Source organism: Sceloporus occidentalis, unplaced genomic scaffold, assembly GCF_023333645.1.
Source record: "Sceloporus occidentalis isolate IW3139 unplaced genomic scaffold, rSceOcc1.0.p SCAF_13, whole genome shotgun sequence".
Lineage (NCBI taxonomy): Eukaryota > Metazoa > Chordata > Lepidosauria > Squamata > Phrynosomatidae > Sceloporus > Sceloporus occidentalis.
The window spans coordinates 7480453-7541400 of record NW_028316993.1 but is presented as its reverse complement, the minus strand read 5'-3'; the positions used below and the strand labels follow the sequence as shown (position 1 = coordinate 7541400).

Sequence of the window (60948 nt, the reverse complement as noted above, 5' to 3'; positions counted from 1 at the left end):
GCTTTTCAAGAATGGGAAAATCCATGTATATTTGACTAAATGCACACACATCAGTCAGCAAGAAACATGCACTAAGATGTGGACTTACATGTGTAAAAATTATATATATTAAGAAAAGTACTAACTGAAATAGGCACAGATTACTATCGGTGGGAAGAAAATAATCTTGGAGCCAGATATGGAGGGCTGTCTCTCCATACTCACAGATTCTGCATCCATGGAGTCAGCCATCACCAGTTTGAAAATATGCACTGAAACAAAAATTCCCAAAAGCAAATCTTGATTTTGATGTAAGGGACACAATTTTATTATGCCATTGTGTATAATGGGACATGAACATTCACATATTTTGGTATCAATGTGGGGCCCTGGAACCAAACCCTAGACACCAAGAGCCCAGTTTATGTGCGCGTGGATGAAAGCATATTTATGTGCATGTGGATTTGCATATTTATGTGACGGTAAGTCTCAATGTTCTGAAATACCCAGCATTTCCCTTTTCTTGGGTGTGGCGAATCACTCCCTTGAGTCACCTTCTGCTCTGAGATCCTGTTGCTGGCAGTGCTCTTCTGCTCTAGGGTTTTCATGATCCATAAACATGATAGGAGCATCCCTGAAACCTTTTTGCAGCAAAGCAACAATGGATGTCTTGAAGACCTGCTGGAATTTCTCTCCCACAAAGAGGTAGAGAATGGGGGTGAAGCAGAAGTTGAAACAGACGGCAGTAGACATAACTGACCAGAGAATCTGTTTGATTCCCTCAGGAAGATTCACCACCAGCAGTGATGCATAATAGAGATGGTACGGAAACTGGCAGATGAAGAATGAAGCCACAGAGGTGACAAGGATTCTGAAAGGTTTCGCACTCTTTTTCACAAGCCTCCTTTTCTTCATTTCTCTAATCATCCAATAAGCGCAGGCCATTATGATGAAGAAGGGAAACAGGAAAGCCATCAAGAACCGAAATATGAAGAGACCCAACTGAATGCGATATGCCAGGACCTGTGCTTCATCCTCCTTCCAGCCACTGGACAAAACATAATTATTCATGCACACAATCCTGCCCTTCTCCACTTTTTGAGTCTCTCGGAAAACCAGATAAGGGGAACTTAAAGCGAGGGAAAGAAACCACACTCCTGCAATCAGTCTCTGTGCCCGGCGTATTGTGCGGTTCTCTTGAGACCAAATGGGATGACAAACTATAACATAGCGGTCCAAGCTAATAAAAGTAAGCAGAAAGACCAGGGTGAACATAGCCAGAGATGCTACGGAATTGATAAGCTTGCACATTATGGTGCCGTAGGGCCAGTGAAATCCAAGAAGAGCATGGATACCAAACAAAGGAAGCAACAAACAAAAGATCAAGTAGGTGAGGATCAGATGATAGTACCAGAGGATATTCACTGTCATCTTCATCTTCACTCCCAGCACCCAGAGGAATGTTCCATTTATAGTTGTGCCAACTAGAAAGGAAGCACAGATAAAGACAGCAATAGCAATGTTTGGGGATCTAATAGCAATTGGAGAATCAGTGGCGTTCGTTTCTGGGGCTGAATTATTTCCCATAAAGCCAGTCATGTTCTCTCTGTGTGTTCAGTCCTAGAAGAAAATGAAAACTGACAAGTTGGATGCAGATGAAGGACGAATGCAGTAGTTATAGCCAGTTTTTTAAAACAACACCACCAAAAAGCTTATAGTTATTGAAATAAAAAATGTGGCACTTTACCTAATCTTTGTACAAAACCCAGTGCCAAATCCTCTGTCTCAGATCATGTCTCCAGTCAAGATTCTCTCCATGTAAACCTCAAGGCAAACTCCTCTGACAGACAAAAAGTACAGAAATCAGATGGTAAAATGCTGACAAAATCAGATAAAATTCTGACAAATCATGTAATATATCATCTATAACCACATCTGGAGGAATTTACTGGTCAGATGATCACTATTCGTTCTCTGCTGCATCAAAAACAACATCTTTTTTCCTCTTTTTGTGTGTGTTGTTTGCCTTCAAGTTGCAAACCTAAAATACACTTACCAAGGAGAAACACCACAGACAGCAATGCAGCTGACGTCTGAACTGACATGCGTAGGATTGCACCATTTATCATAAAGCTTTGGGGATTCTTTAAATGACTTTGTTTTTGAAGTCAAAGCTGATTGATCAGTAAATGTTTTGGAGGTTAAATGTTCTTTTCATAACAATTTCCCTGACCGGAACATGTGTACTGGTTGTGCTTTGTGTAGAAACCACTTGTGACATCCTCAGGCATGTTATCTGATAATAACAATGGGAACTGTTTCCTTAGTGCATGCTCACTTAATCAACCTGTTAATGCCTTTACAATCACCTTGTACAGAAATATCAGGCAACTAAAAGCTAACAGTGATGTGGTCAAAATTAGCTGTTGTTTTGCAGACTCAGGGCCTGAATGCATGTATTCAGTGACTTCAGCTCAAGGAGAACAACTATAATAATCAATTTAGAGAAATTGAAAACAACAACAACAACAACAACAAAAAGAACAAAGGACCTCTTCCCAAGATCCGAGAAATCAAAGAGACGTTTCATCCTGAATGTGAAGTAGCATATCAAGTCTGGTAAATTCTCATTTAAGAACTGAACAGAAATCCTTACTGATCTCTCTGCCAGTTCTGATGTCTCACAATCTGCATCTTGGCCTCTAGCAAATTAGAGCAGAGCTTCCTGTCTCACAAAACCTCATTCTCAGCCACGGACCTGGCGGGAAGCCTACCAAAATTAGAAGGAAGCATTTCAAAGATCTGGTCACATTTATAGGCATTTTTTCACAAACTGTAGAAAACAAGAGGCTTCTTCTTCTTCCCTACTTCCCCCCCCCCCAAACCAGAACATTCCTTGTGTAAATTGCTATTTTGCTGCTGCCTTGTTGCATGGACTTACCAAGCAATGACGCATTGGATGGACTTGTTTTTTCTTCTTGTTCTGTATGTGCAAATTTTTGCTTAACTAATGGCAAAAGAAGATAATTTTGCACAGGGGCTTCTTGTGCAAATGCCGGAGACCTAAGGTCTTGGGTGAGTCAAACACTCTCAGCCCCAGAAAATCTCATGATAGGTTCACCATAGTGTCGCCATTAGTCAGAAATGACTTGAAGGCACACAGCAGAAGCAGCAGCAGCAACAGCAGATAAAGTACAAGTCCCTTACTGCAGCTATTGCTTTTGCCATTAAAGGGCCAAGGGGAGAAAAAACGATCGAACAGTAGGGACTGCCTCCTGTTCCTGCTTCACTTCTTCAGAAACAAGGTTGTTCCTCTTCCCTCTGTTGAGAGAACTAAACCAGGGATGGGAGGCAGTTCATCCCCTCACTCCCATACCTTTAAAAACCACAGCACCATCTCATGGAGATTCATAGTAAAAGTGTGGAGCAGCTTGGACAGAGCATTATGATCTGGGCATGGAAATCTACAAATCCGGCTAAATTCTTCAAAACCTAAATGGTACAACATTTTTCCTATTTGCACTGGCCAAATCCAATAGGCACATTAGTGCCCATCATGGAGACGATCCTGTTATATCTAGTTGCCACGGAACTGTGAATGCTAATTTGGAGTTGCCATATTTTTTCCTCCTCAAAGGCTCCTGGATTTTGGGGAGCCTTTGAGGGGCAACAATGGTGGCAACTCTAAATTAGTATTGCCATGATTGAATATAGAAGGACTGAAAACTAAATTTTTATGAGATAAGGGCTCAAAGCTTTATTATTTATAAACCCGTCAGGGGTGACGAAGATCAGCCATCACATTTGGGGGAGCATAAATCTCTACCTGTACACACAGGTTGTTCTATGCAACCTTTGTGTTGAATGGCAGAGTTGAAGCACTGAATGCATGTCTGAACATGCAGCACACTGCACAACCAACTGCACATCTCAAGAGCATGTGCATTTGCATGGCACCACATGCCAAACTTGATTTCTGCACTGAATGCAATGGTTCTGTATAAGACAAACATGTCCGGTGATGTTTTCAAATCTTTTACTCCAAGTCTCAAGTCAAGTCTCAAGTCCTTGCAAGATACTTTCAAGCCAACTCTCAAGTTGAGTCTCAGATTTGGGGGCCAACTTTTAACAGGACAAAAAAGTGTGGTGCATTTCTTAGAGGCGAGTAGCAAATGCATTAAGATGAGGGTTGAGGTCTGCTTGGCAACCTGCCCTTAATGAACATCAGAGGAGTCGCCTAAAGCTTTTCAAAGGCTTTAGAAAGATTCTTCCACCTCAAGCCCATTGCCCAACACATTTACAGTTCCTTTCTGGGAAATGTGCCTTCTGCTCTGGGGCTGTATTTTGCCGGCTGCTTAAAGCGAATGATGCCAGCAAGTGGGTAGCTAAAAATATAAACCTGTGAGTCAATTCCAGTTAATGTGTCATTTATTACTGAGCTGAGTCCAAGTCATCAATGGAGCAATTTGAATCCGACTTGAGTGTGAGTCAAACAACTCAAGTCTACATCACTGAAAATGTCCAAACATTGTCCAAGAGGATTCTGGTCATCATTTCCCTGCATTCAGATGTTTTTAATCCCTAGTTTTATATTGTTTTATAATCTTGGATATTTTAGTTATATGTATTTGTCACTTTGCTTTCTATTTTACTACATGAGCTTTGTTTTTGTTTGGGGGTTTTTGTCTGTATAATTTGTTTTCCAGTTGCATTACCTAGTTTTATATTTGTATAGCTCCCTCCTTTCCATATGAGTCCCTCTCTCTAAATATTAAATTGAAGACCTTTGTCAAAGATGGCTGTTTTGTTGTTGTTGTTGTTGTTGTTGTTTAACTTGTAAAGCACCATGTACAATGGCAGTGCTATATAAATAAATACATGATGATGATGATGATGATGATGATGATGATGATGAATTTTCTTTCCATTCCAAATAGGAAGACATTTGCAAATTAGGATCAATGTTAATCAAAAACAAACCAATAAGATGGATTTGAAATTATCACTTATGCTCAGTAGCTACCAGCCAAATCAAATCACACATTTCACTAATCTTGGTTACAATGAACTGATGACGAATTGTGTGGTGACTACTTCTGCTTTTCACAGGCATTTCCTTTTGAGAAATCCTTATTTTCCAGCATTAGCGTTCACATGAGAGAACAAGACTGGCGCTAAGAACCTGCTATTGTACTTTGCTATATGGTCAACATGGCTACTCCTGGATATGTCTACTGACTCTGTTCACAAGGTAACAATACGTTTCTTTTAACTGTTTGTGATCCAGCCAAAGATAAGAAAATCAGCTGAGCAATGAAGATGAGCAATACTTGGTTGGGCTGGATCTCATTTATACTTTGTTTCTGTGCCTTATGATTCATCATTCTTTCCCCCCTCTTTTTCTCTATTTCTTTCATTTTTTTTCAATCTGGATTATCTCAAGGCTCTAATGCAACATTGGACAATTTTTATTTTATTTTATCTTTTAATTTTATTTATGCCCTACCTTACTCCTGGGACGAGACATCGAACCTTCACCCTTCCAAACGTCAGGCAAATAAATATAGCTCTCCATAAATAGTCAGATTGCATTTCCGATCAATACAGTCCTAGTCAACATGAGCCATGATATGGGGTGATGTGATACACAAGTCCAGTGATATCTCGAAGGACATGTTGCGGTAAAATAACATCTGGAGAGCCCTTGCTCCTATGTTTAGTTATCTCAGAATTTCCTGAATTATGTGGCAAATGTGACAAAGCATTGTAAAAGAGGTTTGCGTGTACTGTTTTGTTTTTAAAGATGCTCCCATCTCCTTCTGGGTTGGGTGATATAACCCAACTGTCTCTAATGGGTTCTTTGAGTTAGTATAAGCAAACTTTTTAAATTATATACTGCCCAAATAAAGATGCTTCGGGTCACTTTGGAGGTATGCTGTTTAAATGATGCTTGCGTCTTAAGAGGCCAGAGGCTGCACCAAAGCTGAGCTACAGTCGTTAGGACTGGAGCATGGCTTTGGCATGGCTTCCAGACTCTTAGGACACATGCATCATTTAAACAACATACCTCCAAAGTGATCCGAAGCAGCTTTATTTTGGCCTGTCTGTATGGAGCCTATATGTACCAAAGAGCTACTAAGCAGCAGCATTGGGGGGATGACTGACACTGGTGGAGGATCTCTCAGAGACAACAGCAGTGGCACCACATGGATGTGGATCTTTTAACTTGTTTCTTAGCTGCTTTGATTGTTTTATTACAGAAAAGAGGGATAAAAATCAAAGTTTCATTTTATTGTATTATAGCTAGCGCTTCCCAGTGCTGCACAGAAGGAGGCACCAGTAATCTCTTTTGAATATCTTTTACCATGAAATTCCCATGATGAGACACTCCAAAAGGATTCCATGGGCCCGAATTTGCAAGACCTGAACAGGACTGTTGATGATGAGGTGACTTGGAGGTCTCTCGCCGACGTTGACTTTAAAACAGTTAACAAGAAATAATAAGCAGACTGCGCAGAAGCCGAAATAACCTAAAGGAACATGAATTGTGATACAGTACCAGTAAGACTCATCCTAGATCTAGAACTGAATAGGCAGATATGGTTGCTATCCATGCAAAAAGTAACATAGGTTCTACTATCTCAAACAAAGAAAAATGTTTCAGACATTGAAGTAATGTGAGGTGATCTTCAGCAAGAAATCATGTATCCAAAAGATGTTCACTTGGTGTTTCTGCCTCTGCAACGTCCGCTCCTCTTCACTTTTCTACCTCAGCTAATTTGATGATGCTGTTTTCTGTCCTTCAGCTGGATTTGATATCTTTTATGTTCTTTATGCAAAAAGATCGAATAATATGAGTGAACCTCCAAAGTGTCTCTGACAGATTTCTGTCCAGATGAGACATTGTGGATGTGGTAATGTCCAAGTTCCAAATTTGAGGAAAACCAGTCTACAGACAGAAAGAAATAATAAGGGATGTATGTGCTTTTAATATGTTTTCCAAATATGAGACGTATGAGATGGTCCTGGCTTCACAAAGGAGGCCTCATTCTTCTCACTTCTGTGCTCACTTCTATTCCTTGTTCTTTCCATTTCATAGGATTCTACAGGTAACAGCAGAGTTGCAAAGAGAGTGAAAATTCAGAAAGAAGGGGAGAGAAGATGGGCTATTCCCTTGAGGTCTCGGTTCTTGGACTGCTTTCAACTTGGCTGTTTTGGGAGGGTAAGAACTAGGAGCAGAAGAAGAGCGTGTGGGAAACATAGGTCCAAAACACACTGCAGAAATAATCCAGTTTGAGACCACTTTAATTGCCCTGGCTCAGTGCTATGGAACCTTGGGAATTGTATTTTTTTGCGGCACCAGAGCTCTCTGATAGAGAAAGATAAATGTCTCACATAACTAGTTCTCAGAATTCATAGCATTGAGCCAGGGCAGTTAAAACGGTCTCAAACTGGATTATTTCTGCTGTGTGTTTTGGACCTTAGACTCTTCTCTGGTTTATCCCATCCTTTCAGGTAAAGGGGTGCGGTAGGTGCAAGACTGATTGTTCACTGCTTATATGGCTGAGTTTCTTCTCTTATCTTCCTAGGTGTGCAGTGTGACCCATCAAAATATACAATGAATGCCCCCACAGCTGTGACAGTCCCAGAGGGACTTTGCGTCATCATCCCCTGCAATTTCACTTATGACCCAGATGATGCCAGCAGCACTTCCACGTTGTATGGATACTGGTACAAAGAGGGAAGCGCTGATAGGCTTTCTGCAGTGGCCACCAATAAGGAGACTACACCAATAGAAGACTATGCTCAGAATCGCTTTACTCTCTCAGATGAAGTGGCACATGGCAACTGTTCCCTCATCATCAACGATGCCCAAAAAAGTGATGGACAGAAATACTATTTCAGAATGGAGAAAGAACTTAGGGCAAAGTTTAGTTACCAAACCTTGCAACCATCAGTGAACGTAATAAGTGAGTGGTGACAAGAATATCTGTCTCTCTCCCTGAACTTCAAGTGTAATGTGCTTTTGGGATGGACTAGGATATATATAGCAACAGTGAAATACTCAAATACATCCACTGCTGTAAGACAGAATCCCCTCCCTACACACACCATTCCATGAAATTTGAGGTATACTGTATGCTATGAATACAGGCACAGATGAGATGCAACAAGAAATAATGGGTGGGACATGCCAAATTATCAATTAATGGGTATAGCAAGCAAATCATTTCAGCTCTGACACTTCTCAGCTGTACATGCCCTCCTAATGTCCATCTCACTGGCTCTTAAAGCAGTCTCTTGGTAAAGGCTTGGTCAAGATAACCTGCTGCCACTCGCCACTCCATGACATGTGGCATATATTCTATGCCACAAACACAGGCACATACAGGAGTGTAAAAATGTGCAACAGGGAGCAATGGAAGTGACATGCCATGTTTTGTAGAGGGGAAGCATCTGTTGCTTCCAGAGAGGGAAGGAATCCTTGGCCTCTGATCCAGAGTGCCTTTGGGAATGTCAGTCAACAAAGGAATCAAAGGAGTGTGGAGCCTCTTGTGTCATCCTTGACATGACATCTGTCAAACTAGCATTATACCCATCCCTCTTTTTATCCTTGATAAAGCTTTGATTCTCTTTGATGTATGTATGTAGAAAATAGTTTGGTGTCTACAGGAGTGTTTTTAGGTCCCCTCTTATGAAATTCCTCATTCACACACCGAATGGTTTCTTATTCAAGGTTTCCAGATTACAACCCAGAGCCTTCTCTCTTCTCTTTTGCTGATTCCTTATCACCTGGGACACAGGGACAGAAAACTAGATGAACCCATTATGTTGCTCCAGAGTAGGAAGTGCAGCCTATTCTGTTTGAGATGAAGTACATCTGGTGGGGAAACTGGGCTGGTGGGCATAGTTATATACTGACGACTTTCTTCTCCTCCTTCCTTAGACCTAGAAAACCCAGAAATAATATTTTGGGGAGATCTTCGGGAAGGACGTCCTGTAAACATCACTTGTACAGCCCCAGGAAGCTGCTCCTTGAAGCCTCCACACATCTTCTGGAAAGAGACACCTAGGAAAGTCACACTAAGGAGTTCTGAAATGCAGTCAAATGGCTCCCAGGTTTACATCTCTATGCTTGACTTCATGCCCTCAAAGACAGACAATGGGAAGGAACTCACCTGCTCTGTCACCTATGGAGGAGGAACCAGCCCTGTCTCCAAAGAGAGGACCGTCCTTCTGAACGTCAGATGTAAGTGACTCTTTTTATTCATGCCACATCTCAGCAGGAGTGTTGTAAGGTCTCAGTTTTTCCCACCACTGCTGTTCTAATCTGTTCCGATTGGACCTGAAATAGGTATACGAGGGGTAATGTCTCAAGAAAAGGATCAAAATGGTCTGTGTAAAATAACTGTGACTCATATTATTCATGCTCTGGCATATCTCCAGTCTGAGCATTGCTCTTGGGTACCCAAGATAATCCCTCCTTGTGCTCTATCTCCTCTCCAGGCTGGCCCCACAGTTACAGATCATTGTGCTTCTGTCACCCACCTTGCCCCTTCCTCCTCAAGATACCTTTTACTTAAATTACTTAAAGCAACACTACTTTAGGTGCTATAACTCCATCCTACAGAATCCTGGAAATTGTAGTTTTTCAAGGACTTTGGTGGCAAAGAATGTTGATGCCTCACAAAACTATGAATCTCAGGATTCTGGAGGGAGGAGCCATGTCAGTTAAAGTGGTGTCAAGCTGCATTATTTCTACAGTGTAGATGCACCCTCAGTTTTGTATCTCTTCTACCCTGTATTATTATATTTATTATTATTAATAAATAGGACCCACATTCCCTGAGCTATGATTGCCTGGCTACAACCTGGCTTGCCTAGCTTGCCTTCATCTAAGGGTGAGATTGTGACAAGCCCAAAGGAACCCAGTGGATTTCTATGGTCAAGTGTGGATTTGAATCTTAATATCCTAGAGTCCTAGTCCATCATTTGAACTACTATATCATGCTGGTACCTTACAGAGCACTATTATTGTTGAAAAATTAAGTGAGACATTGCTGCTTCGGGTCTCTTTGGAGGTATGCTGTTTAAATGACGCATGGGTCCTACGAGTCCGGAGGTCGCACCAAAGTCACACTCCATTCCTAAGCACTGGAGTGGAGCTTTGGTGGAGCTTCCGGATTCTTAGGATGCATGCATCATTTCAACAGCATACCTCCAAAGAGACCCGAAGCAGCTTTATTTTGGCAGTCTGTAACAGGCCACAACATCCTTATCAAGGGGTTAGGAGAATCATTTGGGAGAATCATTTACAAATGCCCAGTCTTAACTCCATCGTTCTTGGCTCTCTGATGCTGGTTACTGCAAGAAACCAAATGATAGACAGAACCAAATTTTTGGTTTTCTAGTCTAGCAATAAACTGGAGTTGGGATGGAAAGTTCCTGAGATCAGATTCTCTTCTTCTGAACTTCCAGAGGAAGGTTCACTCACCCCAAATGCTTGCTCTTGTCCTACAGATGCACCCCTGATACAGCAAATTCAAGTTACACATGGAAATGACAGTAAGTACCTGACAGTACCTGAACGGCCACATTATTATTAAAATTAAATTGGGAGTTTAATGTATAGATTCTTGAAGCAATAGCAAGAAACATAAAGAAAATCCAAGACTAATTGATTCTTCCACAAGAGGTGATGTGGCTGGGATATCCAATGGTATACGCACATGTCTAGTTCATTTATGTCAACCACTCACATCCCTTTTTATCTTGTCTTATCCTGTAAGACTGAAAAGCACAGCCATAAATCTTTTAGGTTTTGGGTGATGTGTTCTGTTGTAATAAGCACAGTGTCTTTATGAGGATGACAAAGATTGAAAGCCAAGGCCAAACCATCAGACAGATGAAGGAAAGAGTCCTAAACAGCAGATGCTAAGGGGACAGCCATGCCAGTTTGTTGGTTGTTTCTTCCAAGCTTCTTGGTTGTTCCCATATTTTGGGGGACAGAGTGCTGGCTGCACCTCACAGCTTGTTTTTATTCTCCTAGACTAGTTTTCCAACCTCAGATGTAATTCAGAACATTGTTCCATTGCCAATATTTAACCTGTAGTTCAGTTGGCAGCCTAATAGGAAATGGGAACAGGGTAGCCTTAGGCATCCAGAGGTCTTGGAGAGTTTCCACAAAAGAAGTCATGCATCTTAGTTCAGCATTTTGTCCAATTCAATCTCTGTGAAATCTTTCAGGTTTGAAAAACTACACAGCACCATCCCAGATTGTAGTAGAGAAAGGTGACTCTGTTGTCTTGCGCTGTATGGCAGAAGGCAACCCGCCAGCCAGTGTCACTTGGGCAAAGGAATCAGTTAATCTCACGACAGACAAGGTACTGAAGCTTTCCAGTGTCAAGATGCAAGATGTGGGTGAATACAAATGCCATGCACAGAACTCCGAGGGCTCCGACACCACAAGCGTCCAGCTCTCCATAGCATGTAAGTGACGCGACATTCAGATTTTCATACAAGGTTGTTACTGGGGAACGTCTAAGAGATCTTCAGCCACCTGGTGAAGATGAAGGGTGGAAGGTGCAGGAGAGACAAAAGGGAGCACTTCTCCACAAGTCACGTTGTTAAATTGTGAATTTCTCTACCACAAAATGTATCAACAGCCACTAGTATTCAAAAGGTGGAGAGACAGATAGATGCATTCATGGTGGATCACACTATCAACGTGTACCAATCGTGGTGACTATCTATGCCTCCTCTAGGTCTATAAGCTGGCAGGTATAAAAATACTAGCTGCTGGGAAACACCAACAGGAGAGGGATATGTACCTTCTGTTCAGCTTTGGGATTTCCCAAAAGTGTATGATAGGACATATACCCAAAGTGAACCTGAACTAGAGAGGTATTTGGCCTGGTCCAGCAAGATTCTTCTTAATTTAGTAGCAGACTAATGTCTTCCAATCTTCTTCCCTGCATGGGTTGGTGAGGAGATATTTTAGGGGTAGAGAGAGTTTTCCCCCCACAAAGAAATGACATCTGGATCCGAACCAGTCAAGCTTAGCCCAGTGTGCCTTGTTATTAACCATTTAGTCACACATTCTCAGCCTCAAGGGACGGCAACGGTGAACCTCTGAACAAATCTTTCCAAGAAAGCCCCATGATAGTGTCACCGTAGAGTCGCCATAAGTTGGGAATGACTTGAAGTTCACAACGCACACACACATGCATTTTAGCTATTTTCATTACATTAACTGGAAAAATATGTAGAAAAATAACATTCAGGTATTTAAACATTTTAATCAAAAGAATTTGTATAACTACCACCTCATTAAATAAATCACACAAATAAATATATCACATCATTTAATAGGCTAAACTAGATTTCAGTAGGCTTCAGTTTTGCCCACCAATGCTATTCTAATCTGGTCCGACTGTACCTGAAATAGGTATATGAGTGGGAACATCTCAAGAAAAGTCTCAATAGAGTCTGTGTAAAATAGTTGTGAGTCAGATTATTCATGCTCTGTCATATCTCCAATCTGAGCATCCAATGGATTCCTATGGCCAAGTGGGGATTTGAATCCTAATATCTCAGACTTCTAGTCCAACACTGAAACCATTACACCACGCTGGTTCAGGGCAGAGCACTACTGTTGTTGAAAAATGAAGTGAGACACAATTTCCTCCCCAAGAAACTTGATTCCAGTGTTTTATCACTGCTTGCGGCGGCGGCGGGAGGATTATTTACTAATGTCCTATATTGGCTGTAGCATTCTTAGCTTTCTGATGCTGGTTACTGCAGGAAACCAAAGGATGGACAGAACCAATTTTTTGGTTGTCTAGTCTAACAAAGCTATCAGCTGGAATAGGGTCGGAAAGTTCCTGAGATCAGATTCTCTTTTTCTATCTCCTGAATTCTCAGCAGAAGGTTCACTCACCAAAAATGATTTTTCTGGTTCTACAGACCCACCCCTAATACAGCAGATTGATGTTGAAGTTACGCACGGAAATGACAGTAAGTGTTTTATGTACTTCAACAGCCACATTATTATTAAAAATTAAAATTAAATTGGGAGTTTAACTCACAAATTCTTGAGGCAAGAGCAAGGAACCTGGAGATGATGACAATAATAAAAATTAAATAATAATAATAATAATAATAATAATAGATTCTCCCACAATGAGCACTGCAGCAATACCTCCAACATTTTTGTGAGGCATTTAGCCTTCTCTGTCAGAGAGTTGTGATGCCATGACAAACTACAATTCCCAGAATCCCATAGCACTGAGCCTTGTCAATTGAAATAGTGTCAACCTCCATTACTGATGCAGTACGGATGCCGCCTATGTCTTTGGCAAGCATTATCATCTCGTACAATGTCTCCAAAGTACAGCAACCTCTGATTTATCATCTTGGGTTTTAGGAAGGGTTCAGGACTGATTTGCTCTAGAACCCATTCATTTATCTTTTTATCAAGCCATGGTCTCTGCAGAACTCTCCTCTAGCGCTGCATTTCAAATGAGTTGATTTTCTTCCTCTCAGCTTTCTTCACTATCAAACTTTCATAGTCATACATACATAGCAATCAGAAATATAAAGAGATTGATGATTCTGATTTGGTATTTAATGATACCAAAGATCCTTATTTTATAGGATCTTACCTAGATCTTCATAGCTTCCCTGGGAAGCCCTAGCCTACTCTGAGTTTTCTTTTTGTTACAGTCTCCATTTTGATTAATGACAGAATCAAGGTATAGAAAATCAGGCAGCTATAAGTGTAGAATATCTTGGGCCAACCTTGGTGACAGTTTCCAGAGAAGAGAGTATAACTGTTTAGGAATATCTGAGTGCAGCATCCTATCCAGATTCACTCTCCCTTTGAAATCTTGCAGCTTTGATCAACTTCATAGATGCCTCCCAGATTGCAGTAGACAAAGGCGACTCTGTTACCTTGCACTGCAAAGCAGAGGGCAACCCATTACCCAGCGTGACTTGGGTGAAGCATTCACAATTTTTGGGAACTAGTCACCTCACGAATCACAGTGAATTGACATTGCCCAGTGTAGAGATACAGGATGTGGGCACATATAAGTGCCAGGCATGGAACAGCAATGGCTCTGCCTCCAAAACCTTGGAGCTCTCCATAAGAGGTAAGCAAGACGACACATTCTCAGACACATTCCTGTGAAAACATTGCTTCTTGGCTCAGACTCCCTCCATAATCATGCCCCTTTAAAATAATAATAATAATAATAATAATAATAATAATAATAATAATGTTATAGCATGAAATTAATTTTCAAATGATTCCTTTTTATCATTTCAGAAGCCTTTACATTTGTAGATTTCAACCCTGCTGTTATCATATTGGTAGCCTTCTGCTTGAGCAAGTAAGGGTCTCTCCTTTTTTGTTTTACCCTGGAAACCAGTATAAAAATTGGAACAATAAGCAAGGATGGGCCCTTTTTCACTACCACGAGGCTAATTTTTAAATGTTATAATCTCTTTTCAGGGTGCTGCTTTGTTTCTTCTTCTTTTTCTTCCTCATTTCATGTTCCACGCAAAGGAAAGCTTGGTTGAGAAAGAGAGTGACAATGGGCATTAAGAGGCCAGAAGCTCCGGTGGCTCCAGAAGAAGAAAAATAAAGGAGTTTATCAGACAAGGGAAACTGGAAGTATAATCCAATGGCAATCTGAACACAATCATGTGGTTTAACATTATTGCGTGATAACCCACTACACGCAAATTTGGGCAATGGGAAGTTAGTCCGATTGCAATCATGGGGTTTCACGTTATTGCGTGTTAGACTGCCACACGCAAATTTGGGCAATGGCATGCTATTTTGGGGCAATGGGAAGCTAGTTCGATCGCAATTCACATTCATGTAACTTCGCTGAACTAGCGAATTCACATAAATGAGTTCTGGCCCCACTTTCTTTTCATTCGAAATTAAGAGAAATTCCTCCTGTGTGATAAAGTCCAAAGAGCAACATCAGCATTTGCGGGATTTGTATTATCGAGCCTCCAAACTGACCTACAGCCAGAGACATTGCTGGGAAACTGATAGGGATGGGATGGGATGGGATGGGATGGACTTGATTTGGTTACTATGAATAGTATAGTTTTCTGCCTATGTTTTATTTTTTTAATGAAAAATTAGGTAAAATCGCATTTATCAGTACTCTGATAAGTACTTTTATGAGAATAAAAGTTAATAGGTCAATGACATGCAAAGAGGTGTCTGGATTTTTATGCTGTTTTATAATAATAAAAAAGAATTGTTGCACAACCAATGAATTTTCATTTAAAAAGAAAACTGAAATATTGGAGAAAGTGATAGCATTGGTCCACACCTTCTGGCCTTCAGCAAAATTGGGTAAATGTAGCAACCGTAAATATAGCAGTGGAGTAAAGATATTTAAATGATTATAATTTTTCTTTTTGGGAAACAGAAATATGGGCATTGGTGGGAACAAAAAAAAGATCTAAACTGTAATCTCTAGATACTCAAAGATAAAATCATAATTTTTTTAAAGAAGAGAGAAAATTAAAGAAGGAAAGAAGTCATTTTGTTTGTTTAGAAATTACGATTATTAATAAATATATCTACGGAGGAACACCTTAATGTCAGCAATAGGAAGTAAGGAATGTTGGTAGAATGGTGGTTATGTTTGAAGTCTGAACAACTTATTTGTTTGTTATTGTTGTCATTGTCATTAAATGCTATAGTTATAGTTATTTAATATGCAATGTTTGTCATATGTAGTATTTACTTCTTTATGATTGAGTATGATATGTGAATGTATTTTGTACTGTGTATTAAATGCTTTCATTTAAAAAAACCCTGAGGTTAATTCACTGCCCTGATCAGTTGTGTGCCAAGAACTATACAATAGCTGTCACACATTGCTGTGCAAATCCTATACAGAACAACATTTCACAGCAAATGTCAGTGATTGAGTGCCATTGTGCAATGCACAATACATGATGCATAACCACAGCATATAATGTATAGGATGTACAACCATAGCATATAATGCACAACCTACAAAGACAAGGCACAGATGAACATGTTGTATGCACAAATCTACTTCTGCTGCTATTAGCAGAATGCATTTATTGCACAATGGTGACTTTCTGGTCCTGGGTGATTTACGAATATATGTGTGTGTGTCTTGCAGAATTCCAGCCATCATGTATTAAATCGATCAGTAATTAATTCAATTAATTGGTCAACTCCAATTAAGACTAACAAACAGGATTCCATCCATGCATTTGCACATTCTTAGATGGTGTATATTCACTGGGATTGTAGAAACACTCACTGTGCATTTGTTATTGTACCATGGAACAAGGAATAGGCAGATTGGCAGACAGGCAGTTAGTTGCACATTGTTGATATTCTGCAGAAGGGTAATGTAGTACAAGCAGAACAGAATCATAGAGTTGGAAGAGACCGCAAGAGACCGCAGAGTCTGAAAAGCTTTATTCAGCAAATAGAGTTGAGCACAGTACACAGTCATTGTCAGGACTGAAGGGTTTTTCCACTTACATGGTACAATGGGCCCTTGTTATTCACTGGGGTTTGGTTTCAGGATCCCCCATGGATAACAAAATCTGTGGATGCTCAAGTCCCATTAAATATAATGGCATATATTCAATGGGATCTGAGTATCCATGGATTTTGTTATCCACGAGGGATTCTGGAACCAAACCCCAGCGGATAACAAAATGGTGTCCCTTATATAAAATGGAAAATCAAGGTTTACTATCTGGAATTTATACTTTTTAAAAAATATATTTTCAGACCATGATGCTTGAATCCATGAATAAAAAAATCAGTGGATAAGGAGAACTGACTTTATTTATTTATTTATTTATTTATTTATTTATTTATTTATTTATTTATTTTATATGCCACCTCTCTCCCAGAGTGGGACACAAGGCAGCTCACAGATAAAAATGGGTTAAAAATTACTATTACTGTCCAAACATCTCAAATATTACAAAAAGCCTCCTTGCATTTGTCAGCAGTTCAAAACATCCTGTCTTCCCAGGCCTTGCTCATTTTTCTTTCCCCCAAACCAAGCCTCAAAAAACCTTGGTAACTTGCAACTCATAATTCTGCAAAAACCTCTTGGTAACTTGCAGCTCATAGGAGTCTATCAGACAAGGGAAATTGGAAGTATAATCCGATGGCAATCCAAACGCAATCATGGCGTGATAGATTACCCCACGCAATTTCGGGCAATGGGAAGTCAGTCCGAACGCAACCATGGGGTTTCACGTTATTGCGTGAGAGGTGGTCACACTCAATTTCAGGCAGTGGCAAGCTATTTTCAGGCAATGAGAAGCCAGTTCGAATGCAATTCGAATGCACGTAAATTCAAGTGAATGCGTTCTGGCCCCATTTTCTTTTTATTCGAAATTAAGAGAAATTCCTCCCGTGTGATAAACTCAATAATTCCTCCAATAGACATCTGTTCATTATTCCCAGCTGTGAATGATGCACCACTTTCCTCCCAGAATCACCCGCTGGATAGCACACTCTATCATTCCCCACATATGCTTAAGCATAGGAGTTACGCACAGTAGGACCATGTCTAGACCATGTTCCCAATACATGTGAATGCAGCTCAACCTTCAAAGGAATCAGCCTCCTGGCCTAATTCTAAGTAATAACTAATAAATAATAAAACTTTTATTTATACCCCGCTTTTCTGTAACAAAACAAAGCGGATCACATAGTTAAAAGCATATATGTAACACACGCTACTTATGTTCTTACGCAACACTGAAATTGCCCAAGCTAAAATCTTCACCAAATATTAAGGCACTGATACAATTCCAAATGGAAACTTTACTAGATTGATTTATCTTATTTACTAGTAGAAGAAAATAGAGTGAAAGACTTGCTTGTGGTGGGTCAAGCAAGGGTCAGTGACAATGCTTCTTCCCATTTCTAAACTTTGGTGGCCACTGAGTAAACATCAGAAGATCATTGGTGAGGAATCAAGAATATAAAATATCATTGAGTTCTCCTTTTGTGGAGAGTTGACTTCTGCTCAACCCTTGTCTTGCCTCTGCTCTGAGTCACAGAAATCTCTTCCTCCTATAATTAGTATTTGTTTTCTTAACAAACCACCCTTGTATCTTAGAAACTCCAGCCGTTGGGTTAAAGTGATGCTCCACACTTAAGGGTGAAAAAGATACGGTACCTACTGGCAATTGCTGAAGGACTGTCGGATGCTACAGTAAGCAGTTGAGCTGTGAAGTTTTCCTCTAGGGACTAAAACAACAACAACAAAGAAGTAAGATGAGCTATTCCTTTGAGATCTCGATGCTCGGACTGGTTTCCATCCCACTGTACTGGGCAGGTATTATTATTATTATTATTATTATTATTATTATTTATTCTTATGCTTCATTTATATAGCGCTGTAAGGAACAGACTGAGAGAGTAGTGCTCGGAGGTAACAAAGAATTCCCACCGCCATGAATAATTCTATGCAATGAAGAAAAGTGTTCTCTATTTAGGGTGTCTGAATGTCTTGTCTTATCTTTGCAGGGGTGCTATGTAGAACAAATGAATATGTACTGAATGTTCCCCATGCGGTGTTAGTTGAGAAGGGGCAGTCTGTATACATCCCCTGCAATTTCACCTACCGATCATTACTAAAGAGTAGGAGGGCCAAACTGTACGGATACTGGTATGCGGAAAGTAGCAACGTTGCCTGTGATCTTCCTGTGGCCACCAATGATGACAGTAAACCAACTGCACGGTTTGCTCACAAACGCTTTCATCTACTGGAAGGACTAGACCAAGGCTTCTGTTCTCTCTCCATCAGTGATGCTCAAGACGCTGACCAAGGGACTTATTTCTTCAGGATGGAGAAAGGAAGGACAAAATTTAGTTATCTCAACTTCCAAACAACTGTGACAGTGACAGGTGAGTGAGCGACGGAGAGCTATTTGCTAAAGCTCCCTTCCGATGATCTGATCAGCTTCTTATCACTTTGTGGCTTTTATATTTGCTACCTGATTTCCTTTTGAAGGAAGATATTGTTCAGGGAGTTTCAGCAGTGACTGGTGACAGCTGCCATGTTACATTTCTGATAAATTTGTTGTGGTTTTTAGTCTGAACTTCATAGAAGCCACATATAAGAAATATTCATGACTCCTATGAACAATACCACATCAGACCAAAGTTGTGGTCTGGAATCCTTTCAGTGACATACATGCACATAGCTCTAGCTTGAACACACATGCGTCTTTCTTTCTTTCTTTCTTTCTTTCTTTCTTTTTTGATGTTGCAAAGGAGATATTCAGTAACTCCTTGGGCAACATTCATCACCTCTCCTGGAGTCTGAAATAACTGAAGTAGAGGGTCATGGGCAACATGATGCATGCAGCCTAAGAGGCTGGAAGCCGCACTAAAGCCATGCTTCTAAGGACTGGAGTGCAGCTTTGGCACAGCTTCTGGCCTCTTAGGATGCATGCATCATTTAAATAGCATAGCTCCAAAGTGACCTGAAGCAGCTTTATTTTGGCCTGTCTGTTCAGGCCCTCTGATATCCTACATTACAAGTTGGTAGATATTTTTGATAGATGTAGTCCTCTGAAGCATGAAAGAGGTGGGAACTGTGATTTCTCCACTTGTTCAATTGTAACGCTAACCTGATTGTAGGAGGGCTTCATGAACTCATGACATAGTGTTAAGAAATGAACTTTCACTGGCTACTGAATTGTTTCTCTTATTTTCTTTCCGATCTTATCACTACAGAAGCCCAAAAGGACATCTTATTCGAAGTGTTGGGATTTTCAAGTACAGCAGTTTCCTTCCTGATAGGTCTAACCCTCATCAAGTAAGTGGTTCTCTCTTGTCTTTGATGCCTACACAGTCAGCCAGTTTGTGTGAAAAGGGAGAGAAAAATGGATGGATGGATGGATGGATGGATGGATGGATGGATGAGAGGATAATGGGAAGAATTATAATTTACCTGGATTTCTCTGAGCCCTGTTCTTTGGTGATCCCACCTCCTGGCTAATCATAGAACCAAAGAATCATAGAGATGGAAGAGACCTCAATGGCCATCCAGTTCAAACCATTGCCATGCAGGAAATCACAATCAAAGCACTCCCGCCAGCCTCTGTTTAAAGGCCGCCAAAGAAGGAGATCCCACTATTGTCTATCTTTATTCAAGTGTATATACACCACATTCCAACAAACAAAAACAAGCAAATGAACAAACATTTTTTTTGGGGGGGGGAGAGAAAATATAGCATGAATAGAACTTGATAAGTTAACTCAATTACTTAAAGGTAGACCAGCTGATATAATTTATGATGAGTGGAAACCTGTTATTAACTACTTTGAAAGGTTATGGGGTTCAATTGCAGTAATAAGATTTCTGTTGTAAGGTATATAAGTGCTTTATCACACTAGGAGCAAACAGGATTTAAACAAGAGTTAAACAGGAAATGCCTGATGTTTATCTCACAACATTTCCTGTTTAACTCTTGTTTGAATCCTGTTTGCCCCCTAGTGTGATAAAACAGTTAGCTATATTAAATGGTGTTATTAGATTAATTAAACAATTGGAAATAAAATTTCAGAACAGAAGAAAATAGAAAGAAAGTTGGGCAAGTTGAAAAAGAGAGTAGATATGAAGTTATGGAACAGCAAAGAGAATCCTAGGGAAGGCAAGGAAGGAAGTTGGAGTATGTGTGTTAGACCAGGCTTTTTTAGGTAGGGAGGAGAGCGAATGATGAATAATTTTAGAAGAATGGAAGGTGAAGTAGGTGGATGAAGGAGTGAGTAAGTGGAAAGGTAAGAAGAAGAGAGTAAAGGAGAAAGAAAGAAGTGTGTAGAGGAGGAAAGTGTGGAGGAAAGGAAGAGAAAAAGGGAAGAAGGAATAGACAAAAGGAAGAAAGGAGGTTATGGTTAGAGAACTAAAGAAAGGAACAGTTGGGATGGTAAGAGAGAATGGAAAGTTGGTATAGGAAGGGAGAAAGGAGAATGAAGGTTGAAAGATATGTAAGGTTAATAAAGATAAGTTGCCTTTATTAAATAGGTGCAAATGTAGTAGTAAACTAATAAGATGCTTTCTCTGAGGATCATGGCACAATTCTAACCTTCAGGAAGTTCTTCCCAATGTTAAGTGAAATCTCTTTTCCTGTAGCTTTAATGGTTCTCTTCACCTGCAATCTGGTTTTAGGGTCTTTCTTTGCTCCTTGTTCTTCTTTGCCGCCTTCCGGTGTTCGAGATGGAGGAAGACTCAGCTGGCTGCAAGTGGGTATAAGCAAATCACAAGGGTGAAACCAACGGGATCTACTGAAGCTCTTCTTCCCAAGCCTTGCAAAGCTCCTGGTTCTTCTTGAGCCACAAAGTGAAAGCTTGTTGAGACACTATGATAATGGACCATATCATTATATGAGCAGCGGATGACCTTTTTCCTCGGTAACAAAGGGTTAAATGACATTGAAAGGACGAGAGAGCACTTGCCCAATGAGATGACTAGTTTGGCAGAAGCACAAACCTTGGAGATCCTTCTCAGCAGAGGTTATAACAAGCCTGAGATAGGACCATCAAGCAGACTCTAAGAGACTCTAGCAAAGGAAACATGGGGCTCCCAATGAGAAAACTATTCAAGACTGAACAAAGGAATCCAGACTCCAAACTACCCCATAAACATTGGAGACTACAAATCCCATCTGATCTGTGAATAGAATAGAATATTAGCTAGTTATGTCAAGGTCTTTTATTACTTTTCCTGGCTTGGCTGAAGTGATCTAATTCATCTTATTAGTAACTTCTCATCTTGTGCCTGAACGAAAGATGGATCCTTATATAAAGGGATACTTTTTGCTATGGAGATTTCTTCCTTCAAATAAAACCTTTCCTTTAAAAGTACTCTGCCTCTCACGCTCCTCTTTCACATACCTTTGCTCAATAGTCCCTTCACCAGGATTGGGAACTGTTATCTGGAACTGAAGGGACCCAACATCTGGGCAGCAGCAGGTCTGGCCTACATGGATCAGCAGCAGCTGGATTTCTGATCTGGGTCTTTCCCAGGCCTACCCTATTTTAGCCAGAGCCACACTCTAGCAAAGCAGTTTGCATACCAGAATACCATCATGAAATAATGTCCCCGGTGCCAGCAATGCAAAGTCCTTTACAAAGCTGCTGTGGACCCACAAGTCAATTGCAATTTCAACTAAAAGCAGCTTCAAACAGGTAGATCTTTCCTATTTGCTTGCAGCAGGAGAGGAGTTTCAAATTGTCATAATTTTACACTTTATAATTGGCATCACTCTGGCAAAAAGTGCTAGGAACAGCACAGAACCTTTTCTTCAGCCCACCGCCACAAGTCACAAATGTGGTCTGAAGTGTTAGTTAAAGGCTCCTGAATCACTCATCCAATTCCCTCACCCCACAAATGTGTTTTCCCTGGTGAGAAAACAGCATTCTGTGGCTGAAAGTAACAGCCGCTATTACCATTAGAGTTAATGCTGTCCTCTTCCTTTCAGCTTCATGGGTTTGCATCTTTGTTTTTAAGGTAAGGTGTTGACAAGTTTGGTAGAAGAGCCAGTTTGGTGTAGTGGCTTGAGTGTTGGTCTAGGATTACTGAGGATAAGGTGGAATGCAAGGGGTTGATTCCTAGTCCCTTGTGCCATACTCATAACCTTTCCTCACTCCCTGGCAGCTCTCAGATTTGGTTAGTCAAAACCAAGGCAAAACACATGGAGAGATCATATGGAGGATATGGAGAATCATATCCTCCAATGTCTCAGGGATGAAAACTGAGACATATGAGGTCAAGCACTATCAGAGTATGCCTATGATGGCAAAAGTTATTGAAACAAGATTCCACCTCCTCCTCCTCTCCTCTCTCCCATGCTGTGTGAATGCAGTGCAAACTTCTTTTGCACTTTGAACACAGGCCCGGTACAGATGGGTAGGATGGGGCAGTGAGACACTGCCCCTTTCTGTCCCAGATTGGTGCTGCGGCAAACGCATGCAGTGGCACCAGTCTGGCCTCCGCAGATCACAAAAAGGAGCCGTTTTTCCCGGTTCCTTTTTGTGTCTCTGAAGAGGCGCCATAGCCGCTGCTGGGTGGCTTGATCATACCCTTTTGGCACAGCCCTGTTTGGGCACTGCATCAAAGGGATGTCATCAATGCATGCGCTGCCTGAACACACAGATGGTACATTGCATTGCAGCTGTATTGTGAAAGTAAACACTCACATACAGGGCTGTGTAGTAGCCATACTTTTTGACTCCAATTCAAACCCCTTCATAAATGGCAAATGTATATTAATTAGTAATATACTGTAGCAAAATATTAGTAATTTTAGTAATTAGTAAAACAAGGCACATGAACTGATATAACATAAAATATATTTATTTGATTAAAATGTCTGAACAAGAAAACTTTCCCATATCTATGAAATAAATATGCAACAAATTAGGCATTTAATACGATCAGGTTTTTTTATTATTTTGAAGCCAGAGTTGGAATCAGTATGGTTTTACTTGCTTCCCAACCCCAGCCGTGACTCCACAGCTCTGCTCATGTAATTATACAATGGTTACACTACACCACTCTTCTGTTGAAAGCTGACATTGTGCAGCTTGTTGTATATCTGCAAGTATGCATGCTTACCGTCCTATTGTGCAATGGAGAATGCACTGTGGATGAATCTGCAGTCCCAGTGAATAAAGTTGGACAGAGAAGGCACTGAGTAACAGTAATGCACCATGCAAGAATGTGCAGCTGCATGGAGTCCCAGCTAGAATAGACCCATCGAATCAATTGTGGAATGGTGAATCATTCCAGTTGATTCAATAGCTCAGCTCTAGATGGTACTAAGAAAAGGATTTAGGCCTGTGTGAAATGGTTACACTTGTGGTACTCAGCTTATATTACCATAATATGTGTAGGACTTTTGAGGAAGAGCTACAAAAAAAATACAATTGTATGTGTAAGTGAACTTATACTATATGTGTAGCATAGTGGTTTGTGCATTGAACCATGGCTCTGGAGAACAGGCTTCAAATTCCCGCTTGGCTATGAAATCCACTGGGTGACCCCAAGCAAGTCATATGTTCCCATTGGATGGCAATGACAAATCCCCTGAACAAAACCCCATGATAGGTTCACTTTCGGGTCGCCACACATTAGAAACAACTTGAATGCACACAAAACCAAAAACAGCAATGACACCGAAATGATTCTGGCCTATATCTGTTTCACAGTGGCAGCCAGTGGTTTGCATTGCCAGGGTAAATTCACTCTGTGCTTTATTCTGAATTTTAAAGTAACCAAGGAGCTGAATTTATTGGTGGGGTGTAATTCAGCCCCTTAGAAAGCTTCTTTAAAATCTGGACTATCTCAATCTCACTTCAACTAAACACTGGGATGTCATGCAGATCACTCATTCTTGTGAGCTTCTTCAGTGGCGATTCTTTTGTGACTGGATGTATTTGCAATGTATTAACTTTGTGTAAAAAAAAAACAACCCACAAAATGATTTTATGGTCTCCTCCTTCTTCCTGTTTCCTTCCTGAGATACATACGTAACTAAGTAGCCAATGTAGAATACTGGCACTTTTTAAAAACAAACCAAACAAACCTGGAACGCTGAAGTCCATCCAACAAAGCCACTTGTAAACTAGTGGTTCAGGAAGGTGGGGATAACATTGTGAAATTAGTTGGTTCCAATCATATGTTCAGCCTAGGAATGTCTTTTCACTAAATTCTTGTCCTTTCACCCCAAAGTCACTCCACCCCATATATTAGGCATTGTAAACTTGGTAAAAAGAAGCATAGAAATAGACCTTTTGAAGCAGTCTGAAAGAAAGATAGATTTCGGTACAATATGGAAAAGGGTGTCTATTTCTTTATATGGTGAGCCAATTTAGGGGAAAAAACCTGAAATTTAAAAAAAACCATGTTTATAAGAAAGATTAGCAAAAATTATGCTGGTGCTAGTGATTATCCTATGGACTATTCATGCATCTTCATTCATCTTCATGAGACGGTGTGAACTGAACATATAACTGCATAAGGAATTTGTTACACTAGGGGGGTCCTTTCATGCCATAGAATCATAGGCGAGATACAAACCACCCAAAAGGGCGGTCTGCCGCCGCCCTTGTTTGCTGCGCGAGGGAGCCGCAGCGGACAAACCGCGTGGCTCCCCTGCGCAGCGCAAAGAAGCCACAAAAGCGGCTTCTTTTTCCGGCACCGTTGTGATGCTGCAAGGCGCCAATGGTGCACTTGCAGCGTCATCAAGGCACTGCGACGTGAGGACACTAGGCGTCCGTCACGTCAACATTGTGACGCCCATGTATATAGGGTGCCGCCATTTTTACGCCCACATTACGTGTGAGGGGCAAGGTGCATCGGGAAACGCCGCCCCTCACGCGCAACGACGGCGCCCGATTGGGCCCGTCAATACAGCTCCATAGAGTTGGAAGCTACAACAAGTGGCAGTGATCTTCTTTTTTTAAAATTAAAAATAAAAGAGCAATATGGAGAATCTGGAAGGACCAAGAGCTTTAAAAAAGCATCCTTGGAAGTCTACATGTACCTACACATTGACCACCTGTGGACTAGACACTAGAAGATGCCCTTAATACTACCAAAATAGAAGAGTTTACTTTCGATATGACAATGCTACTGGTAAATACGCAGGAGTACCTAATTCACAATTGTGTGTCTTTTCGCAGTACACAGTTATAGCACTGTGATTCCATTTTAACTGCCACAGAAGGAATTCTGGGTTATGTAGTTTGGTATGATACCTTAGAATTCTAAAGACCCTTCTCTAAACTGCAAATCCCAGGATTCCACAGGATGCAACCAATTAAAGTGGAATCATAGTGGTGTAACTGTGTAGTGTGAAATGACTGAAGAGTGTAGCTTTACTCAAAATGAGTTCAGTTGTATTTCTTGGATAGCAAACTATCTTCTGATAACTAAGAAAAGGATGTAAATAGCTGGATTCTTTTCAAAACTGCTGGATTTTTCTCTCTGCATAAAGCCAGATAACATCTTCAAGAAGGTGGTAGATCATCCCTTTGAGTTTTTGCCAGCTCCAAGTTGCTGCTGCTGCTAGTCTGGAGAGTTTCTGCTCTGAGACTCATGTTCTCCATTGACATGATGGAGTGTTCTGTGAAACCTTTCTTAACAAGAACTACAATGGATGTCTTGAAGACCTGTTGGAAGTTCTCTCCAACAAAGAGATAGAGAATCGGAGTGAAACAGATATTCAAACAGATGCCAATGCTAAAGGTTATCCGCAGAAACTCTTGTATCTTTCCTGGTGGATTTGGCTTGTTAGCCAGACTGGAAATCGTGTACAGGTAGAAGGGAAACCTGAAGATGAAGAAAGATGCTACAGCAATCACCAGGATCTTGAAGGGCTTCCCAGTCCTCAGCAACCTTTTCTTCTTCATTTCCTGACTCATTGAACAATAGCAGAACACAATGATGAAGAAGGGAAGCAGGAAGGTCAACAAGAACCGAGTCACAAAGATGGCCAATTCCATTTGGTCTCCATTCCATTTGTCCGATGTATAATTTAATTTGCAGATGCTTTTGTCTTTCCTTACCTCTTGAGTCACAGAGAAAGCCAAATAAGGAGCAGTTACGACCAGAGATACAACCCATACTCCTATGATAAGTCTACACGCCAAAGGTATTGTACGGTTGTGTTGGGCCCAGATGGGATGGCAGGTAAGGAGGTAGCGGTCCAGGCTGATGATGGTGAGCAGGAAGACTGTGGAGACCATCCCCAGAGTGATGAAGAAGTATGTGATCTTGCACATGAATACATCAAAGACCCAGTGAAAGTTGAGGAGGTTGTAGACACCAAAGAAAGGCAGGGAGCAACAGGAAATCAAGAAGGAGAGAGTCAGGTGGAGGAACCAGAGAGTGTTCACCGTTCTTCCCATCTTCTTCCACAGCATCCAGAGGAGAAGCCCATTCATCGCCATCCCCACCAGGAAAGACACTAAGATGAAAGAGCCAAGTGCTAGATTGGTGGAATCTCTGTATGCTGGGTTATAGCTGGTATTCATTGCTTGGCTGAGGTATATCCCACGGGGTAAATCGTGCTCCTTTCTTCACAAGGTCCTGGAAGAGGGCCAGAATCTGGTGAAGGGAAGAAAGATGTGAGAGTAGGAAGAGATAAGACGTAGTTACAGAACAAATAAGCTGAGAACGACTGCGTAGAAATGATAACAGGGAGGGAACAGATGACTCCACTGCAATCTGCTGACCTAATTGAGAAGCAAAGCATCCCTAGTTTTTTGTGGGTTTTTCAGGCTATGTGGCCATGTTCTAGAAGATTTTATTCCTGACGTTTCGCCAGCATCTGTGGCTGGCATTGATGCCAACCACAGATGCTGGCGAAACGTCAGGAATAAACTCTTCTAGAACATGGCCACATAGCCCCAAAAACCAACAAAAAAATAGGGATGCCGGCCATGAAAGCCTTCGACTTCACAAAGCATCCCTAGTCCAGAAGAAGACGATGCCATATAAACTCTTTGAAAACAAGAATGCGGAGTGATGGCAATTATAGAATACTTCTCAACATTCAGGTTTCATTTAACTCCAGAATTTGGACTTTTTTTCTCCTTTTACTACAACTCCCAGAATTTGTCCAGACGGATGGCTATGCCGGCTGGTGGGTTTGATTTCATCCATTTTATCCTCATTTTCTCTAACAGTAATTAAGAAATCTCTCTCTCTCAGAAATTTCTCAATTTCTTCTCAACTCTGGAGCCACAACAAACTAGAATTCCATAACATTCAGCCAGAGCAGTTAAAGCAGAGTCAAACTGCATTATTTCTGCAGTGTGAATGCAGCCAATGACCTAAATCCTGTTGTTAATTTAGACTAGAGTACATCCATTGAATGGATGGGATTTACCTACACACTGATTTACCATTCAACAATTGATTGAATGGCTTTACTCTAGTTATCAATGGGATGCCAGGTAATAACATATTGCCAGAAGTATTACTAAAGGGACTCTTTTTTCATTAACCATGAGATATTGTTATACATCTTGTTGCTTTTTACTATTTTTGTCATCCTTAAAAAAAATCCATATATATATATATATATATATATGTATGTATATATATGAAAACAACTTGAATATATTTCCAGGGAGTGATTGTTCAAATTCCTCCAAATAAGTAAAATATTTCGGCTTCTCCAAATAAAGTGAAAAAAGGAATGAGCAGATGCTATTCATTTTATGAAAATGTAAACATTATACCAGTCACTCTTTTTATTCTGCAAGAATTTTTTTATCATCTCATCATCTAACAAACTGGAAGCTAAAGCTCTGATTTTTCCCTCCTATGAACATATTTCCTAATACGACTCTGATACCCAAATCCCATTTTTTACATTTCAGATTCTCACCTTCTAAGAGCTGGGACCAGAAATGAAGGGTGAATCTATACTACAGAATTAATGCACTTTGACAGCACTTTAACTGCTATGGCTCAATCCTATGGAATTCTGGAGATGTTTTGTGAGATATTTAGCCTTCTCAAACTAGAAAAACCAGAATGCCATAGGATTGAGCCTTCATTCTTAATTCATTAATTCTGCAGTATGGCAGCAGCCTAAAAGAATTGCCTCCCAGTTTATCCCTTCTCCTACTGCCAAACCAGAAACAGACCTCCTTACTTGACAAATTGGGTCCTCTTGTCTTCAAATGGTTGTCATCAGAACTTTCAGGGACGAAGTGACAAAGAACCTCAGAGCACAGGGGATATCAGCAGGAAATGGATGAATAATTTCTGCCTCATAGCCCTCTTTCTTCCGAACTGCATATCTAAGAACATCAGTTTCTTAAATGTATTTCCAAAAGGCAGTGTTTCCGAGAGTGGTTATGTAATACATACTTCCTGAGAATTTGCAGAGTTTAGGTGCCTTGAGAGATTTGAACACTGGTGGAGATTTATGGTGTCTTTTGAACATTTGTGTTCAGGGTCAGCCCAAGACATTTTCTTGCTGAAGGTCCCACCTACCCAAGCCAAGTTGCACAATACCCAACGCCAACTGTACTATTGTATTATATATGCCAGAAAATATGCCACAACTACCTCTCCAAATCCCCGGTGCTATGTATGCCACAAGCACCTCCCTCGCGTAAAGGGAATTCCACCTATGCACGAGCCCCATTGAAATGAATGGAGTTTGTGCACTCAGGTGCTCACCCCTTTATCCCTTATGAGATTTGCCGCCCCTTCTCCCAGTGCGGCTTTCAGCGTATATTGAAAGCCACATAAACTGCGCCCGCGTATGATGTAGGCGCACTGTACTAGGTGAAACATGTTTTAAAGCATATACAGTGTGCCCGCTCCATACACGGGTGCACCATACGCAGCTTCCGGTTTACACAAAAAGCAGCATGGCAATTAAATGAATGACACGTGTGCAGCACCCCGCCATGAGCACGAGCCCCATTATACTGAATGGGGCTCAAGCATACACATTATTTGCCTTACTTGGGGGGGAGTCCAGAATGGATCCTCCGCATAAGACAAGGCTCCACTGTACATTATTCTGAGTATTGCTCCCCTTTTGCAACTCAAAAGAAACGTGGCTAGTTTGTGCACTGCAAAATCACACCTTGTCACATGTTCAGTGATGCTAGATTAAACTTATTCTCAGTGTGGTTTCAGTTGTTTCAGAATAATGGACCACATCCTCCAAATGTCTCATTGGAAGCTGTTGTTTTCTGAACCTTGAACAGACTTTTCCTCTGCAAGCTGAACACTGGACCTTCCTAGGTGACTGTTTTGCTTTTGAGTAGAATTTGAAGTGATAACGTTTAATAACTGGACATGCTTGACGCAAGCTTTCTGGCCTGCTCAAAACTCAATCTCATTATAGATATGCACATATTTCCAGAAGTTGCTTTCTGCCATTTTTGCTTTGCTTTTTCCAATATTTCTGTATCTCTATTTGTTGTTTGACCAGAGTCATAACAGATGCAAAAGCTGCCACTTGCCAGCAGGAGCCAGAAACATTGTGTGCCTCTATTTTCTAACAGGTAAGAATGCTTAGGATGGAAGTAACAGAATAGTGGAGGACGAGAGCAGGAAAGCACAGCTCCAGTACTAGTTCCCAGATTGCCAGGGTCATTCTTCAACTTGCCATGCTGTGTGCCTTCAATATGTATATGTATGTGTGTATATATATTGGTGAATTAGGATAGTGTTTATCCAATTCAAGCTGTCATAAAGCACTTTTGTGGTTCTTTGCAGAGACCAGTATTTTCTATCAACTGCTCAAGAACCAAAGTGTCACTAAAAAGTGATGCAGCCCCTCAACACAACTGTTTCTATGTCATTGGAGAGTAAGGCAATCAGGAAAAAGGAGGTCCCTGTGGATCCTGGTTGCAGCATGTTCAGCTATAGGAAAATAGCTGGACGTATCACCTGTGATCTCCATACTTTCCAAAGACATGGAAATGGTCATGTGGAGAGGTCTGCATTACTCAAAAGTATGGTTGGGAAGTTTTAACCAGGAGATCTAGCTACAGAGAGATAGCTGGATGCCAGACATTTTTCTCCTGGTGCAAGATTTCAGCCAATGTTTTCTTAACTATACTACATGGCTGTCCCTGCCCAGAGAAATTGAAATATATATACATAAATATATTTTCTGTAAATGTCTAATATATTAATCATGTTTAAGAGGTAAATTTCAAAGCAAAAGGAAATAACATGGCCAATAAATTAGCCTTATCTAGATGAAGTGTGCCTAACTTTATTGTAATGAACAACTTCCCTTATGAAGCTAACTCTTAAAGAACTTCAGATCTATGTTCCTGATGCTTTCTTACACCATCGTGCAGTTTTGCTGTGTAGATTAATCCTCAAGTACTGAAAATTGAGTTTTATGCAGAGTAGAAGAGCTTTGAGTTGTTTTACTACACTATAATAGTAACTGAAACTCAAAAAGAAACTACTGGACAAGCACAAGTTTCTAGAAATTACCTGCATAAAGAAACATTTTCATCAACCATTTGCTGAATTTTATACCCATTCTTTCCGACAATCACCAAATATTTGTGTACATTTTAAATAGATTTGGCAATTGTATACAAACATTGACTATTGCAGTGACATAAAGACATAATGGCATTTTTTTGTTCAGTAACTGTATGAAATGTCAGTCCATTACATAAAAAAGAGATTGGACTTCTCCATTTCATGAAGCTCTTACAAATAACAAGAAGTGGTCTTATCTTTTTCATTCAATGGTTAGGATTTTGTGACACCTAATGAAGCAGCAGCAGCAACAACAAAAACCCTTGGCAATTTTGCCTTTAACACTCACGCTCCAGGAATCGGTTAAATCGTTTTGTTTTTCAGTTTATGGCCCTTTCTATTTAAACAGAGTCTGTACCCAGAAGAAGAAAAATAACTATTCCAGTTGGATGTCCAAGGAAGCGACAACCTGGCATTTGGTGGAGTCTTCTTGAAAGATGAAGAATCTAATATATTCTATAGCAGTATTGATTGTTCTGCTCCTTCTCTTTCTGTCCCAAGGTAGGTGAGATGTACAACAATGGTGCCCCAAATGTTGTCTTGATCTCCTGGAAGAAATCTGGGTGATTTGTAGCACACCCTTTGACATTTAACAGATGACAACTGGGACATGTGTGGCCAAGCAACATCAGTGTGGTCAAGATCCGAAAAGGTATTAATGAGGAAGAACACACAAGCTAGGAGGAAAATGCAGTAGTTTGCTTTTGCCTGCACCTACAGTGAAGGACAAGGTTCTGCACCTTCTTCTACTTTCTCGCAGCTGAGGTTACTGAGCGCAGACTACTTTTGTGCTCTCAACTCAGTTCACAGCGATTGAAGTGAGCCAAGGACAAAATGAGAGGAAGAGAGAGAAAGTGTACTCTTTTAAAAGCATCAGAAGTAGCAGCATTGTATTTGTCAAACTGGGAGAGTTGGAGAGTATGTTTATCATCTCAGGAAGGATTTCGTACTTCTAGTTATTGAACACATGTACACACATGCACACACAGGGGCATGGAAGGCATTTTCATTGCAGTTTGGTTTCCCCTGGACTTCTTTAGAATATGGAAGTGACTCAGAAGTCACTTTGCCCTACTTTGTCTCACTTTCCTCTGCTTGTACGGGCACATATTGGCGCATGTGCAAGCAAGTCCACAGTACTCCAGAACCAATGTGCAACAGAAGAGTGAAGGGAATACAAGAGAGAAACCTGATGGATCAGGCTCTGTGAGTTCCAGGTCGCTTCCTGATATAAAGAAAGGACTTCTTTTCAGACTAATATGGGGGGAGGACGTATCACAGAAATGTCTTCCACATCCCCACAAGATGTTTGGGAATTATTATTATTATTATTATTATTTGCATTATTTGCATTGGATGCAGCCCTACAAGCCCTCCTGATTATTGTACAATTGTACTGTTAGTGTTAATTGATGATAGTGTAAGTTTTAATGTAATTACTACTTTATTGTAATATTTTGTGGATATGTTTTTGTATGCATTTTATTGGCGGTAATCCCACCTCGATCCACCTGGGAGAGGTGGGAAAATACAAATAAATTATTATTATTATTATTATTATTATTATTATTATTATTAATTCATGGGGTCCATGGATTTCCCACCATTACTATGACGGGTGAAACAGGCATGGATCAGAACCCTTATCCTAATGGTGGAAACCATACTTGTACCTTTTCTCTTCCTCCAAGAGTGTGATACTGCATTGAGGAAATTGCCCCTTGCTGCAAGATTTTCAATAGTCTTCAGTTTTTTTAGTGGGAAAAAATTATTTGCAGAAAATGCACCCAAAGAAGTTTGTGCAATTGATTAAAATTAAAATTACTATTAAAAAATAGTTCCAGATTTTAAAAGAAAAGGTATGGGAAATATGCAAATATGCAGACATAAGGCTTGAAATCTCATTCTTGCATGCGTATAAAACCAAGATTTGCATCCCTGCTTTATCCAGCACCATGGCCTTTATCAGACTTGGGATCCCTGCGCTGCTTTGTTTTTGTTACTTGGGTGTTTAGGTAAAAAGTACTCCTTTTCGCACCTGTTCCTTATATAGCTGTCTGGATCACTTCTTGCACATCATGGAAATATAATTGTAAAGCTCTGTTTTGTTTCAACTTTGGCCTTGGGTACCGTCTTGGCAGGAAAATGTGGAAGAGAAATAAAAGTAATCAATTGTTGAATGGAGAGTGAATATATAGGTAAGTCCAGTGCATCCTTCCGAGGTCGCTAAAATGAGTACCCAGACTGTTGGGAGCAAATTAGCTTACTTGCTAATTAGCTTACTTGCTGTTCACCGCTATGATCTTTGGAATAGCGGTATATAAATAAAACAAATTATTATTATTATTATTATTATTATTATTATTATTATTATTTAATCATTCGAATGTGGATAGGACTATAATAGAATATAGGTGAGTACCGGAACATTTGAGAACTACAAAAAGGCAAGAATACTAGAAATATGGGCCAGGTCCCATGTGAGGATTTGCCAAAATGGAATTCCTGAAGCATCCCTAAAGGGATGCTTTAATGGAAATAAAAAGCACTCGGGGGTTACTGTACTCATTGCCAGTCTGTCAAATGGTCCTTTGAATGCCTTAGTATAACTAGAGGTGGGCCTGTGTGCAAAAGTGGATTTAGTATAAGCACATGTCTGCAGAGAGACCAATGCTTTCCTTCTTTCTCCTGGCAGGTGTGCTGAGCCAGCATCTGGGATATACCTTGAGAGCACTTGCCCATGTCTCTGTGCAACGAGGCCTCCATGTTCACATCCCTTGCCAGCTCACTTATAACAAACAACACCGAACCAACTCTTCAAAATTCTATGGCTACTGGTTTAAGGATAAGGAACGATCCTGCCAATATGTTTCAATGCATAGCAAAGGCCAGCCAGCTCTTCTTGTGGCCACCAATGATGAGAGGCAGACTGTCGAGAAATCTGCTAAGAACCGCATCATTTTCAGTGGCAATCCAGAAGAAGGCAACTGTTCCTTTCAGATCAACGATGCCCAGTTACGAGATGAAGGCTTATACTACTTTAGGGTTGAAGGAGGAGAGGTTTTAAAATACAGCTTTTATCATAAAATACTTCAAGTTTCTGTGACAGGTAAGCATTTCATTTATTTATTCCATGACTATGGAATGGGAACTGCACTACCTGTAATAGAGATTGTGATGGTGTGAAAGAACAGGAAGCACAAGTGTCTTGTGCTTCTTGTTCTTCCACATTAGCAGAGTGCCTTTTTGCATTTCTTGGTACAAGAAACAACAGTTGGCATGCTTCCATACCTGGAAAATACATCAGAGCTAAGAATGCAAAAAAGAGGAAATTAAGACACATTTGCCTTCATGTTTTTCTAAACCCCGAAACAAATAATTTCTTAAGGTGTCATAGTCTCCCTTCATAATCTACCCCTGCCATTTACCTTCACCGAAGCTACTATGATCCCAATAGCAATTGTATGTCAATATATTAGCAATTGATTAGCACTTAGGAACCCTTGGATTTCCAAGCCCCAAATGCATCACATTGCAATAGAGATAATTATATGACAATTAGGTGCTTTGAACTCCATCCTAGTTACGTCTTCTTTGAATTGGTTATATTTAAAACATTTTGTGAAATGAATGTTTTTTTTTAAAAATGATAGGCTTGTTGAGCATGGGGAAGTGAAAGGAAATGTAAGATTTCTAGGTGGCTGCCACAGACAGATAGAAAGTCCAAATGTAGTCCCAATTCCACACAAGATGCGAGGTATAAGGCAAAGCAATGCCAATGTGATACTTTGGCATTTGAGTGTTGCACTAGGATTCTAGGAGACCAGGGTTTCAATACTAACTGAGATATGGAAACCCCTGGAAGGACTGTGAGCAAGTCACAGTTTTGCAGTCTTAGAGGAGGGTAATTACAAATTTCCTCTCTGAAAAAACTTGCCCCCACTTCCAAAAAATAAAGATCTGTACAGAGAGGCATCATTATCGTCATTATCATCACTATCTATGATTGCCGTATATCAGGACGTACCTGAAAACACAGGACAACAAAACCAAATTTACAGATTGCAGGTAGTGCACTAGAGAGCTTTGGGTCAGCTCAAGCTGGAGACACACACAAACTGGTACAACTGTTGATCTAGCAGGAGAGAGACTCCTAGACTGAAACACCAGCAGGGCTACAAATTAGTCTTCCAGCCCTTGAACACTACACAAGTATAAGCACTGGGAGTTTAAGGAAACTACACATTTCAGGATGAAACTGGAAGTTCAAGTGCTATGATTGTCTAGTGTGGAAAAGACCCTGATGGCAAGTTCCACCTTTGATGGGGAAATGGAGCACTCCGTTGTACACAGCTCAATCATTCAATTGTGAAATGATACATGGCCTTATATTCTGGTTCTCACTCCTTCGTTGTCTTTTGCTTTTCTTTTTGGTTCATGCCAGATCCTCCCAAGCTTGGCAACGCCCAACCAAATCCCAATTGCATGCGTGTGGACAACGATTTCTTCTGTACCTGCTCCTTTCAGTCTCAGCTACCAGCCCAGATCCAATGGCAAGTGGGAGGAGAGACCCTCAGTGGCAATAGCACCAGAGGAGCCCTGCAGACCACATCTTGGGTCCAGACAAATGAGGTTATCAGCACCTTGAATATTAGTGGAATTCTGGAAAAGGACCAATCCATCATCTGTCTTGGATCCAATGCTTTTGGGACCTATGCTGTCCATGTCCAGCTCAGTGCCTCAATGAAAGGTACAAGTCCTTCAGAGTTGTTCCTGCATCTTACCTGATGATAAGAATTGGCCCAGTTTCTTCTCTGTGATTTCTTTTTATCATTGCAGGTGTCCACCTCAAGATCCTTGTATCTGCGGTCTGTGGTCCTTTGATCACAGTCACCATTTTCTTGTTTGGTCTCTGCCTGTTCAGGTCAGTCATTCTTCACCTGTGGTTTGCTCTGCCGGCTGTGAGCCATCTACTGCTTTGGTTTGATCACAGTCTATTCAACAAGTCTATTCTGTCAAAATTTATTTTTAGGCTTCAGAAGAAGAAGAAGAAAGAGGAGGAGAGGGAGATGAAGGAGGCAGCTCTCTCTGGCATAAGAAGTCACAAGGCCATGGATGAGGACAATGCAATCTACTGCAATTTGATGCCTATGAAAGGTGTTGCCAGGCCCAGCTTTTAGTGGAGCCTTAGGCAGAAGGACTATACCTTACCATTATTGCCACTTCTATGTCACTTCGTCTCCCTCTGAGCCCAATGTGTGCCACTGACTAAACAAGGAATGGGGTGCATGTGCGCCTGAGCTATTGTTGGACTGCAATCCTTGCAGTGTAACCAGAGTTGAGGTATCTTGGGAGTTGAAGTCCATCAACATCTAGTTGGCTATGTGTCCACTATTCATGACCTAAAAGAATATATTAAATGAATTTCTTTCTTTCATTGCTTGATTGTCTGGAAAAGATAAGGAAGCAAGCAGAGGCAAGGAACAGGACCATAAGGCCTGAATGTTTCAGATGTTGACAGTGGCGTCTGCATTGGATTGTATGCAGGTGCCCACAGAATGGCAAAATTGGCCCTCATCCATTCAGGTCTTTTTAAAAAACCCATTTATTTTGAAGCATAGCTTTACCCTCAATGAAAATTCCAATGTAATCTGGGAGGTACAAATACCCAGTGACCACAAGTATGATGGTGAATTGCAAAATCAAGGATATTCCTTAAAACCCAAACACCTAGAGTCAGAAAATGTATGTCCATGTGTGGTGAAACATTTGTTTAGCTATCTTTCCCCATTTTTGTGCAAAATGAGGTTGACGAAGCAAGAAATACTCCACAACAGTGTTGGGGGGGAGATAACCCATACAAGAATGTGTTTCTTGGGATGATTTTTGAACCCAATTGTTTTCGTCCGTTAAAAAAAGATAGACACCAAGTGATAAAATTCAGTAATGCCACTGACAACTCTCCAAGTGAAAATGTTGTAAAATGGCTCTAATTCTGGGTGAATTCTAGGGATGTAACCCTTCATCAGTTTCTGCAGAATAAATGTAGTTTGATACTGCTTTAACTGTCATAGCTCCATGCTATGGAATCCTGGGATTTATAATTTCTTGTGGCACCAGAGTTCTCTGACTTTGTAAAAAAAATGTTATTCAAATTCATTATTTGGCAGTCATACAAGGTTCTTGTTTTCACATGTTGGAAGGCTTCTAGGAGCATAATCGTTGCCATTTATAGAGCTGGAGTCATTTTTGGAGGGGTTGGATGTTGGGGGGAATTTAAAGGGCTGCATTGGTTATGCTGTGGAGTGACATGCAGTCTTTGGCCAACACTTTGCCCACCTTTTAGAATATTGCTGTAGAGTTTCTTTGTGATGGAAGAGAAGATTCCAAAGGGGTTAGAACCAGTTTAGAACATGTGAGAGGCAGTGAGGTGAGTAAAGGCCTTGGATAGAAAAGGAGGCGATAGAAAATGAAACTGCTCTGCATTTTGTAGCCTCTCCTCTTAAAGTCTATTATCAGTCTTTTAAAATTATGACTAAAACTCAGAACAGTGTTATAAATGAGTAAGCCCTTCCTTTTGGGTTCGGAAGGAAAGGCTTCCTATAGACTGATGGCAAACTCATTCTCCCAATGTTGATTGTTAGGTAGCCAAATGGCACAATCCACACACATCTCCTAAGATAAAGATTTGGGGGAACCTCACCATTTCCAGATTTTATTTTTTTAAAATGTTAGTAGAAAACCCTTTGGTGAATACCTCTGGCCAAGAAAGACTGAGCAGGCTCAGAAACTGCAAAAAGATAGAGAAATGGAATTGAGTCTTCTGAAAGATAATGGCTGGTACCATCCCGACAAGGTGGGCTGGAGGCGTCCAGTTTTCTTCTGGAGGGACGCCACAGCAGCCAAACCGTGCGGCATCCCTCCGCAGTAAAAAGAAACCGGAAAAACTGGGTTCTTTTTAAGGTGTCCAGAGCACATCTCAAGTGCACCATTGGCATGCTGGTGAGGTAAGTGACATGCAGCGACATCTATATGCTGCTGTCACTTATGGCAAGATGGCAGCCGTGGCATACTAGGGTTAGGGACTGTGCGGTTGGTGCGCGCTCCCTAACCCTAGAATCGCCACCTGGACACTGCTTCTTGGCGATATGTACCAGGCCATAATGTGCCTTTTTTGAGTGGGTCGTGGCAGATAGAGATATCCATTACTTCCATCCACACAATGTTCTTCACTAAATGTTCTTCATCTGAGTTGTGCCAATACAGTCCTTTACTGAGTGGAGAGGACAGGGGACACACGTAGCCTCTGTGTTCCTGTATCTGGTCACAAAGAGATGATGGCATCCCTCTAGATCTCCTGGGGGCCTTGGAGGACCCCCAGTAGATCAAGGAGGAAGACATCATCCTTGTGCATCTAGTTGCTGTTTGGCTGTCCACCATCCACTAAATGGCAATGTAGTGAGCTAAAGAACAGAAGATAAAAAGCAAAGGAAGGGGGAGGAAGCAAAGTTACACCCGAGAAAGCTTCATGTTCCACCCAGAAAATGTAGGATCCTAACCATTGTTGTGGCTGACTGGATAACAGGCATTCTTAAACAAGTATTCTACTCTGTGAGGGCCAACATGGTGTAATGGTCTGAGTGTTGGGCTAAGACACTGAGAGGACAGGGTTCAAATCCCTGCTACGCCATGTTAATCCAATGGTTGATCTTGGACAAGCCACACTCTCTCAGCCTCAGAGAATGGCAATGACAAACTTCCTCTGAAGAAGCTTGCCAAGAAAAACCTATGATAGTTTCATCTTAGGGTCACCATAAGTTGGATACAACTTGAAGGCACACGACAACAAACAACAGTTCTAGTCTATAACATTTTATTGCAGCTGAAATTCTCATGTCTTTCTCTTATAGTTCTCCTTCCATGGAAGTATCTTTGCAGCTAAAAGAGGATGCAGAGACAAAAGAGCTCTCAGCCTGCAAATCCTTCCTCAAAGACAATAGTTTTCATGTCCTCTCTAAGAAGAGTTTTGGCCCTGATCCTTCTGCTTTGCATACGTAAGAGGGATATAAATGTCTTCACCTCATTTTCCAGTTTATCTATGTCATCATGATCCTTTCTTTCCAGTGGCCAGGCTGGCTGTGGATTCTGGGAGTTGTGGCCCAAAAAGAGTGACTCTGGCTCTTTTTAGGAATATTAAAAAGAATATCATGATAAGAAACATACATCTCAGACGGTGAGGGGGTAAAAACAATGTTTTGAAGGCAGAGGTCCCAGATTAAATCCCCCACATTTCCATTTTAAAAGGATGGCATAGCAGATAACAGATTCACCAACTGTCCTAATTTGGCAGGGATAGTCTTGATGAATCCTCTTCTTCCCACTCTTTCTGATGCTTTTAAAATGTCCCAATTTTTTCTTTCCTTACCCCCAGTGCCACTCTTTGTTTTCAGCTTGCTTCAACTGTTGCAAACTGAGTTTAAAGTGAAAAAATAGTTTGCACTCAATTGGCTCAACAGGGAGGAGAAGACAGAAGGAGAAAGAAGCTTGGCTTTCTCTGTAAATCCAGGCAGCAACAAACTGCTATAACCTCTCCTGACTTGTGTGTTCTTCCCCGTTACTAACTTTTGTCACCTTGACCACAAACTGCTGTTGCTTGTCCACACATGTCCCAGTTTTCAACCGTGAAATGTTGGCGGGTATGAGGCTAAGAGGAAGGTTTTATAGATAGTTTTCAGGTATAGGTTGAAGCCACGTCAAAAGCATGGACATGGGCTGGCGGCCTAAACAAAGAAATTTGTCATGTGCAATGTGTGGAAACTGGAGAACGCCTAAAGTTAGGCAAAGGACAAACGCTCCCACCTTGGCCTGTGTTTCTCATAAGAACGCTCATTTTCTCATCTGTTTGAATGCTCTGTCAAGATTAATGATGAGGCCTCTTTCTAGGAATTGCAAAATAACCCCCTCCATGACATAAGATAACTGTATATGTGATGGTGCCCATGAACCACAAAACCCATTTCCATAGCAGACGTGGCGTACACACTACAGGGGGTAAATATTAAAATGGATTAAGTTAGACATCAGTGAAAGCCAGTTAAGTCTATCTCTTTTTTTCTCTCCAACTAGCAAGTTCGCCAAGACGACCACATTATACAATCACAGCGCCTGACAACATCTCCGTACCACTTGGCTTCTGCGTTCATGTTCCCTGCCGATTTACCACTCCTGATAGATACAAGCGCAGCTCTGCACCTATGCATGGCTACTGGTTTAGGATTGTCAGGAACCGTTACTATTTGATGTGGCTCAACATCTGGGCCATGGGTGAACTTATGGCCACCAATGATATACGGCAGAAGGCATCAGAGACCCACATGAAGTTAACTGGGAATCCAGCACGAGGCGACTGCTCCTTCAGCATCATTAATGCTGGGTCCCAAGACGGAGGGTGGTACTACTTTCTAATTGACAAAGGAGGAGGGAAGTACAGGCACACATTCATATCTACTGGTAAAATAAAATATACTAAGCCTCAGGTTATCCTGACAGGTTGGTATATTCCTTTACCCCCCACCCAATTATTTGGCTACTTTTTTCAAAGTTCTACATTAGAACTGGGGCCATGTATGGAAGGCACAACCCATGGGTTTATAGCAAATGCAAATTATGGTACCACAACACACAACACACACACACACATTCAATTTAGAAGGGAATGCCCCAGCATTTTAAGTGAGGCCTGACCCTGCCAGCTTCAAGTGTGAGCTGCCCAAGTTCACTGTAGGAAATATGGGGATGCTATCCCCTAAAAAAGTACTTAGCCTCACTTCACTTCTCTTGCCATTGGATCATGTTGATTGGGAAAACTGAGCTTGGCTGCCCTCTACTAGTCAGTCTCAGCATTTCCTTCTGGTAATCAGAAATAAGTGTGCTATGTTTGAACTGCTAATTTAGGAGATTGTTGCACAGTTTAAAAAAACGACTTGCCACTGCCGAATTCAATTGGAATTTAGGATACATCCAGATTTTATCACCTGCGTTTTTGCCACTGACGCCACTGGGCAGGTGCATCCCGGGTAGCATCTGGCTAGAATCTGAGTTCAGCCAGCCTCTTTTCAAAGCCGGGAGCCAGCTGAACTCGGATTCTAACCGGATGTTACCCTGGCAGTGTCAGCAGCAAAAATGCATGCAATAAAATCTAGATGTATCCCAAATTGGAATTGAATTTGCCAGTGGTAAATCAGGTTTTTAAACTGAGTGATAAAGTCCTTAGAAAATTGGGCTCTGTACTTGACCTGTTCATTGGGAGTATATATTTCTTAACTGCAGGAGTGAATGGAAATGCTTCCCCTGTTTTCCCAAGAGCTCCCTATGCACCACTGTTATGCATTTGTAGGATTTCTGGATTGTTGTCTGGATGCAGTGAAGGACTGGATGCAAGTGAATACACTGAGGCTCCATCCAAAAAATATAGGAGTTCTGTTGATCCGTGAGAATAACAGTCTGGGGGTGGGAATCATAGCTTTTTCTGGATAGGGTTGTACTCTCTAAAAGATGAGGTTCATAGCTTTGGGTGTTATTCTCCACAATGCTCTTGTAAGGCCACATGGCTGTGGTGACCAGCATTGCTTTGGGCCACCTTTGGCTGATGTACTAGCTGTGTCCTTTCCTCAGGAAGGCAGCTTGACCACAGTGGTTCATGCCTTAGTGACCTCTCACTGTAATCCATTCTATGTGTGGCTGCCCTAGAAGTGTTCATAAGCTATAGCTAGTGAAAAATGCAAGAGCCAGACTGCTTCCTCTCTTCTGAGCCTGCCCCAAATTAAAAATCTTCCAAGGAGGCCTTGTTGCATGTGTCAAAGACTCATGAGATTAGGTTGGGCTTTCTCTGTAGCAGCACCCTGATAATACAACTCACTCTCAAAGGACATTAGGCTTTGAGTGTCTGGAGACCAGCTAAAACTGCTGCTCCACGTGGCCTTTAATGTTTGGAACTACTCTCTTTTAATTGTTTCCGAGATTAGATTTTAGGATTGTTTTTAAACATGGCATTGTTTTTAAAGACCTTAATGAGTATTTTAATGCTATTTTAATCTTTGTACTGTTTTAATTAGGTCTTTCATTAGTTTATTTTTGTACAACAGCTGGGAGAACTTGTGGGCTGAAAACCAATATAAAAATGCCATAGATAGATAGATAGATAGATAGACAGACAGACAGACAGACAGACAGACAGATGCTAAAAATGTCTACATGGTTATTTCACCATCTCCACATACCCCCACAGCCGATTTTGACTCATGAAAGGCCTTTGGTAAGCTGGGAAGTAAACTGGACATTTAATGTATCATAAATATGTTTTCTTTTTAAATGGAGGGAGTAGGAGACCAATGCTGCTCCGCATCCAATGGCATTTGCCCTGTGGCATATATTTTGATTGATTTTTGGTTTTTGCATGCATCTTTATGCTTTGTAGTATTCCTTTTGTATACTTTTGATGGCACTTATGACTTTGAGTTTCCGGTTTTGGTTTTTAGGTCCTTGCTAATTGCTTTGGTGCTGTTCCCTTCTAGGGTTTTTATTTGCGTAGTCAAGGTTTTTCTGCTGGGCCTTAAATGTCTAAAGTCCTTCTAATGAGTTTTATTTCAAGGTCTTTCTGGTGGGTCTTCACTGTCCATTAAAAGTCCTTCTGGTTGGTTTTAACCATCAGTTCAAGGTCCTTCTAGTGGGTTTTAACTGTCCATCCAAAACCAAACCATCCAAAAATATTTTATGCTATAACAAAGATAGCTCCGAACAATGTGTTGTTATTTGGTTGCCCAGCCCAAGCTACTGTGAGGGACAGAAGAACAAGACCTTATCACCCCTTCTGACACAATATCCTGAAATCCCCCTCCCCAAAAAACGATGGCAGTAAAGAAAAAGTACCTTTTCTGTGCCTGATATCTGAATCCCCTGCTAGCCAAAGCCAGATGGGAATCTGGCAAGACTGGAAAAGACCAAGGGACAACAAGATTCGACCCAGATTTCATGTGACCTATTTTAATTCCTTTCCTGGGGCTCTCCTCTGGTTCAGATTTGCCGAAACCCAAGATCCAGCTCCCATCGGAGATAGTTTGGGGGAATCCAGCCACCTTCAGTTGTGTGACAACAAACATCTGCGCAAGGGACCATCCCCAATTTTTCTGGCCTGCTGACACAAGTAACGGCAGCATGGCTCCATGGACCAAAGCAGAGAGCAGCTGGGCCTGGACTGCTGGCATTGATACCACCTTCATACCCTCCCTAGATGATGAAGGGAGACTCCTTACCTGCCGCGTCACATACCCTGAAATAGGAAAAACAGTTGAGAATACCATCTACCTCCAAATGGGCTGTGAGTAGCACTTTGAGCCTTATATATAGAGAGACTTTCTGGCCCTACTCTCTGAACTGTCTCCACTTTTGCTGGTGGTTACCCACTTCCCCTTCCAGGCGGGACACCTATTGCATGGCTGCGTTTCCATCCCAAATGTAAATGAACATGGGAATTTGGTTGTGCCTTTGGTTGCATGTTTGGCTACGGAATCAGTTGTGTAGTGTTTGCATTCAACACATGAGCGGTGTTGCGCAAACAGTGATGCAGAAGTGTATGCTAAATCAGAACATGAAGTTTTAAGCAGTTGGGTCAGTATGCTTCAGAAGGAGGAAAGGGACAAAAGACACCCTGATCTGGGATCTGAATTCATGTATAGTAAAGCTACATGGTCGCTGGTTGCACTTTTCCCCAAATTCTGGATCTAACTGTTCAGACTTGTTAGTAAATCATTTGTTAACCAATGTGATTAGTCAGACGTGTTACCAAATGGTTTCTATGGTCGTAAAGATGGTGACCACACTACAGGTAACGCCAGTGATTTCCAAACTAACAGCATTTCTTAGCCCCTATACTATGTGACTAAGTATATGTAAGTATATATAAACTAAGTAAAATTATGTAATTTAGAGCTTGTGGAATGGCAAGACAGGTTAATATCCTTGGATTGAGCACATTCACCTTGGCTTTTATCCTTTTCCAGACAAACCTCAGCCTATCAACACCAGATCAGGTATGCACTGCCGGTATGTGGGCCAAACCCTCTTTTGCCTCTGTTCCTTCTATTCCTGGCCCCCACCCAAGATCCAGTGGAACGTGGATGGAAAGAACTTGACCGAGGACAGCAGAGTGGAACACCTGAAGGTTTTTTCTTGGGTCAAGGGAAATGAGGCCATCAGTTCCCTAAACTTGACTCAAAACCTGGACAAAGTCAAGTGTTACCACATAACCTGCATTGCAACCAATCCCTTTGGACAGCGCAGCTTGGATATAAAACCCAAGTCTATCAGAAAAGGTGAGAATCATCCAGGCCTGATCCTAAGCTCTTGCATATGCTCTACTGACATTTAAAAATCCCAATACAGACCTTAAAATCTAGGCCCTTAAAAAAAGTATAGCAATTGTCTTTCTAAGTCAATAGTACCTAGACCAGGAGTAGACGAAGTTCAGCCAACAGGACACATGTGACCTCCCAGATACATCCAAAAACTCTCTGGGGGCATCTTTAAGACATTCAGCCCCCAACCCCAAGCCATTTTACACCTAGGACATCCTTTAAAAATAAAAAAAGGATGTGAACAGAAAGTGACTTTTACATATTGCTTCCTGTTGTTAAAAAAAGGGGGGGGGGGGGGCTGTCCTGACTCTGTCGCCAAAAACATGATCAAAAATGCATTCCATATCCTCTAGAGTGTATTCGGAGGGGGGACGTAAGGATATGGTGGGGGATGCAGCCCTCCAAGGAGTCCTAGGGGGCACCCCCTTGCCTCAAACAGTTGCCCAGCCCTGAATTAGACTTTTGCAAAGTGATCTTGACTACTAGAAATTGGCATGTGAGTGATTTCTCATCCACCACCGCCACCCTTTCCCCTGCTGAGAATGACATATTCAATATTTGTATGTGAACAGAAAGTATAAAAATTGTCCTTTTGGGCCAGATTTGGAGAGGTACAGGATGAGACCAATCAGTGATGAGATATGTAAACCCTGGAAAATGCTTTTGTGTGTTAGGTAGATAGGGCATTCCTCTCTCTGGAGATCTAACATGAGATAGTTCTGTTGGCTGTTGGTGTACTTAGGTTGTCCACCCCCACCTCTGCTCAACCTGTACCTATGTTGCATTTGTATCCCACTTTCTCCTGTTGCATCTGTATCCCATTTTTCCTCTCATCAGTTGAAGGAAGATCACATGCCCACCCCTTGCCACCAGATTATCCTCAAAATAATTACCTTTTCAAGTAGGTTGAGACAGTGTGACTTGCCCAAGGTCAACCACTGAGCTTCATACTCCAATGGAGGAGCCTGAACTTGGATCTCCAATGCCCAGTCCAACACCAGACTTGCAGAATTTCTCCACAGGATGGCCCTGATGCACATCAATCACACAAATAACAGGGGCATGGTCTTTGGCTATATTACCAGATGGGTGAAGCTAGTCCACATTGATCACAATCCCCTTTGATGCACACTTTCGAAATATAGGAGCATATTCCCATCTTATTCTTTGACTTGAAATATGTTTTCAGTGTCTCAGTCCCGTTTGTCTGTCATGGAGATTATTGGGATTTCACTTGGGGCCATCATTATACTGCTAGGAGCTCTGGCCGTACTTCATTTCTTCTTTGGTGAGTAATTTGCTGTAGACTGGGATTCTGTTTTTTGTCTGGCTATAGGAGGATGTGTTGGGCGAGCCTCTGATTTCAGTTCACTTTTGGTAAGAATTTACCAACATTCACATGTTTCTTCAAATTTGAAATGAACTGGAACTTTTTAAAAAAATGGGAATAAATGAAGTGATGGATTCACCCAAGCCAGGGCCAGGAATCCATGCTCTTCATTTTTGAAAGTCTTATTATGAATCCATATATGCAAGGGATCATGTATCACTTTTGAGCCTTCAGCCGCCCCTTCCCTAGCCACATTGCCAAGGCCCTGATCCAGCCTTTCCAGGGCGCGAAAAGGAGCTGCAAAAGTTGGAAAGGGTGTGATGGCCATGGCGATAGCTGGAAAGGAGTTGGAAAGGGTGCAATAGCTGCAACGGCGTGGCTAGGCATCGCTTCTTCGGTGCTGCATCGTATGGATGGAGCACTGGAACAGCACAGTGACTGCATGCTGTATGGAGCAGTGCGTGGCATCATAGCATCCTGGGGGAAAAGTCAGGGTGTGCGCCATGAGGACATCACACCCCGACTCTGTCCCCATGCTGGCCCAAAGTGCCAGTCTGTATAGGGCCTGAGAGAAAGCCAGAATTTAGCAGCATTAACTTTTATAGACTTGAGTCTAATTCCTCAGATGCACGAAGAGAGTGAAGTGCTTAGAAGAGACCTTTATAAGCAGGCTATATGTGTGAACAGCAATAGAAATGCAAAACCTGTGGTTATGGTGAACTGGCCAAGAAAGCCCTCATGAGGCTGGGATGTTAACTAGTTTTATAATGTGTATAGTGTGCCAGGAAACTCTTGTTCCTGTATCTGGAGATTCGAATCTAAGACAAGGCCATCTCCAAACAGTCTATGGTCTCAAAGTGCCCCTCCTTCCCTGCTGTTTTTGACCCCTCCAAAAATGGAATATTTTCAAATATTCTTTCCAATTCTACAGTTTTGTTGGCTTTTGTACATAGATTGGAAAAAGGACACTATCTTGTTTTCACTGAGGGCAGAAAAATGTACCAATAAGCAACCATTCCTTAAACTTAAGGATAAGTGACCAGCCTTTAATACTGCCCTCAGTGCCCCCAAGTTCATAGGACAGGACAAGATGCAAAAATAAAATGAAAGGATGGTGGTCATAGTAAGGAGAGTGCCTGAGCTCCATAATGCATGATTTCACTTTATTTCACATGCCTTGTTCTCCTTCCTCTAGTTACTCGCCGTCGAATTTATGTAGATGCCGCAGATTTCATGACAGATTCTACAGATATTTCCCCATCAGCACAAGAGCATAGTCCCCATTCAGCAAAAGTGAGTTGTTGACTGTACAACACAAGTCTGATCTACAACGATGTGCTACTATTTATTTCATGTTAGCGTGAATTCCCTGCTCTTGTCATAATCAGAAGGTGATGATACATTATACAGAAGTTGAATGTACATTTATTTATTTGTGTGTTTATTTTTTAAACTGTGCATTTCTAATAAATGGGGTAAAAAAGTCTTTCTCTCTCAAAGACAGGATTAGTACACAGTTTGTGAGCTTTAGCTTGTATGGTAGCGTGACACATTTAACTAGAATCTGGGAAGGTAGATCCTAAAGTGCAAATATACACAACTGAGCACTAAAATTAGAATCATCCAAGCCATTGTATTCCTCATCACCGTGTGTGGATGTGAGAGTTGGACATTGAAGAAAGCAAATAAGAAGAAAATAAACGCATATGAGATGTGGAGATGTGAAGAAGGGTGCTAAGGATACCATGAATAGCCAAAAAGACAAAAAAAATGGTCTTTGAACATATCAGGACTGATCTCTCCTAGAGACCAAGATGATCAAATTGAGGATCTCATATGTAAAGTCGAAGGTTTTCATGGCTGGCATTCATAGTTTTTTGTGGGTTTTTTGGGGCTATGTGGCCATGTTCTAGAAGAGTTCATTCCTCATATATATATATATATTCAACTCTCTTCCATGCCAGTGCTCTCTGAAGATGCCAGCCACAGATGCTGGCAAAATGTCAGGAATGAACTGAGGATCTCATACTTTGGCAACATCATGAGAAGGAATGACTCATAAGAGAAGACAATAATGCTAGGCAAGGTAGAAGGCAGTAGAAAGAAAGATGGATAGACACAATCAAGGAGGCCGTGGTCCTGAATTTGTAGGACTTCAGCAGTACAGTGAAGGATAAAGGATCTTGGAGATGTATCATTCATAGGGATGCCATGAACTGAGGCTGTTAACAACAAATTCATGACTGCAGCATTGTTGTTCTGGCTGCCCCTGCAACCCACCTTAAACTCAAGGGAGTCACTCCATGAGAAGAAGGTCTGCAGAGTCAGTGAATAGGGCACTTCAGGATGGTGCCGCTTGTCCCTCTCCTGTCCTTGAACTGTAGTGGGATGAGCATAAGTTTCGCTTCATCACACCATAGCTTCTGGGCAGGAGTGGGGTTGCAGTTACATAGTTACAAATGTGATGTTGGATCTCAGCCTATTATTTTAACGTCTTGCATTAGGGACTTATTCTAGATATATCTCAATTCTCTCTCTCTTCCTCCAACCCAGGATTCTCAACAGTAAAAACTTTGATTCGTTGAACCACCCAACATTGCTACAGATCCCACATTCCCTGGTGACTGAGCTCACACCTTGGCCCTGATTCTCCTATTTCAGGATGGGAAGGAAGGAAGGAAGGAAGGAAGGAAGGAAGGAAGGAAGGAAGGAAGGAAGGAAGGAAGGTCCCTTCCCATTTGTCTCTGTAATGAAACCAGAAACTAGGATCCTTGCCCAAACAGCTGCATCTATAAACTATATTACTTCCTTTGAAAGATAATTATATTTCTTATTTATATCTACCCAATAAAAATAATTATTATTTATATAGACCCAATTGATCGTGCTTGATTGCTTATTTATTTATTAAATATCATACCTTTCTCCATATGTGGGGTCCATAGTGATTATCTGGAAACCTGTGTCCAGTTCTGGGCACCGCGATTCAAAAAGGATGTTGAGAAGCTGGAGCCCGTCCAGAGGAAAGCGACCAAAATGGTGAAGGGTCTGGAAACCATGCCTTACAAGGAGTGACTTAGGGAACTAGTTATGTTTAGCCTGGAGACGAGAAGGTTAAGAGGTGATATGATAGCCCTTTTTATGTATTTGAAGAGGTGTCATATTGAGGAGGGAGCAAGCTTGTTTTCTGCTCCTCCAGAGAACAGGACCTGGAACAATGGATGTAAGCTCCAGGGAAAGAGATTCCACCTCAACATTAGGAGGAACCTCCTGACAGTAAGGGCTGTTTGACAGTTGAACACACTCTTTCCTCGGAGTGTAGTGGAGTCTCCTTCTTTGGAGGTCTTTAAGCAGAAGCTGGATGGCCATCTGTTGGGTATGCTTTAATTGAGATTTCCTGCATGGTAGGGAATTGGACCGGATGGCCCTTGTGGTCTCTTCCAACTCTTCTATGATTCTATGATCCTTCCCCGGCCCCATTGCAACTCCCCTGCTACCACAAGCACCAACTTTCTTTCCAGTACTTGGAAGTCACTGAAGAAGGATGGTCTTTGATCCAAACACAGCTGTGCACTTCCTTTGTTAAAGGGAAGTGAGTAACAAGATGTTGTAACCTCAAATTACCACACGCCATTTGTTGCAGCATTGTGATTTTGCAAAATGAGCATGGGGCCGGGATTATGTGACACCTTTTTATTGAAATCAGGTTCCTTTGCTTTCCTCTTGCACACATTTTTACAACTCATTGGAAGGACAACTGTTCAAGACACCCCTAACTCGGAACCAGCCTACAGCATTACAGTGTGATACAGAAGGCATTCTGAAGCAGTGTGTGGTGAGCAACATTATGTTCCAGGGATGCCACAGAGAGTCTGGAAGGGAGATTTGGGGTTTGTCTGTATCTCCCAGGGGCTCTCTTCTCTGTGTTGCTTGGGTTCTATAATCGCAGCAGGTAACTGGGGAGGGACAGGGGACATTTGGTGCTGCAGAACTCCCTGCAAGCGCATACAGGGTGCTTTATCACATTGTGGTGTATCACAATGCCCTTTTTGCCTAGAAAGTGGCCAGGAAAAGGTTTGAGGATGAAGGCAAATGGGTGCTGTTTTGATGTTTATTTTTTGGGGAGCATTGGGGGCTTGAGGGGGACTGCCATGATAGGTGCAATATTCAGAAGAAGCCAATGGCAAACCACCTATGAGTATTACTTGTCAAAGAATATGAAATTCATGGGGTTATCATAAGTCAAGAAGCAACTTGAATGTGCTCTTTCATTTCAACTGGGTGTATAGCAATAGCAAAGAAATCTTCAAGACTGTGCTTTCAGCAGAGCTAATTCTCCTGAAAGCTGAAGGTGTCACTTGAACACTTTAAAGACAATTAAGACAACATCTAGCAAACCTATTTACTAGCTTCTAGATGTCAAAATATTGATGCTAAACCACCTCTTTGAAGGTTTATGACCAGTCTTTTTCTGTAGTCCATTTTCCTAACCTAGCAGCTATTTAACTCTGCATATAATGCCTCAGGCTGCAGTATTTTATTCCATCAGTGGAAATGTGGAAATGAGTTGCAAGAAAGTTATCTACAATCATACACAATTATAACTTTACCAATCACCATCATACCTATTTGATACAACTTTAGCTAGTATGGAAGCCTTGGTTTTGTAGGTTTGCGAGGTATTCTCTGCCAGACAGCTTTAATGCACTGGCCTTTCTAGCAAAGAAATCTAAGTACTCCCACATTAACCTCCATCTCCCGGAAGTCCATACGATGAAGTGGTAAAAGTGTGATAATTCTGTACTGTGGATACACAGAGAAACTCTTTTCTCACCTCTCTCCTCTTTTTTTAATAGTACATTATAGTATAGTACTATCTGTACAGAAAGCAGGTATTTAAATTACTAAACATTGTGTGGCAGAAGTACTGTTGCTCATGGTACAGACCTTATTTGCTTCTGCACCATTATTTACCATTCTGGGTTCTGATCAAGTAGGTTTTCCAGGTTTTTGCATTGCTTTGAAATTCCACACAATTTGTTTGCAGTCACAGTGGGACAGTGAGGCAGGGAAGGGAAGATCATTTGTGTGTGTACAATCAGCAGTGAAAGCATTATTTTGTCCTAGTAACTCAGCTTTCCTTATCTTACATGATCAGGTAGGACTAGGGACTACAAGACAGATCAGAGAATCAACTTCCTCGGGTTCTACTCAAGCTTTGGATGAAAAAAAAATGGAAGGCTGTACTCATATTTAGAGAAACATCAAGGTGTATGATCTCTCAAGGACCTTGCTGGCAGAAGGGGCTTTGGGAGATCAGATTTAAAGCTCTGGCCATATATATTAAAGTAGGGGAGTAGAGTCCATGAGAAACAGTAGGCCATGTTTGAGATATATTATGAGTGGCAGACAGGACAATAGAGATACCTATGGCTTTGTGCCATCTTCCACAAAGCCCCTGGGAAGCCCACAATAGTTCCTGACTCAGCTTTGCTGATATGGTCCTTTTGAAGATTATGTGGAAGAATGAGTCCATTTAACACAGGGATGGGGAAAATATTGTTGGACTACAGTTCCTATCAGCCCTAGCCAGCATGATTAATGGGATGTTATTAATGGATTAGTGGGTGATGGGAGATGAATCTCAACAGCAACTAGTGGCTCTACAGCCTGCATTCCTGTTTTTGTGGATGTGCTCCTTCCACTTTATCTTCAAAAGGAACATATCAGCCAACGGACAATTTCTAGTGGCTTCATTGCGGAAGGCATGAGCTTGGGTCACTCTCTTTCCCCTTCTGGCTTGCACAGAGGCACGTGGGGAGAACACTGTTCCACCACACAAGCATGGCCACTCAAGAGCCTATTTGAACTAGGTACTCTGTGTTTGTGGAAGAGAGACTACCCTCTCAGCCACAACAAGGAAGTTGCCTTTTCTGAGCTCATAGTTGCAGATGGTTTCTCAACCGCCTTCTCAGGACATCGGCTGCTCTAGGCATGGGAGCACTCATAGAGAAAAGGGCAGTCAAATCAGACGCCTAAAGAGAAATTCTGGTAAGATTATTTAAACATGAACTATGGGCCCATACAGACAGGCCAAAATAAAGCTGCTTCGGGTCACTTTGAGCGTATGCTGTTTAAATGACACATGCATCTTAAGAGGCCAGAAGCTGTGCCAAAGCTGTGCTCTAGTCCTTAAGACTGGAGCATGGCTTTGGCGTGGCTTTTGGCCTCTTAGGATGCATGCATCATTTAAACAGCAAACCTCCAAAGTGACCCAAAGCAGATTTATTTTGGCCTGTCTGTACAGGCCCAAAGACATGGGAAACATCTCAAGATATCTGATGGTGTCAGATCCTGTTAAATGGGGAGGCCTATCTTCTACATAGTCTACTTAGGTAGTATAACTTAGTATTTATGTGTATCCTCAACTATGTAGTGTTTCCTAACCTGACACCACCTCCAACCTACTTTACTGTGCAGCAGACATACACAGATAGAAGTCTCCATTCTATTGGCAATTGGGGCATGGTTAGATTATTTTTCCATCCCCCTCCTGCCCGTCAATGAAAGTACAAAAATGAACTGTGAAGGTCCCCTACTTTTGGTGGTCACAGCCTCACTAGCTGGCAGGAGGAGCTGGAAATGCCATCCACCTGTGCCCCAATCACCAGCAGGATGGATCCTCCTCTCTCCATGCAGCTGCTGCCTAGTAAAGTAAATTTTGGAGGAAAGTTACAATTGTGGCAATATTGCCATGATCATGAATGCATAGGAGCAATAAATATCCACTTTGGATGTGTCTATAAGTCTGTTTCTGAATTCTGGCCTGAGTTTTTAGAGATAGGGACCATATCCTCTAAACTTCCATTTAGAACTGAGTTCTTTGACTTTGAGACTGGAGCAGAAGTGGCATAACCCACAGTGAGGAATGTTGGAAGTTGCCAGTTGAAATCCTACATTGCCCAACATAGTATAACAGTTCCACAAGTAGAACTCTGCTATGGCTCCCCATTCACCATCCCCAGGACACACTGTGATATCTCCCCTGAATGGCAATTCTGTGGCTCACATGGAGACCAGGGATTAGAGTAGAATCTGGCTCTGCCTCATAGTCAGATACAGACCAATGGCATTGTCCACTAAAGTCGTGAGAAAAATGAATACTAAACTTGTCTGGGTTCCTCTTTGCAGATACAATGAATGCCTCATGCAGTCACCTCAATACTACTGCTGTGGAAGATGCTATGCGTCACATTGCCATAGTAACCAACGTGATCATCCTAGTTCTGGGTGTCTCTGGCAATGGGCTGGTGATGTGGGTCATCACCATGCGGGAGAAGCGGAAAACCTTCACCTCCATCTGCTATTTCAACCTAGCTGTAGCTGACTTCCTCTTCTCTCTTGGCCGTATCCCTGCCCTGGTACAAGAAATCATGTACTCCTGCTGGCCCTTTGGCCTTGTCTTGTGCAAGCTTCATGCTTTCACCCGTTACCTCACTGTCTTTGCCAGTGTCTTCATCCTCACTGTCATCAGCGTCAACCGGTGCTTGTTGATAGCACGACCTGTATGGGCCAGAAACCACCGAGGGCCTCACTGTCAAGCCCTGATGTGCATTGGAGCATGGGTCCTAGCTTTGGCCTTCAGCATTCCCTATCTGGTAGTCCGCCATACTGAAGTAATAAATGGAGGCACCTACTGTGTCTATCAGAAAATGTTGAAGAAATCCACAGACCTGCCCCTGAGACTGAGCAGATTTTTTGGTGGATTCCTTGTACCTTTCATTGTCATTTGTTCAGCCTACCTGGTTCTGGTTTTCAAGCTTCGTGGGCGGCACTGGGAGGGCTCCCACCGAACCTTTGCTCTGGTGGCCATCATAGTGGTGCTCTTCTTTATCTCTTGGCTGCCTCACCACATCTTTGTCTTCCTCAGCACCATATCAAGCACAAAAGAGGAATGGGGGATCTGGCTCAAGCTGGCAAATGCTCTGGCATACCTCCACAGCTGTGTCAACCCTGTGCTATACTGTTTTGTGGGTTATATCCGGATCAGGGGTCTTCGTCGCCAGACCTCCTTCTTGGGGCTCTTCCGGAAGGCACTAACTGAAGAGGATGAAGGGTCTGTTGGGGCAGAAGTATCACGGAGTCTTAATCAAAAGACCTAAGGCCCAAGGGAAGGTGGACTTACAATTTCACAGGAAAAGCCTAGTCATGGCTACTCTCTACATGTTCAGTAAACATAGAAGCTGCGAGGCTTGTAGAAAGAAAATTGTTTTCTGAATTCAACCAGATTGCTATGGTTTTCACTGGCAGAGATGCAGGTGTGGGGCAGAAGCACACCTGCTGTTTGCTGGATCAGGAATCTTTTGGGTTAACAAAATGCACATTGAACTGTGAAGTTTATCACACAAGGCTAGTACAGTTACAGTAGGATAACAACAGCTTTGGAAGGTACTTATCACCCAATGTAGTGTCTCTCTTGTTTCTCTTCTTTACATTTCAATCATTGCTGGAGAGCACTTTTTCATTAACAGGGGAATGCAATGTGGCAACAGGAAAGAGACAAAGCCATGTGATAACTACCTGCCAAAGATACTATTATCTTGCTGCACTTGTGCTTTACTAGCCTTGTGTGATAAACTGTGAATTCCCATTGATACAGTCTCAGGCTTCATTCTTGTATGTGTTTACTTCAGACTAAGTCCTCTTGAATTCTTATTTTGTAGCAGATACATATAGAGGTATGTGATGTTCATTGTTTCTGATGAGGTGCATATGTGAATTCCTATCCCAACACTTTCCCTGTGTAGCTATACTTTTTAAAAAGCCAACTGGTGTTGGGAAGGTGTGTAAGTCTCCTGTTTTTAAGAGTTCATGTCCTACAAGAGATCCTTATTGACTCTTATAGAGTGTATTTCTGCACCTAAAATGAGCCATGGGTGACCAAACACATAATAAAAATGCCTCCTGATCCCATAGATGTTGTTTGGGGGCATTGGAGGGATTCCAAAAATAGGACCACTGCACTGGCCCTGGGGCTGCTTTTGCCTACCCTTGGTATCGGGGAAGAAAGAATTCTGGCATAACCCTGAATCGTTGTATCCACAGGGGATCCATTCTGGATATCAACAACTGTGGATACCTGCAGATACTAAAAACTGTTGGACCTCAAGTCCCATTGTCCCAAATAGCTGCATTTCCATTAGGGACAACAGGGATTCAGATAAGCCCCGTTGTCCCCAATGGTGGCATGTGCATGTGGACATGCCACCATTAGGAACAATGGGACTTCAGGTAACTCCCCGTTATCTCCCAACAATGGAGGCTTAATTGAATTCCATTATCCTCAGTGGCGGTGCAGCTGGATGCACGCACCACCACTGGAGACAACAGGGACTGTCCTTAATGGCAGCATGGCCATGTGCATGCACCACCATTGGGGACAACTGGGGCTTGCCATCTGCAGATGCTGAAATCTGCAGATGGCAAGTCTGCAGATAAGCAGGCCCCACTATAAATCATCTCAGGCGTGGGCCTTCTTAGTCCCTTAATTTCAACCCTTCCTTCTGATCCAGCTCACCTGGGATGAAGTCCTTTCAGTGCCCTATAATGGTATATTTTTGCCAGGGGTGGTGGCATGAGGGAAAAGGCTGTGAGCCCTGAGGTTGTAAAGGACTTAAGGCCTTGAGGAACTAGACTACATGGAGCCAGTATATTTTGTCCATCTTCTCTGATTCTGGCCATTGCTGCAAGACCCTGGAAGAAGTGTAATCGCTGGCGTAGGACACCAACACAATTCCAGTTATTGTGGGGTTAATTCATATCAGACTGTGGGATTCACAGGTTGTTGCTATGGGCAGATGGAGCTCATTGTTTGGTTTCATTTTCTCTTAGCCATCTGTATTCAGGGAGGTTTGTATTACAGAGTCCCACATTCTAAAGGTCACTATCTTATCTTCTCAAGATAAACAATACACAGTCTAGACAGTCTTTTTCTAATAAACACATATATTCCTTGCCCGCTTCATTTGTCCTTCCTTTCCTCTTATCTTTCTTGGGAAGCACAGTTACTACAACCACCATCACCCAGGTGTATTGTGATTAGGAGTGAAAAGAATATTTGAAAATATTTGGGAAATGTTCCAAAAATATTTCTTGTGTGAAGATGGCCATCTGTCAGGGACGCTTTGATTGAGAGTTCCTGCATGGCAGGGGGTTGGACTGGATGGTCCTTGTGGTCTCTTCCAACTCTATGATTCTATGATTCTATGACTCTGAATCCTGGTCTGATGAGAATCTTGGCAGTGGACTGTGCAAAACTTTCTGGACCTCAGTCCCCCAAATCCCCTGGCCAACTCTGTGGTCACAATCCAATATCCCCTTAGTGCAACATAAAGATCCGCCAGGGACGTAGCCAAGGGGGGGGTGTTTCTTGGGGTCTGCCCCCCCCCTTCCATTAGAAAAATGAATGATGTGTGCTGCTGCGCCACCGCGCCCAAGCCCCATTATAATGGTGGCACTTAGTCTGGACCCCCCCCCCTTCCTAAAATCCTGGCTACGTCCCTGGATCCGCCAGCTGAGAGACACTACATCAGCTGTTTGCCACCACACATAGAACAACAGCATTGTGCGGGTCATGCCAGTGACTAGGTTAATCCACATGAACTAAATTGTCGTATGGGCAAATCCAACTCTGCTGCTGTTATCAGAATGTCACTTGTGCAATGGCAAAAAAAGGTGTTCTGCATGTGTAGCATGTTTTACACAAGTATATGTCACTAACAGGATACTATCCTATATGGATATCGGAAAGGAAAACCCTATAGAAAATTGCATATATCGTCATCGTCATCATCATCATCTTCATCATCGTAAGGTGTGGAACTAACCCTGCTAGGTGACTTTGGAGGTTGGGGTCTGAGATGTTGTTGTTGTGTGCCTTCAAGATGTTTCTGATTTATGATGAACCTATCATAAGGTTTTCTTGGAAAGAACTTTTCAGAGGAGGTTTGCCATTGCCTTCCCCTGAGGCTGACAGCATGTGACATGCACAAGGATACCCAGTGCGTTTCATAACCAAGCTGGGAATCGAACCCTGGTCCCCAGAGCCATAGTGTTACACTGAAACCACTGTTCCCCATTCTAAATGTGACACCTCCACATGTGATGCAAGCAGAAAGGCAATTAGCACAAGGCAGTCTGGCATATTCATCTTCTCCTCGTATTTCAGCTATTCAGTTCCTCCTTAGTTCAATCTCCCATGTATTGTTTTTGCATGCGTGAGAGTGTGTGTGTGTGCATGAACACACACAGGTTGTCCTTTTAACTAATGCAGCCTTCAATCCACCAGCCCTCTTTGTAAAGGTCAGAGTCATCCTTACACTTTCCTCTGAAAATGCCAGCTCAGCAAAGAAGCTAATCCGGACGTATTAGCTCTTGTACAATCTCACAATGTAGGCTGAGACTGTGGCTCTTTCTAGAACTGATGTTTTAGTGCCACCTAGTGCCTGGAAGCATTTGGATAAATCATATCGTTTGCATTTTCCTCCACTGTACAGTACTTTGTTTGAAAGATTTCTTGGCTGTTCTGTCCAAAAGAACAATTCAGTTTTGCTCACATTTGCTTAAAATCCTTAATCTCATTGGTTTAACAGCTCTTTTCCCTCCATTTGAAGAATGGCAAATGCAAACTGCTGCAGCTTATTATAGCTTGTGTGTTCTTCCTTGTTAATAACTTTTTCCCTCTAGACCACATTCAGATGTTGCTTGGACACACATGTCCAAGTTTTCACTTGTAAATGTCAGCAAGTGTGTTTGTTTTATCCCACTTGTATTCCAGGTGGTGACTGCTGCTTTTCTCTTATATAGGTTTTTCGTCTTGGGGTCTTGAGCCGTTGACTAGAGTGGTACTATTACTTCCTACAGTCTAGACACTATACTCCTTTTGATTCCGCCTAGAACTGATGTGGTTTTCTTAGCTGCATCACATTTCTGACTCATGTTCAGCCTGTGGTCCATTGAGACTCATACATCTTTTTCACATGTACTGCATTCAAGCCAGGTGTCCATACCTATCTATCTATGTATTTCGTTTTTACTGCCAAAGTGTAGCATCCAACATTCCCCCTGCTGAAATTCATTTTACTAGTTTTGGCCCAGCTTTCTAATCTGTAACAGTCATTTTGAATTCTGATCCTGTCCTCTGAGCTATTAGATGCCCTCCTAATTTAGTATCACCTGCAGATTTGATAAGCCTACCCTCTATTCCACCATCCAACTCATTGATAAAGATGTTGAATCTGGGCCCAAGACAGAACCCTGTGGCACTCCACTTTAAATTTAGTTTAGTTAAATCATCGAAACATCATATTTATCTTATAACTTTTCTGGTACCTTGGGACCATTATGGTGCCAACACCACCCATTTCAAGTTAGTAAATGAATAATACATAAGGCAGAACTTCATTACTTTGATCATTCCCTCTGCTCCCAGTGCCATATGTTGCCCTCTTTCCTCTGCCAAAATATGTCCAATCCTTAGATCTCATTTCTAGTCATCTTCATACTTCCTCATTATCAACTCTCTCTAGGTTCCAAAGTTGGCCCTGGCAACTCAAGAGAAAAATGGAGAGCTTCATTTACGAAAGAGAAAAACCCCAGGGGCAGAGAGCAGACAGGAGAGGCAGCCACATGTCTTGTGTAACTACCTACAGGTGGCCTGGAAAAGCAGCACTGAACATTATTACAAGTGGTGCCAACAAGAATGCTTTCCTCACTAAAATGCATCGCTTGGGAATGATGTTAATGTAGGATGAGAGCACTGGAAGCACAAGAGAGTTAGTCTGAAATCCAATCGACATTTTAGCCCGGTGGAGGTTAACTTCTGCATTTGCTTTACAAACACAACTAATGCAAATCCTGCTTTAAGTGTCTCCCATACAGATGACCATAGGGATTTGCTCGAGATTCTATACGTTCCCATTTAAACTACTTTTAATCTTGGGAGATGGGTTGGAAATTAATTCATTTGTTCCATTAATTAGCCACCTGTCAAGACCATGCTCTCCAAGGCAGATGAGAGCATAAAACAATACCAATAAAATCTTATTAAACCCTTTAATATATGCCATGATTCTACACCACAGCCGACACTTCATAACTTTATGAATCTGTAGCTATGTCACAGAAACACAACAAAGATGCACATTCGGGCAAGAATGCACCAACACAGAGACACTTCTGAAGTGAATGGACGCTCCTATGTCCAGCACATCCTAGCCAGTGTCCTGATGAACATCGAAGAATGCATTAGGACACTAGGCATTCTCAGGCACTGCGCACTCCCCAATGCACATTGGTGGCCATTCTCATTGGGCCATGCCACATTAGTCACTCCACTGGCTACCACTGGACAACAGACAACTGTAGGTTGTAATGTCACAGTAGCTTCTAGGGGAATACAAATGTTGGTAGCCTACTGAATTCAATTTTGCACACATGTAGGGCCATTACGGAAGACAGAAATCCCAAGCAGAATACCAATCAATAGCCTTTTAAAGGATGATGATGATGATGATGACTATAATAATCATTCGTATTTGTCGTTTGGTTAATATCTCATGTTTTCCCCAACCCTAGCAGTTTACCAAAATTAAAACAGATGCAGACAAAAGCTCCCGTCAGTAAAAACACACAAAACTTAAGATGTACTGATACAGTTAAAAGCAATTTAAAACATATTTGTCAAAAAGCAGCAAAAACAGACAATAATTGCAGGAATTATTTAAAGTCCTTTACCCATAAGCAGTTGTTTCCCAGTGGCCTGTATATCTCTATATAACCAATTTTAAATAAAACCCTGGACTACTCTTGGAGTATTCTGGCCCCCAAATTCACCCTTTTGCTTACTCTCTTCCCTCAGCGATAACAAAAGGCTGCCTTCCCATGCAGTCTCCTCTAGTTATGCCTCTGTTCTATAGGATGGAGCCATGGCAGCTAAAGTAGTGTCAAACCGCACTATTCCTACAGTGTAAATTCACCCCTAGAGTCAAGCAATGGCTGCTGCTAAAAAGGTGGAATATAGGCCTTGGAAAAATGAAGGTAGATATTCTGGCTAGGGTTGCCAGGGTGAAACCCGGGAATTATTTTATACCTTTCATGGCTGTGCAGCAGTGGAAATTTTAAAAGATGCTGCTTGTTGTTGTGTAATAAGCAACAACTGCCGAAATTCCCATTTTTGTGTGGCCATTAAAGATACAAGAGCTATCTCCAGTTTTTACTCCAGCAACTCTCATACTGTCCATTAAAAAAACTAGTATAAAAGCAGTTATGCTAACATGGAGTGCATATCTTCATGGTTGAGAAGAAATATTATGTGGTTCAAGTACCAGTTCACGCTGTGCCGCATGCTGCTGCATTCAGATGTTTGTTTTCTTAAATGGCATGTATTATTATTATTATTTATTGCCTCTCAGCATTCCCAAGATGATACAAACAGAGAAAAACATTCTTTAAAAAACAGATTAAAACCATGTCTTTAAAAAGCAGATTTTAAAAGGCTGAGCTCCTGTATCAGTGGCTACAATTCACCAGTTTATGGATGCAGTGGTTACGTCCATCACAGGGCACACAACATTTCTAGTGAATTTTGATAATACTTATCCTGTGTAGTAGCCATGTGCATAATGGGAGTTCCTATTGTGCAACATGTTCCATAGCATTCTGGTGCCCACTGAGCAAAGGATCCCATAGCAGTCTGGTGTCCATTGTTCTATGGGACCCATGACACAATAATTGGTTGCATTTGAGCAATGGTCCTGGAGGCATACCTACAGTTGGCCCTCTGTAGTCATTGGGGATTGGTTCCAGGACCCCCTACTGATAGCAAAGTATATGGATCTCAAGTCCTTTATATATAAGACCATCAGGCAGGGCAAGGAAGAGATGAGACATTACATGCTACTTTTATTGAGTAGTGTGTGCATATAAAGAAAAAGACAATGGGGAAGAAAATAGAAGGAAAAGTGGTCGGGGAAGATGTGGAATAAAGTGGAGAAACCATAATAGAGATATTAAAAGTAAATAAGCAACACAGAGAATAAGAAAGTAAGAGCATAGGTGGTAAGGTTAGATA

General features: G+C 41.6%; 6 protein-coding genes and 1 pseudogene across 6 annotated transcripts; 5 read left to right on the top strand and 2 right to left on the bottom strand.

The window, feature by feature from the left end:
• Positions 1-516: 516 nt before the first annotated feature.
• Positions 517-1578, bottom strand: LOC149304790 (putative G protein-coupled receptor 33). The gene has a single exon (XM_089479123.1). The coding sequence runs from the start codon at positions 1576-1578 to the stop codon at positions 517-519; it is 1062 nt and encodes a 353-aa protein (XP_089335249.1).
• A 3588-nt stretch (positions 1579-5166) lies between these two features.
• LOC149304789 (sialic acid-binding Ig-like lectin 14) lies at positions 5167-14170 on the top strand. The gene is made up of 7 exons (XM_089479122.1): positions 5167-5230; positions 7079-7201; positions 7569-7949; positions 8927-9229; positions 10501-10545; positions 11227-11469; positions 13875-14170. The coding sequence occupies exons 2-7, from the start codon at positions 7141-7143 to the stop codon at positions 14168-14170; spliced, it is 1329 nt and encodes a 442-aa protein (XP_089335248.1). The 5' UTR covers positions 5167-5230; positions 7079-7140.
• Positions 14171-18298: 4128 nt separating this feature from the next.
• LOC149304788 (myeloid cell surface antigen CD33-like) lies at positions 18299-21363 on the top strand. The gene is made up of 4 exons (XM_089479121.1): positions 18299-18359; positions 18551-18931; positions 19766-19847; positions 21201-21363. The coding sequence occupies exons 1-4, from the start codon at positions 18299-18301 to the stop codon at positions 21361-21363; spliced, it is 687 nt and encodes a 228-aa protein (XP_089335247.1).
• Positions 21364-26044: 4681 nt separating this feature from the next.
• Positions 26045-27291, bottom strand: LOC149304787 (putative G protein-coupled receptor 33; annotated as a pseudogene).
• A 6659-nt stretch (positions 27292-33950) lies between these two features.
• LOC149304786 (myeloid cell surface antigen CD33-like) lies at positions 33951-36290 on the top strand. Its single transcript, XM_089479120.1, has 4 exons — positions 33951-34185; positions 35521-35826; positions 35916-36000; positions 36109-36290. The coding sequence occupies exons 1-4, from the start codon at positions 33951-33953 to the stop codon at positions 36254-36256; spliced, it is 774 nt and encodes a 257-aa protein (XP_089335246.1). The 3' UTR covers positions 36257-36290.
• A 2824-nt stretch (positions 36291-39114) lies between these two features.
• LOC149304785 (sialic acid-binding Ig-like lectin 13) lies at positions 39115-48678 on the top strand. The gene is made up of 6 exons (XM_089479316.1): positions 39115-39130; positions 43153-43452; positions 44135-44446; positions 45678-45776; positions 47014-47111; positions 48372-48678. The coding sequence occupies exons 2-6, from the start codon at positions 43290-43292 to the stop codon at positions 48384-48386; spliced, it is 687 nt and encodes a 228-aa protein (XP_089335442.1). The 5' UTR covers positions 39115-39130; positions 43153-43289; the 3' UTR covers positions 48387-48678.
• An 894-nt stretch (positions 48679-49572) lies between these two features.
• LOC149304784 (C3a anaphylatoxin chemotactic receptor-like) lies at positions 49573-53980 on the top strand. The gene is made up of 2 exons (XM_089479576.1): positions 49573-49653; positions 53010-53980. The coding sequence occupies exon 2, from the start codon at positions 53015-53017 to the stop codon at positions 53978-53980; it is 966 nt and encodes a 321-aa protein (XP_089335702.1). The 5' UTR covers positions 49573-49653; positions 53010-53014.
• The last annotated feature ends 6968 nt before the right edge of the window (positions 53981-60948 follow it).

Bases quoted from the DNA above. Each gene is read 5' to 3' on its own strand.
- LOC149304790 (XM_089479123.1), bottom strand. From the start codon at position 1,578: ATGACTGGCTTTATGGGAAATAATTCAGCCCCAGAAACGAACGCCACT.
- LOC149304786 (XM_089479120.1), top strand. From the start codon at position 33,951: ATGCATAGCAAAGGCCAGCCAGCTCTTCTTGTGGCCACCAATGATGAG. The intron at 35,827-35,915 runs GTACAAGTCCTT...TTATCATTGCAG, and splicing joins GCTCAGTGCCTCAATGAAAG to GTGTCCACCTCAAGATCCTT. The intron at 36,001-36,108 runs GTCAGTCATTCT...ATTTATTTTTAG, and splicing joins TTTGGTCTCTGCCTGTTCAG to GCTTCAGAAGAAGAAGAAGA.
- LOC149304789 (XM_089479122.1), top strand. From the start codon at position 7,141: ATGGGCTATTCCCTTGAGGTCTCGGTTCTTGGACTGCTTTCAACTTGG. The intron at 10,546-11,226 runs GTAAGTACCTGA...GAAATCTTTCAG, and splicing joins AGTTACACATGGAAATGACA to GTTTGAAAAACTACACAGCA. The intron at 11,470-13,874 runs GTAAGTGACGCG...GAAATCTTGCAG, and splicing joins CGTCCAGCTCTCCATAGCAT to CTTTGATCAACTTCATAGAT.
- LOC149304788 (XM_089479121.1), top strand. From the start codon at position 18,299: ATGAGCTATTCCTTTGAGATCTCGATGCTCGGACTGGTTTCCATCCCA. The intron at 18,360-18,550 runs GTATTATTATTA...TTATCTTTGCAG, and splicing joins CATCCCACTGTACTGGGCAG to GGGTGCTATGTAGAACAAAT. The intron at 18,932-19,765 runs GTGAGTGAGCGA...TTATCACTACAG, and splicing joins AACAACTGTGACAGTGACAG to AAGCCCAAAAGGACATCTTA.
- LOC149304784 (XM_089479576.1), top strand. From the start codon at position 53,015: ATGAATGCCTCATGCAGTCACCTCAATACTACTGCTGTGGAAGATGCT.
- LOC149304785 (XM_089479316.1), top strand. From the start codon at position 43,290: ATGGCTCCATGGACCAAAGCAGAGAGCAGCTGGGCCTGGACTGCTGGC. The intron at 44,447-45,677 runs GTGAGAATCATC...ATATGTTTTCAG, and splicing joins ACCCAAGTCTATCAGAAAAG to TGTCTCAGTCCCGTTTGTCT. The intron at 45,777-47,013 runs GTGAGTAATTTG...TCCTTCCTCTAG, and splicing joins CGTACTTCATTTCTTCTTTG to TTACTCGCCGTCGAATTTAT.